The sequence below is a fragment of the Tachypleus tridentatus genome, chromosome 13 (assembly GCF_004210375.1).
Source record: "Tachypleus tridentatus isolate NWPU-2018 chromosome 13, ASM421037v1, whole genome shotgun sequence".
Lineage (NCBI taxonomy): Eukaryota > Metazoa > Arthropoda > Merostomata > Xiphosura > Limulidae > Tachypleus > Tachypleus tridentatus.
The window spans coordinates 46849292-46921380 of record NC_134837.1 but is presented as its reverse complement, the minus strand read 5'-3'; the positions used below and the strand labels follow the sequence as shown (position 1 = coordinate 46921380).

General features: G+C 32.1%; 1 protein-coding gene and 1 long non-coding RNA gene across 13 annotated transcripts in view; both read left to right on the top strand.

The window, feature by feature from the left end:
- LOC143240372 (solute carrier organic anion transporter family member 74D-like) overlaps window positions 1-16566 on the top strand; it is a 19834-nt gene extending 3268 nt beyond the window's left edge. The window contains exons 3-10 of one of the 2 annotated variants that reach the window (XM_076482694.1): window positions 1453-1665; window positions 2851-3015; window positions 10245-10440; window positions 11807-11951; window positions 12908-13083; window positions 13882-13946; window positions 14340-14689; window positions 15897-16566. In XM_076482694.1, coding sequence (XP_076338809.1) covers window positions 1453-1665; window positions 2851-3015; window positions 10245-10440; window positions 11807-11951; window positions 12908-13083; window positions 13882-13946; window positions 14340-14662 — 1283 coding nt within the window. In that variant the 3' untranslated portion in view covers window positions 14663-14689; window positions 15897-16566. Of the gene's footprint in view, window positions 1-1452; window positions 1666-2850; window positions 3016-10244; window positions 10441-11806; window positions 11952-12907; window positions 13084-13881; window positions 13947-14339; window positions 15155-15896 lie in introns of those variants that run through there. The other variant, XM_076482693.1, reaches the window with a different exon arrangement.
- Window positions 16567-21557: 4991 nt separating this feature from the next.
- Window positions 21558-68970, top strand: LOC143240373 (uncharacterized). 11 transcript variants are annotated; one of them, XR_013021743.1, is made up of 7 exons: window positions 21579-27484; window positions 38598-38696; window positions 45211-45318; window positions 51464-51581; window positions 54448-58291; window positions 65759-65951; window positions 68470-68970. It is a non-coding gene; the product is annotated as an uncharacterized LOC143240373 (long non-coding RNA). The 11 variants fall into 11 exon arrangements; XR_013021739.1 differs by having other exon boundaries at window positions 21580-27484; window positions 51445-51581; XR_013021738.1 differs by lacking the exon at window positions 38598-38696 and adding an exon at window positions 39048-39115 and having other exon boundaries at window positions 21581-27484; window positions 51445-51581.
- The last annotated feature ends 3119 nt before the right edge of the window (window positions 68971-72089 follow it).

Genomic DNA, 72089 nt, shown 5'->3' with positions numbered 1-72089 from the left:
TACCAGGGCTGCGCAGGATTTCCGATCAGACCGTACGCAACCGTCTACGAGATTCTTAGGCCCCATGTGCAACCCATCATGGTGAACGTCAACGATGTTTTTCAACATGACAACGCCCGTCCTCACACAGCCCGACTCACCACAGTCTTCTTAAGACACCATAACATCAACATTTTTCCCTGGCCCTCCAGATCACCAGATTTAAACCCCATCGAACATATTTGGGACGAGTTGGACCGGCGACGGCGACAACCTCAACCGCAGACTCTACCTCAGCTTGCAGCAGCTTTGCAGGCTGAGTGGACAGCCATTCCACAGGATGTGATTTGTCATCTCATCGCTTCCATGGGCAGGAGATGCCAAGCAGTTATTGATACTCACGGGGGGGCATACTCGTTATTGACGTTGAGTGACGTTAAACTTCAACTAGTGAGCGTAGACTTTGCCTTTGCAGACTTTGGATGTTCAGCAGTGAATGTGCAAAGTTTCACACATGTCATACAGAACTACCCGGAATAAACTTGTCAACAATATGTCTCAAATTTTGCCTTTTGCGTTTCTTTTTTGAAGAGTATATATACTTTTTTGTTGGTTTTCGAATTTCGTGCAAAGCTACATGAGGGCTATCTGCGCTAGCAGTTCCTAGTTTAGGACAAGAAGGAATGTAGCTAGTCATCATCACCCACCGCCTTGTCTTGGACTACTCTTTTACCAACGAATAGTGGGATTGACCGTCACATTATAACGCTCCCACGACTGAAAGGACAAACATGTTTGTTGTGATTGGAATTCGAACCCACGACCTCAGATTACGAGTCGAGTGCCTAAACTACCTGGCCATGCCGGGCTTCAAATTCTGTATTTCGTTATGATTACTTAAGGAGTGTATTAACTGCGTATTTGTGTGATTTTAATAAATAATTTATATTATTATAGATATTTGTATAAAGTACTTGTTCAAGGCGTGTAAGGTATTTTTAAGTGTAAATTTAACACCGATCTTGTTAATAATAGAATTAATTTCCAAACGCGAGACTATTTTGAAATAAGACTTCATTCTATTTTTACATTTAAATATTTCTAGAAAGAATCAGTTTCATGTTTTTAATATCAAGAATATACCAAAGCATTTTAGCACTTTTACGGGGTTTTTTTCTACTTAAATTTTTGGTTTTCATTATACTAAAACAAAGGTATTGTAATAGAATGTTATATTTCATTTTCATTTATTTACACATACTGTTAACCTGAGAAATGGTTACTATTCATTGAAATAAGCTCTTTTTTTTCACAGAAATACTCTTTTGTTAATAACTTCATGCAATGAATATTTCACAAAGAATGTTGAAGAAACTCATAACGATAATAATATTATACAGAAGTACATAAATTGTAAGTTAATCAATGCTGTTCAAAGAATGTTTAAAACAATATAGTTAAATTCCTATTTAGATGATCCAGGATTTGGTACGAAAGATCCACGATGGATAGGTGCGTGGTGGTTGGGATTTCTTATCCTAGGCTTTGCTTTGGTATTATTTTCTATTCCAATCAGTCTTTTTCCTCGACGTCTACCTGGGAAAACTAAGAGTGGAAAGGTTAAAAAAGCTCGCATAGATCATGTCTTGTCAGAAGAAAATAAGGCTTTTAAGGAAAAACTCAAAGGTATGAGAAAAAAAAAAGTACCCGCTTATCTTGTTTTTGCCCATTTAATTTCGTTCTTGATTGTTAGTACCTAAAAGAGAAGAAAAGCATTTCAGCATCCAGGTTTACTAAACAAACACATAGTAAATGGAATGCTGTTTATTTAGTTCCCAGACTGATGATATACAAAAGTCAAAGTTTCCAAAGTTCTTGAAATTAGCATTCTCTAGTAGTACATAAAATAATAAACAAAGATGTGGAAATAATTTGTGAGTGTTCGTTTAAGTTGCGTATAAGCAGAAGTATTACGCATCGTAGTAAATAATGATATGCAAACAATTTGCGCTGTGCTTTAATTAAGGTACTAAAATAGATCTTATACATTTAAAATACATACTTAATATACTATGGATGTGTGTTAATTATCAATATTTGCTGTGGTCACTCATGATATTTGTAAACAATTATAATCAACGGGGAAAAATATATTTGCATCAGAAAAAAAAAACAGCAACAACAACTCTAGCGCTTTCGAAAATTAAACGTTTAGCCATTAAGGATAAATGGTCCCATTCACACCCGACGAATAAAGTCCACTTTCCCAAAGCACTCAGGTTATTGGCTTTCTTTTATGATGCTAATATATGCTGCAGCAAAACATAAGTAACTCACTCTAAAAATATTACAATTTTCATTAAATGCTGATTTTAATTTGTTTTTCAACAATAAAATGTAGTTGCTGCACATGTTGTTGTTGTTGTTGTTTCGATAACGAGTTTTACAAAATCATATTTGCTGCTGTAACACTTGTAAAGCCATTCGGCCTTATTAAGTCGAAAAGGAATTATTTTGTATGGAAATATAAACGTCAACAGCAAGGTATATTATGAATTTCACACAACAACTTTTCACTTATACAGAAGAAAACTAATAATTTACATAAATAATTAAAATTATATTTTAGAAGCGTGTATTTCTTAGTAACGAGAAACCCACTTGAAGTAAAAACGTATCTCAGAAAGGCTAGCATGGATATTAACACTTTTCCTAATAAAGCAGAGAACAACGTTTTACTTTCCTAGGTCATATTCAGGTTAACCTCTTATCTGCTTTGTTAGTAAAAGTGTTAATGTCCATACCAGCCGTTTTCTGAGATACAAGAAACGTGAATGTTTGTAATTTATATTTTTCTAATCATTATTCCAGAGCTTCCAGACGCCTTACTAAGATTGATCAAGAATCCTATATTAATATTCCACACATTAGGATCAAATTTTCGATGCATCGCCATGTTGGGTTTCTACGTTAGTATGCCAAGATATGTGGAAAGTCAGTTTCGGCAGTCAGCTTCATCTGCGAGCTTTTATTCAGGTAAGTGATAATGGAAGCATGGTTTGACCATAAAGTAAAACCCTGGATTCGAGCCCGTGTGATGCTACAAAATATTTTCTGCACTTTAAGCTGTGGGCGCAGTATAAGTGTGAAGGTCAGTCCCTTAGTGAATTATTTAAATTAAGAACGACGACAACAGGTTTGCAATAAATATAAATAATCATAGTTAATTATCGTGTGAACAGTGATGCCTCGTCTGTCTTGAAAAATTTATATATTTAAAACGCACGTGGAACTACGTTTATGGATTCAGGATGGATTTAATAAATAACTCGTTTTGGGTTGCGAATTGAAAGGTCAGGTCATAAGTTGCCGTTCAGATTTAAAGTATTATGTATTATGAACTTTATGATACACTTCACAGACTAGAAAAATCTGTATACAATCCATTATAGTGTAAATAGCGTATTGTTTAAAACTAGGCAGATAAGTAAACACTGTAGATGTGGTTGATTACGATAAGGAATTGCATTTTGATGTACTTATCCTTCTTCATAACAACAGTAGGTCAAAGTTTTCGATTTAAAAATCCTTAGTCTTTCCTGGATCTGTCAGCCTTCAACATAACAAATTCATTTAGATATAACGTTTCGATATTGATATTTACGTTAAATGGATTGCTGGTTATTAGAAACTGTGTATAAGGCATTGAGTATTCAGTCAATAAATATTAAATAAACAAACAAGAAATTCTGTTGTTTTTCATCTCGTATTCCATAAAAGGTATTAGAGAACATTGTAATTACGATATAATGAATTTAATTTGTTGAGATTTGTTGTGTACGTCTTAAAGTAATAAAAATTTTACCAGGAAAAACATTATGTCCTCATTTATTAGACCATTCGTTTCGGAATTTAAGTTAAAATAAGTTTCGAACATGTATGTATATAGACAATATACTATGATAGTGCGTTCGAGTGTTTGTTTTCATTTTTCATTATTTCATTGAAAACACTGTTATTCAGTTGTCCTAACGACACGGCCAGGTGTTTAGGACGTTGGACTCACACTCTGAGGGTCGAACGTTTGAATTCTCGTCCCATTAAACATTCTCGCTTTTTCAGCCGCGAGGGTGTAATAATGATACGGTCAATCCCACTATTTCGTTGGTAAAAGGGTAACATCATGAGTTGGCAGTGGGGAGGATGATGACTGTCTGTCTTCTTTCCAGTCTTTTACTGTTAAATTAGGGACGGCTAGCGCAGATAGCCCATGTATAGCTTTGTGTGAAAATTCAAAACAAGCCAAACTTAATGATACACGTTAACTACAAAGAGTGACACTCAACTTAATAGAAGCACCAACAGCAATAGTTCTAACAACGTATTTTCTTTCAAATAAAATTGTAAAATTATCATTCTCAGGCCAGTAGACGATCAGACTACCGTATATAGCTTTTAATATTTTGTTTAAAGCACTTTTGTCAACAAACTATACATTTTGAAATACCTGTCTGTCATCTGCATAGTTATCACATGAAGACAAAATCCTATTATTGAGATTTAATGTTTTGAAGCCCAGCGTATTTCACTTGTATTTGTTTTATTGCCAATAATTCTGAGTTATTGCTAATTTTATAAATATAATCCTTTGATATTCGCTACTACAAAATAATCATATTTGCGTTAATTCGTTGAATTGCGTGCATGTATCATAAGTTCTACATTGAAGATGGTCTAAATTTGGATAGAAAAAGTAAAGTTTCAGAGTTACCCTTACATGAGAATATGTCATATATTTTCTATATTAGTTCACGCTGTGTGTTTTTGAATTTATCTGTCCGTGAACTCTCCCCACAGTTTCAGAGCGAGCATGACTAAACTTGGCAGGATGACTTTATTCTACATTGCGTATAAAGGAACTAAAAAGTGCCCATAAGGTCAGCCAGTCATTCTGGGAGTTCAAGAGTAAGTTCACAGGATCGGTAAACTCAAATATGATATAGAATTTTGTTTTCTAGCCCTTCCTCGCTTTTCCCAATCCGAAGGCGTCATTTATGAAAGGTATTTATGCCCTAACTCGCAAAGTAGCAGGAACATCGTTAGCACATGTACTCAGGTTTATCGGGCGGTTATCCTTACGCATATCTTTAAGGTACCAGTGTTTAGTTGGGATAAATATAAAACTAATCGAGAATAATGAGATTGATCGTACACTGGAATCGCTGAGAATCATGAGGAGGCTTTTGAAGTCCACAGCAGAACTCGTTTGTTTGTTTTTTGTTATAGTTATCGATAACTATTGATGTATAAAAGCATCGTACTTTTCGAGATCTAGTAAATTATTTTACTTTTGCAAACACAGGAGCCAATAAAATAAAAACATGTGGCTGTTGTAAAAACTATATCCTCGATAATTGCCTCGAAAATAAAATAGTAATTTTATAAAGTTTCATTTTAAATCACAATAAATGTAGTAAATACTTTGAGACTTAGTCTTATTTATTTCACTTTCTTTCTATGGGGAACAAGTAATCTTTCAAGCATGTTGCGTGACTGAGATAAAGGATGAGCCCATAACAGATAACAATCTGCTTCTGAAACGTATAAAGGTCATGTTGGCGGCAGTTATCTGCTGTCTAAGTTTGTATAGTACATGAGGTGTATAAGTAATGATTTAGGTTACCTTACGAGAGGTTTTAAAGAAAAGTACATAAGAATACTTACTTATTTTCCATTTGTTAAATTACATATATAACCGTTTCACCAGTAAAAAGGAGAGTGACGCAGAACGATGTACTAGTAGCGACTGAACATGACAATATGACAGGTAAATTGAAACAAGTAAAAGTCATGATATTTGAAATATATAAAAAAAATAATTATGAGAATAACGTACAAATTGAGACTGGTCTGTATATAATTTTTTTTAGAAAAAAATATGTAGATATACTGACCTTAACTATAAATGTTATGATTGTATTATAGAACACCTTTACTTATGATAAAAGTTATGATTTGATACCTAAAGACTGAAACAAACAATACTTTTTAGGGGGGGCGGAGCAAATTTCAATGTCTCTATGTCATATTGTTAATGTCACTTTTTAACTCCAATATCTCAAGTGATTACTTGAAGCTTACGAAAACGTAAACCAATTTCTATGGTAAGAGGATATGTAACGCATTGCTGCTTACGAGCTACAGATAAAATTTGGCAATGTACAATGTCAGAAGTGGAAGGGGAGAACAGCTTTTGTATAACATCTTATCCAAAACACAGATAAAGGCCACAACACACTATATGCATACATACGCAAAACCAAGATGTTTAGTCTAAATTCAAAACACACCATTACTCAAAACAGAATTTTTTTTAAAAAAATCATTAATAATTATTATTAAATAAAACAATTAAATATCATACCATTTGTTAACAAAGTTCAAATGATACGATTTTTAATTGTTTTATTTAAATTGCCAGTTATGAAATTTATAAAATTATCTATTGTGAGTAATGGTTTGTTCTAGATTTTCACTAAATATTTCAGTTTTGATTTTTTGTAGAATTCTCAAACCTTGTTATAAGTGATGATTTCTCTCACAAAAATAGAATTGGTGCATTTTACAGTATTAGACTTATTTTCTAATATATACATGGGTGGACAAAAAGTGATCCCCCTTAATAATGTTGTTAATTTGTTATATATTTTATCATATAACATAAAACTATGTGAAAACTATACGTGTTTAAAACGCATTAGGCGATATATGTCGATCTCAATGAGAATGTCCACATGTGGCACCAGCTAGCTATGATAAGAAATCTTTTTGGTCCATTGTAGCTGTGCACTACCTATTAGGTAATTATCATGAATCATCATAGTAGTTCATAATAGGGATTGCATAAAAATCCCAGTAGAACATTCGAGCAAATAGCATCTTAAACAGTAAAAATTAAATTTAAGAAAAAACATTTTAAAATATTAAATATTAACTTGTAAGGTTTAACACATAAAATTCACAAAAAAGAACGCACATAAGTCTTACAACAAAAACAATATCCCTTGAAAACAGCCCATTTGTAATTATTATTATCCTCTTGCCAGCCTACAATGCAAACGGCTTCGTATATTGTCCTCAAACTCAGAAGATCGTGAGGGTAAAGAAAAATCTATTTGAGTCTTTTGTGTTTTACATAAATCAAAAAACATCACAATTCTATAGGAAACGATGTTATCAATACCTCTTAAAATTAGCTTTCTTACGCATATTTAGTATTCTTTTAAAAAGCTTAAACACGGGGTGAAAAGGGAATTACTAGATAAAAATATATAAGCATTAGATGGCTGTAACATGTGAATACCCAATGTTTTTATTTTTTTAAACAGTAAAGATAATTAATATGCCATTCTCTTCCTTTATATTTGTTTGTTTGTTTTTCAATTTCGCGCAAAGCTACACGAGGGCTATCTGCGCTAGCTTTCCCTAATTTAGCAGTGTAAGACTAAGGAGAAGACAGCTAGTCATCACCATCCACCACCAACTCTTGGGCTACTCTTTTACCAACGAATAGTGGGATTGACCGTCACATTATAATGCTCCCACGGCTGAAAGGGCCAGCATGTTTGGTGTGACGGGTATTCGAACTCGTGACCCTCGGATAAGGAGTGAAGTGCCTTAACCACCTGGCCATATCAGCCCCTGCATAGAATGATATTACTATTTTAATAAGTTTGGTTGGTAAATAAAATGAAGTTTTCAATAAAAAAGTGCAATTCTAAAATTCACAAAAGTATTTAACTATAGGAGATGGCCACGTATAACACAGCAAGTTAAAGTCTAGTCTCCCATTATTCATTATAGACAAGTAAGTGGCATGAAACTGGTAGAAAGAGCTGTCAGTATGTCTCTTAAAAGTCAGGAGTTTGTGTACTCATAATGCTATAGAGAGGAATGTCAAACCAGTGTGTTGTGTAACAGTTATAACGTATTACATACAGTGTAACTGGTGTCTTATATGCTGAGTGTAGTGTTAAACCAATGTCATGTGTAGTAATTGCAATGTATTATGTATATTGAGGAACTAGGGTTCTGTACGCAAGACGTGAGGTTAAACCAATGTGGTGTAAAATAATTATAATATGCTATACACAGTGAAACTTATGTTGTGGACGGTTATTGACTAGTGAAGTTTATGACACAATCATATTTTGAATATTTCATTATTATTATATGTTTGTACGATAATTATTTAAGTGATTAACATTTGAATTTAAACTCAAAACAATTGTCTGAAATAATGTGAAGTATCCAGTCATAACCTGTACGAAAAATCCACTTTAATTCCTAAAAACTCATTTATCTCTTTATATATGCATATTTAGTTGACAAGTTTACATTTATAATTAAAACAAATCAGAAAAATAATTTCGATGGAGTTTTTTTATCAAAGAAAATCGTCAGTATTAGGGTTAAATACTGTTACTGTGGTAACAAACAACCAGAACTATAAACATTCGCACTTAAGGCGATTTTTGTGCTTCTAGTTGCTGATTCGCTGTGTGTTGTTTGCAACAACCCAGTTTTCACTTAACACTGAGTTTTAGCCAACAGACTTATTACAACAATACAATTTTCACTGAGTTTTAGCCAACAGACTTATTACAACAATACAATTTTCACTGAGTTTTAGCCAACTTTACAGACATATAACAAAACATTTTATTGGCGAGTTATTCGATTCATAATTAAATTCTAACTACTGAGAACCACGTATATCGTATCGGTTTATCTACGTTATACCATCTTTCTTTCAACGTATGTTTGATTCAACGTAGAGGTATAGAATGGTCTCTTGTATATTAAGTTAGCTAGCTTTTAAGGAAGGTGAAAGTGGCATATAAAACAGAAATTCTACTACAGTCAGGAAGAGAAAAAACTTTAATAGCATATAGCTCAAGTTTTTATTAAAACTAACGAAATTTAAAAAAAAACAGCAACTAAATCATTACGTTGAATCAGTTCGATATTCTTAAATGTGATAAAAATAAACAAAATGTAAAGTTTTCTATTTCGTTTTTCTAAAGGAATAAAACTGAAAAAAATGTAAGTATGTGTTTTTATTTGCAGGAATAAGAGGTTTATTATTGCTTCGGTCGTTTTTACTTCAAACAGCCTTTTTCTTTTCATTTCAACATGTTAAATTTCTCTTAACCGCATAAACGTTTAAAAACGTAAAAAAGGTTGATTTTATTATCCCGAAGCTCAGATCTTAAGTTTACTACTGTTACTTCGACGTATACGCTCTTGAAATGTATGCATTCAGCTTGATACATCACGTTAATGGATATTTTATTTTTTTTTATGATTGAATATTTATCTTATATAAAAAAACACTAACGCGCACATACATATAAACCGTATAAAGTTAAGACTGTATAGGAAAATAACCATAAAGTCTTTCTGATGAGGAAAAATATTTACCGTGGAATTTTGGTTCACAAATTTAGAATTGTTGTGTTAAAGCGTAGAAGTATTTGTGTAATTCCTTTCAGTACTATTTTGTACTATTTTACAATTCTAAAAGTAAAGCAACATATAACTATGGGTTTAGTTTTAAAAATAAATTATATATATATATATATATAACAAATAGTTCGACTGCAAATAAACATATACAACGACAAGTTCCTATTCTAAATAACACTGTCAAAATGTTGAATAACTTAAAACGTTTACGAATAGAATTTTCTCGTTCCCCCTTTTGACACTATGGCTACACTCAAAATAATCTACAACAACTAAACTCTCTCTTTAATATCAACTAAATTTAACTGTTTTGTTATCATTTTGTTTCCAAGATATTCTGAGGGATTAATTATAATTTTACTTTATTCAACGAAGCTATGGCCATCTATTGTCAGTAATCTCTAACAATATTTAGAAATGTTTGGTATATATTGAAATATAATACGTACAATTCACAAACTTTCAAGACATGATCATGTATCTTAATGGTAAAAATTTATAGATAAAAATCTGTGGTAACAAATAATTTGAACAACAAATTTTTTGATACAGCTTTCGTATTTATGGATTTTTTTTTAAGTCCTGAATATTTCGATGAGTATTAGTTTGCATAATTCTACTTTCTTGCGATTTATTAATGAACTTAGATTGTTTCAAGTTATTTCATATAGGTTTCAAATATAGGTTCCAACACTATTTCATACATATATTGACTAAATGATTTCTCATAATTTCAGGTACAATGAGTATATTCACAATGCTAATAGGAATACTTGGAGGAGGCGCAGTAATACGAAAATGTAAACCTAGACCAAAGTACCTCACTGGCTACATGCTTTCGGTGGAGGTGTTCGGTATGCTCGGCCTATTAGCATCTATGTTTATTGGATGTCCGTCTCTCAATCTCGCAGGTTCCACCATCTCTGGAAATGGGTAAAGTTTGAGAATATACATACTCATGCTTCTGAAATTACTAAAATGTCTTTGGATAATGTTACAAGTATAATATCAGTATTTCTACATTTTCTTTTATGTTTTTAACATTTTTTATGTCAAAATATAATTTAGATATAGTACCTGTTTGTTTGTCTTTTGAATTGCGCACAAAGCTACTAGAGGGCTATCTGTGCTAGCCGTCCCTAATTTAGCAGTGTAAGACTAGAGGGAAGGCAGCTAGTCATCACCACCCACCGCCAACTCTTAAGCTACTCTTTTACCAACGAATAGTGAGATTGACCCGTCACATTATAACGCCCTCACGGCTGAAAGGGCGAGCATGTTTGGCGCGAAAGGGATGCGAACCCGCGACCCTCATATTATGAGTCGCACGCCTTAACACGCTTGGCCATGCCGGGCCAGATATAATACCTGCTAGTCCATTACCGAACATTTTGCCTATCGAGAACCACTGCAAAAGAAACTTTTAGACTGTAAACAAATAACATTTGTGTAGCCTTGCGCGAAAAGTGTAGAATAAAAAAGAGCTCTGCATAGTAATATATAATGGATCACGATCATTGTAGTAATTAAATGAATTTTGTAAATACTGCACTGGTATTCTAGAGGATAATCGCCAGCGATTTTATCCAAAAACTTTATGCATAAACACAGAAAGATTCTTATCTTTATTAACACTTAACCAAAGATACTAAACAGAATGGCCCGGCATGACCAGGTAAGTTAAGACGTTCGACTCGTAATCTGAGGTTCGTGGGCTCGAATAACCGTCGCACCAAACATACTTGCCCTTTCAGCCGTGGGGCGTTATAATATTATGGTCAATTCCACTATCTGGTGGTGGGTGGTGATAACTAGCTGCTTTCTCTTTAGTCTTACACTGCAAAATTAGGGACAACTAGCGCAGATAACCCTCGTGTAGCTTTGCGCGAAATTCCAAAACAAACAAACTAACTAACAAAACAGAACATTGATAAGGTTAACAACTTCAGTCAAGTTATCATATGCGACTGAACATATTATCATATACGAATTTAGGAGGAAAACACCAACGATTATGAGCACGTTATTTGCTCAGTGAACCGTAACAATAATAAAGTTACTGCTAGAAAACCATCTCATTGTGTATTTTCTCTCTTTTATTCTATATTTTAACGCTATTATATGAATTTAACATACCTGCTGTAAATGTTAGTACTGCGCATACATGATCGTATAATAGACAAGATTTACGTAAAAAGCATTTTAACAAATTATGAATGTCAAATATGAATAATATTTACGTGTCACATTGTTTTTTATATTTAATCTGTTTCCTTTTATGCTTGTGTGTACGTGAAAGCATTCAATTAGAAAATAGCTGTAATTCTCATTGTGGCTGCACTACAAGAGTTTTTAACCCTGTCTGTGGGCCTGATGGTGTGTCTAATTACTTCTCGCCATGTTTTGCTGGCTGCACTGGAAAGATTGAAGAAGGGATGTCTGTAGTAAGCAACTTCATTCAGTTAAATTAATCTATAATATAATTTAGTCGTATTTTTATTTTTGTCTTTTTCTCTCAGTATTTTCTCTACATATTCAAAATACGGGTGTATACTTAAGGTAGGCGAAAAATCACAGGATTCTAATGAAGAGGATCCACTGAAACATCAACATAATATAAGTTTCTTGTTTACATTTCATTAAATGTAAGAAAAATGGATGATTCGTGTGTCTTATACGACCTTCATTAGAATTTCTCTCCTCAGAGCATACCTTAGTACATGTTTGACATGAAGGTATACATACCTTACTAGCATATCTTATTGATTGGTTTTCTGATTACTTCATGAATATGATAATATGTATAAGATTAAATTCCTGTAACACTTTTACAATATAAAATTAACATCCAGAAAAAAAAATTGTATGTGTTTTTCGTATTGCAAAGCCACAAAGGGCTATCTGCTCAGCCCACCGAGGGGAATCGAACCCTGATTTTAGCGTTATGAACCCAGAGACATACTGCTGTACTAGCGGGGGGTACCCCAGGAAAAAATGCAGCTGACTTTATAGGTTTACATGATAATATATCTTGTACTTGGTATTCATGACTTGAGAGTCATAACAAGGTTTAGTGTGTTTTTATTACAAATGACAAACATATACCTTTTGTTTTTGCGCACTTTTAGCATAACTCGTTAAAAAAATCATTTATCAAATAAATAAAATATAATTTTCTTAAATGCAAAAGAAAAAAATCGTAAAAGATTAATAATTCTTATAGTTTCTCTCAAAGTATTTTGCAAACTATTTTATTTTGGGCCGAATAAGTTGTTGTTTTCATCTTTCGAAAATGCAAAATATAATGAATGTTGAAGCATACATATAGTTTAAAAGGGATTATTTAAAAAGAATTATTTGATTATATTTCATTATTTATACAAAAAAATTACTGTTTAAGGGTTTCACAAACTGCAGCTGTATAGTAAACGAAAATGAGCAGTTTTACGAAGCGGATGTCACAAGCAAGTATTGTTCCTTTGAATGTGGCAGCTTTGTTTTCTACGTTGTCGTACTTTGCATTGGCAAGATGGTTTCTTCTACAGCTAGAGTAGGAAACACACTTGTAACTCTCAGGTAACTATTTCTCATTCGTTAGACGTTTTACAAGCTATATTTTAAAATATTTTACCTGTTTCGATTGTCCTTTCCTTGATTTTTAATGGAAAAATTTGATTTTTGCTGTTAAGCACAAAGCTACACAATGGACCCATTAGAGCTGTTCCCATAACGATAATAAAAAATTATTTTTTAACTGGGAGAGGAAAGGCATATGAGGAAGTAATATCTTATTTAGAATATTTTACCTCACATAATTATACTAATTTTCACTTTCTGTGAAAGGATCGTATCTCCTACAAATGAGCAACGAATTGGTACAATAAAATAGCAGATTCATATTTAACAATCTTACTTTAACAAAGTCTTCTTTGATTTTTGGTGAAATTTATATTATGCTAATGAAATTGCTGGTAATGAAATCTTTTGCTCTTTTTTCCAGCACAAATCAGTTTGGTTGAGTTTTTGTCTTTCGATATTCTAATTAAAATAAACATTCTCAAATACTGTATGATGGATGTCATATGACAAACCTCACGACGGTTCAGTTGTAAACTTGTGGTTATAACACTAAAAATCGGATTTCGATATATGTGGTGAATATAACACAGATAGTTCTTTGTGTAACCTGGTGCTTAACAACAAGTAAACAATCATATGGCACAAGCATGGTGATTATCATAAAAATATTTATAAAGAACGTTTTTACAAATAAAGGACACTACTATGTACTATCATATTATATTTATCTTAACAAACCCAATGAACAATTTACATATTTACCTAAATACTATTTATAGTCCATATTTTAAACAGGTGTGTAGATACAAAGGATAAAAGCCTTACGCTTGGATCTATCGAGGCGTTTCTTTGTCTATTTGGTAAGTTCATTTCCTCTTGTCTACATTGATGAAGATTATCTGTAATATTCAGGTTTATTTAATGGTGATTTATTTCGAACATTTCCACTTTTGTTCCATGATGATTAGTACGTACAAAACCAGCTACGTTCCTTTATACTTCAAGACGTGCTAGATGACGCGGTCTTTGATAGTGTGATAGATATTTCAAAATGAGTAGAAAAATTTATTCTACGTGAAACGTGTATTTTGTAAACTGGTTACTTATTACACAGTGTGTGTTCGTTTAAAAAACACAATACGGATTAAAATATACAATACTCTAAAGCTTAATTATTCAAATGTATTTCACGAATATTTTAAACATGAATATAAAAATATGTATAAACAAATTAGATTTCAATTTATTTGTAGCATTCATCCCTTACCCTCTAATTTATGGCATCATCGTCGACTCTTCATGTTTGGTATGGGAAGAGACATGTGGAGAAACTGGAAACTGCTGGGTTTATGACTCTGAGAAATTCCGATATTCTCTCCACGGAACATCTCTTGCATTTCTTATTCTCAGCATTATCTTCGATTTTCTGGTCTTTCTTTTAAGCAGCCGATTGAAGAACTTTTATTCTGATGACGGTAAAGATTCACAAACCGATGAAGTCCAGGAAGAATTAACAACAGGTCGTCTTGGTGGTTCTACTACAATTTCCCTAAATAGCATCCCAGCCTCACTGTAAACAGTATCAATAATGACCATTTTTATGGTGTGTGTTTTTTAATATCCAAATAAGTAACTCAAATATTTCCTTATAATGTACCGTCATGTTTAGTTAAAGTTTTGTTTTTATTGTTTCTATTTTTATTTTTAGACTTCAAACAAAACTTGCTCATGAACAAACATGTTAAGTTGAAACTTTTAGTACAACTTGCAATTTATTTAAAATTAATCCTTACTGTTATTGCTGTATCATATGGTTTTACTCTAACAGTCAGGTAAGGAAGATATTTTGTGTAATTTCAATGTCGAGAACACATGAAACTATTTTACAACATTCGGTTTCCTATCACAAAAGTATGAGACAAAGAAATTGGAAAAATAATGTTGTCTATTTCTCGTACCCATGTCAGAACAAGTATATACGTAAACAAGAAGAAATGTTATCATTTTGTAATCTCGAAAGCTTTTTGACCAAATTGTGATAATCTGAAGTAAATGTTGAGCTGAGAAAGGTGCTGTTGTCATTTCTTGTAGAATTCGAAGGTAATATAACCCGATAATAACTTATATTCTATAGCACAACTGAATTTATTGTGAATTTTATATCCACTATTTTTCCAATGTATTGGAGTATATATATGGAATAACACTTTAAGTATAGGAAGATAAATATTAAGAATGGTTTGTTTGTTTGTTTTTAAAATTTCGCACAAAGCTACTCGAGGGCTATCTGTGCTAGCCGTCCCTAATTTTGCAGTGTAAGACTAGAGGGAAGGCAGCTAGTCATCACCACCCACCGCCAACTCTTGGGCTACTCTTTTACCAACGAAAAGTGGGATTGACCGTCACATTATAACGCTTCCACGGCTGGAAGGGCGAGCATGTTTGGCGCGACGCGGGCGCGAACCCCGGATTACGAGTCGCACGCCTTACGCGCTAGGCCATGCCAGGCCCATGAAGAATGGCAAAGTACCAAACTTAATTACGAGTAACAGTTATCACATAAACACCGTATAATTATCAACTGGTTGAAACATAACTTTAATCTTATTGATCCTTTGAGTCTTTGAACCCTTTATCGCGAGTGTTATTTATTTTCACAGAAAGTTTGTTTTGAATTTCGAGCAAAGCTACCCGAGGGCTATTTGCACGTGAAGATGACTTAAAAATGTCGAAATGTTGGTCTTTACTTTATTTTAATTAAAACTTTAATACCCATAACAGCAGTCTTGAAAATACATTTTTTTATTTAGTGACTGGTGCTTAGTGAAACCAAAGACTTTAAACTGTCCTGACGAACTAGTAGTTGGAAGGTTCACGAAAGTGGAAAATAAAAATAAACATGAGTTCATTCAGAAAAGACTTAAATCAACAACGATAAAACACAAATTAACTATGTTGATAAAATTGGATTTCATCGAAATGAAATGGTATAGACGAATAGTTCTTGCTGCAAATGCCACAGGTAAGCAGGTGTTCAGGGAATAAACAATATAAGCCAAAGGTCATCTGTCATAAATGCCAATGACAGCAAGGTACAAAACATCATCACGTCTGTATACCATAGGCTTCAGAAGAGAAAACCATTAAGAAGAATTGGTTAATGGGAAATATAATGTAGAATTTCATTTATTTATTTTTCGTATTAGACAGTTTAAGGAATTTTTCAGTCCAAAAAAGGGACAGTGTTGTAATCTTTATTTTTCACATTGTAATTGATTTGTTTCCAAGAGGAGATGCAGATGAGTAATTATGTAAAGTGATGTTAAATTGGAATTAGTCATATAATTAACTAGAATAAGGTTTTTATTTATTTTTACCTTTTAACACACACTTTTCAATGGACTCTCTGTGATCTGTCTACAACGGAAATCAAGCCCCCGATTGTATATATTTTAGTCCATAAACAGGGGGACTTAAAATTAAATTTAGATTATAAGTACGGGATAACTGATAGTGTGTATGTTATCAAGATATAACATTATTTCGAAATTTGTTTTAAGAATATATTAGAGTGAATTCGTCAGTGTTTTATATCTCTATTGTACGCTAGTCCCAGCACCGTTCTTATAGAGGTTTATCGTTATTTATAACCTTAGGCCAACAACAAATTCAAATAATTGAAAGCTAATATAGGGATATAAGAAGTTTAATAAGTTTAGTTCAGATATATGTAAATCGTCAACATAAACGACTGGTAATTCTATCTTTAAAAGATAAGCTTATGTTAACCATATGAGTAAGGATGTATATTATTCTAATGTATAAATAACTGGTAGGTAAGCATAAGGAAAGTTTTAACAATAGAGACATCCTTCATGTGTCGTTATGTATTATAATTTATTTCAGACGAACCTCCAATTTATTATGTTACGTATGAGAATTTTAAATGGCCTGAAACTGAGTTCAATTGTAAGTTGAACGTAGAAGTTAATTAAATATTGAGATGTATCAAATTTATGATATTTACCAACCAAAGTGATACACACAATTTTATTTCTTAATACAAATATATTTTAATATACAAATAATAATACAATTTATAATAATTGTTATTACAAATAGATATTAGAAATAATGATTTATATACAAACGTTTTAGAAACCAATAATGACTCTTTTATCTGATCTGGAACTGAATATTTTATCGGCTGTTCACGATAGGCGAATTAGTTTCGAGTTGATATTGGTACATTTCACTTGCTATTTATTGACCACACGTGAGTTTTTACCACCAAAGTTAGACATTGATTTCGTGGAAATAGTAACGTCTGATGGTAATTCACTGAAGTTAAATGGTTTATGATGTACGAAATCTATAAACGTTCCTGATCAAATGTCTGTAGTTTCCCGAAGAATAAGCATTAATCACAGTTATAGCTTCCGAGGTTTATAGTATACCAGCTATAGCAAACCAACAATATATGTTGCGTCTCAGCACGACGGTTTATTCGCGTTAAGACGAGGTTCTAGAAGTGTCAGTTGGCCCAACAATACACTAGTACTTTCATAAATCATATATTGTTGATTCTTACACTTGAGAAATTCTTACAAATTTAAGAAATAGGCGGGAATTTCACAATACACATTTAACAGTATAAGTTACATACATTTCTAAATATAAATTTAACTTACACAAATTGCCCCCAGTGGCACAGTGGTATGTGCGCGGACTTACACACTAAAAACCGGGTTTCGATACTCGTGGTGGGCAGAGCACAGATAGCCCATTGTGTAACTTTGTGTTTACTTCTAAACAAACAAACAAACTTACACAATCATTAGTATTTAAATAAATTTATAATAGTAAATCTATTACAGTGTCAAAAGAACATTGGTTTGTCTTGTCTAGGTATGATCAGTCCAAAAACAATAGGCCTGGAGTAGCTACATGGTTAGGTCGCTCGACTCATAATCCGATAGTTGTGGGTTCGAATCCCCGTTACACCAAACATGCTCGCCTGGTATCGTTATAAGGTGATGGTCAATATCACTTTTTGTTGCTATAAAAGTAACCTAAGGGTTAGTAGTAAGTAGTGATGACTAGTTACCTTCATTCTAGTCTTACACTGCTAAATAAGAGACGGATAGCGCAAATAGCCTTCGTGTAACTTTACGCAAAATTCAAAACAAAGAAACAAATAACAATCGTATCAAGAATTTCTGTTGTTTCAAAACCACGGATGTTCAGAGGTTATTGAACAGTTCTTGACAATGTTTTGTTGAAAGTATTTTACGGGATGAAATGTAAGAGTGACATGAACGGTTTTAATTAACTTGGAGTTACCTCAAGCAGTCAGGAAGAGTCGAGAAAACCATGAATGCAAGAAAATATAAGTGTTTCCATGCTTTTCAAAACAAATGATTATTGTGGGACCAAGGGTATTTCAGGGTAACAGGAATTTATTAATTCAAGCCAAATAATTTGTGTTAGGAAAGGATAGGAGTGTCACGAGAAAACTTACGTTCACAAACTAGGCGCTGAAAATCTTCCTGAACTGTGCCTGAAGAAAAGTCCAGAACAGAGCAAAACGTTAGTGGTTGAGAAGGTGAGGGTGATAAACAGTAGACTAGTCTTTTAGAAAGTAACGATCGTCTTCCGTCATCTTCTCTGTAATCATTGTTGGTTAAGTTAAATAGATAGAAGTACTCCGGTAGTGTAGGACTGTAGAGCACAGGTGAGTGGGACAGTCTTAGAGTAAGGTTTCAGAAAGGTCATTAGTCCCAGGTGGGAAATGGTGGTGGTTGAGTTTTAGTGGTTTTTTTCTCCTTGTATGATGTTTGACCTGTATGGATTGGGTGGTAAAGGTAATTGATTCTATGGTTTCTGAATAGTCAGTCTGGTTAGCTTAGTCGGTGGTGGAAATATCTTGTTTTGTATGGGTAAATTGGTCGATAGAGGGCAAAGTGGTGGGTGGCGACAGTTGAGTTGATATCCTGAAGAACTCTCAGTTGTTGATGGAGCTAGAAGTTCATTGCTGCTGTAACTTTTTTTTTTAGTGTCGAAATTGAAGTGTTTGAAATAGCAGCCATAACTGAGGATAAGATCTTCTGTTGGTTTGGACAGTGTGATGATTTTTATGATTTGGGTTGTATTATTGGTTAGACAGGAGTGGATATAGTGAATAAAAAATTTGTATTAGTCAATTGTTCAATGGTTTGTTGGAGTTTTTCAGGTGTTATGGCAAGGTCAACGCCTCTGAGGAAGAATGGGAAATGGTAAGACTTACTTTCAATAGTGTGCAGGTTATATGCTGGAAGGAATTACAGTAAATAAAGGGGTATGTTAAGTCGGCATGTCTTGAGGCCTGGAGAATAATTCCTCCCTGTCAAAGGATTCTCGTCTTCATGGGAACGACTGATACTCTAAGATTAAATTGGTTGATAAAGGCGTTGACTTGGATGAAATTTGAGGAATAACCCTCCATGGATTACGGGAAATATTAGAAGACTCACTGGTAAAGATTCAATAGGCCTTAAAAAATATATGGCTGAAAACACATCATACTATCTAGGCTGCGATGCTCGTAACAATTATCAGTATTTGTTTTGTGTGTGTGGCAAAAGCTTAATTTTAAAAGAAATGAAAACTTCCTCAACTGGGGTGTTCAGGTACATGAACATTCCCTTTCTTCCCGTTCATGGAGATTACGTTGTATTAAACTGGGCTTTTAATAACTGATTTACATTTTCCACTAGAAACTGGTGAAGGCAAAAATGGCGAAACGAAAACAGCCTAAGGTTGAGGCTGACATTTCGGATTTATACAATACCCACAAACATTTATATCAACGCTCAAGTTATTAAAAAAGGATAGTAATTTCGTTACCAACTTCTGGCAACAAAAAGAATGAAACAGATCAGTTATCTTTTGTGTTATTGATTAGTGAAAGGCAAGAGTTAGTATATTTTTTAATGGTTTGAAGTTTGATACAAGCTGTATGTTATGTTGGGTTGAAACCTTTAGATAGTGCTATGCTTTTTATGTAGTTTAATTCAATAAATAAGTTTTCTTTGTGGACGAAAATACATAAAGTGCGATTTATGTATACGAAGTATGAGGATATTTTTTTGTGTTATGGGTAGCGGCATGGTAACGTGTTTTATTACCTAACCGAAAGAATCCCTATTTAAATAACAAAAATAAAGCACATACAGTATCCCATGTGAATATAGAAAGAAACACATAAAAATAAGACGCAAAAAATATCAGTGTCACATGGGTAGAGTGAATTCTAGATATCTGTCTTAACATATTATCAATACGAAACACGTCGCATACTACTTTAGGATGAAATTACTATTCTAATCCAACCCAAAACTAAAAAAGAATAAGACTGTTTAGACACCACAGAAATGATCAAAGCAAATTATATCCCACTAAACCTTAATGACGGCCCTAGCAAAAGCACACATTTAAATCAGCCGTATTTGGCAATGTCCATTTAGTTCAAATTCACCGTTCATACATTTGAACCGATTTGGCCCTTACTTATATATTGTCACTTGCTGACACCATTTCTGTAAGATTTAACTTTTATTGTCTTTGTAATGATATATAAACCTTGTACTGCTCAGTACTGATTATACCTGAGAAACACAGATCAATGTTCTGTCGAAACATGTAGTATGTTCCATCACCAACAAAACTTTCTTTAAGCATTTACATATTTGTCTGTCTATTTATTATTATTTCTGTTGAATAAAATTTATCGTAATGTTGAGCCTTTTAAACTGTTTGTTTGTAGCTGAATTTTGCTCAAAGCTATATGAAGGTTATCGGCGCTCAAGGCCGGATTAAGGGGAACCAATACCCTAAGCCCGACAATGATACCCCATCGGCCTTGCTTAACTGAAAAGACATTAATACTCAATAAGGGATTGTTGTTGTTGTTGTTTTGAATTAAGCACAAAGCTACACAATGGGCTATCTATGCTCTGCCCACCACGGGTATCGAAACCCGGATTTTAGCGTGTAAGTCCGCAGACATACCGCTGAGCCACTGGGGGGCTCAATAAGGGCTGAAAGTGAAACGTAATTTTGAAAACTTATAACCATTCTTCAGTTTCCTTCTAGGTCACACCCCACAAGTATATTAAATAAAAACTTTGTTTATATTATTTATTTAGCAAATTGGGCATGGATCAAAATCGAGCAATGACTGAGGCCTTTTATTTAGAAATGATGAGGAAAATTATTTCTTTGATTAATGATAATAAAAATAATTATTTTTACTGTATATTTGTTTTCACTCTGAATTAACAATTTGAACTTTGATGTTAGCAAATTTACACTTTGATGTTAACAAAAATGAAAAATTTATCCAAAACCCTTTTATTCAAAACATTATCACTTTGATGTTAACAGTTTCTCACTTTAAACTTAAAACCCTGTAAGCAAATTATTTACTTATACCTTAATATTTATTTAAATTTTAAAAACGTTTTTTTCTAGATTTTTTTAATTGCAAAATCTTTGATGAAGTCCTCAAATTAATTTAGCACAGCAAATCTGCTTCCATGCTTAGCAGAGACAATGCATCCAGCCTGTCTTGTCGCATAGTTGTTCTGTTAGGATTTTTAATATATTTGAGTTGAGAAAATAAACGCTCATCTGTGCAGTTTGTGACTATTAAAGTTAAAAATATATGCAATGCAATGTCTACGTTTAGAAACGCACACTCAAGTTTGTCTTCGGAATTTTTTTATAAAGTTCAGCATGACTGAATCTGGTTTTTACAGTTTTTGTTGCACTGAACTTATGGTGCACACATGAGTGAAACTGCTGAAGCTCGGCAGAGAGATTAGTGTACAAGTCCTCTGGGTAAGCATCAATTAGATTTTGGGAATACTGAGAGTACCTTTCAGTTTCAACAGATGAAGTGACATCATTTGGCACATCACTTAGGAAAGAAAATGTTTTCTATTTCTTTGTACGCCTCTCCTCTTCTTCTCATCTGGGTTTCTAGTTTGTCAACAATTGTGTGGAAGGTGGTGATACGAAATTTATCTCTGACGTTCCGACGTTCAGATCTACTTCTTGTGTATCTCTGTCGTTGAGTACCTTCTTTCTGACACGTTTGCGAGTTTGAGTTGCATTGTAATCAGCATCTGGTCGTACTTCCTTTGCAACTGCCTCAAATCTTTCAAAGTCATCTATTAAAGTGCGTAGTTAATCAGCTGATGACCCGTACAGATCTGCACATATTTTTAAGTTCACATCCTCATTCTGCAGAACTTGACTTGTTTTATAAAACTTTTGCAAAACCTCATCCTACATGATCAACACAAAAACAAATTATAGCTCTCCATCTTATTTGCAGTATTGTCTGCTTCTCTTCTAGTGTCTCCCTTTTGTGAGTGAACTTCAACTAGACATTCTAAAGCGCCCAAAATCTTAAAGAAAGACTTGAAAATTGCTGTTTTAGTCATAGCATGTACCTCCCATGTGACATCAAAGACGGATTGTAACACACTTTCATTTCCAAAACAAGCCTTAAGAATTTTCCACCGGCTGGTTGAGGCTGAAAAAAAATATAGAGAGCAAATGCATTGTAGAGAAAAAATTAACTGCCACTTGATAGCAGTCAACAGCATCTCGGCCTACTAGATTCAGTGAATGGGCTGCACAGGGCACACATATGGCAAACATATTTTTTCTAAAATCTTTTGCTGCATCTCCTTATAATGCCCAGACATGTTAGCAGCATTGCAGTAAGACTGACCCATACATTTTGAAACATTAAGTTTTGAAACTTCACGTGAGTACTGCAATACCTGGTTTGCCATTTCCTCACTGGTATGGTTTTTCTGTTCCAGATAGGTTAGAAAGCGTTCAATAGGCTGCCCACGTTTTAAGTATCAAAGCACAATGCTTAACTGACCTGTATGTGGTATATCTGGCGCCGAGTCAACTGACAAGCTAAAATAACCAGAAGAATTTACTTCATCAACAACGAATGAGTAGACCTTCTGATCCATTGGTCCAATGAGTTCTTCACAGGTGGTTTTGGACAAGTAAGAAGGATTTCCTTTCCAGGATTTCCATATTCCGAAATGTGACCTGCTAAAAATGGATCACACTGACTTTAAGCTCAAACAGCTCTAAAAAAAACTCCCATCCTGCAGTGAACCAAATTTTTCATCTGTTTCTCGAAAAGCCAGGCCACGTTCAGCTAACGTACAAATAACAGCTATTGCACGCTCCAAAACATGCTACCAGTAACTGCACTCTTTTTTAATTTGTTTTACCAATTTTGTCGCAAGCCTAAACCTTATCCGCGAGTTACGTATGTTAGCATAGAATCTTGGTGAGTAGTGCTTCTTTCATGATGATCAATTACAATAGTACAGGGTGTTCGGAAAGTCACTGTGCACTTATATATTTATTAACAGACATGTTTCAATATAGAATACAGGAGGTAAATATGAATAGCAATTATAAATAATGCTGAAAGTGACCTCCGTTGGCATCAATACAGGCTTAGATCCTTCTTATTTTGTTTCTAAACACCGCTATCAGTTGCTGGCTTGAAATAGACTGAATAAATGCTGTTAAAATATGATTACAAAACTGTACAGTGACTTTCCGAAAACCTTGTATTTTGCCAGTCACTGAAACCTTCTCTTTCAACAAAACGCGATTTAGGGGCAAAAAGTTTACAAAGAAAGAAGTAAGCTGGTCCTGTTGATGGTTAATACAATAACCACTCTCTCTTGTATTGCTCACCATTGGCTTTTATCCCAAAGAAACATTTTTGTGAACAGTATCTCTTTGGTTTGCCACTATTGAAAGTCCAGCAAGATTTCCCAAATGATCCATTGTGGTGTTGACAGTCAGTGAATCCACAAGCAATCCAATAAGCCACATCATCAACACAGAAATCGAGTCACAACCCTGGATCTTTTGCTTCAGTTTCTTCATCTTTTGTAGACTGAAGAATTTTACCACAGTCCAGTAAATTTTCATTTTCAGCAATTATTTCAACTTCAGACTGTCTTGTAGAGCAACTTGTATCAACATTAACACTATAGATATCAGGAGAATATACAGGCAAAGTGAGATCAGTTGTGAGACTTGTGCCAGATGAGACAGCCTGTGACACCTCAACATCATCATAATGTTCTGACCTTGAAGAGGACAAAGTGGTACTTGTAGGTGTGGTGCTTGGTTAAACTTGAATCTTGTCAGACTCAGATGCAGTATAAGTAAATTCTGATGGCGGAGATGGGTTTTGATTTGGAAGATCAAGTTGTGTAAGTTGAGTGAAACAAATTAGCTTTTTAGTCTTTGCCACTAAACCCAAAGCCTGTTGTTGGTTCTTTTTTCCCAGTTTTCACTTCTGTGCACCACGTAATTGTATCACGTTTTATCTTGCTGTCTGAAAAATACAGAAACAAAAAGATGCACAAAATAATATGGATCACATATAGTTATAATGATTAGAAAAACACTGAAATTCATAAAGATAACGTTGGTAAGACAGTCAAACATACTAAACTCTAGATTTGCATTTAGACAAAATTGTCAGAAAGTTATCCAAGAACCTAAGTCCGTCAGCACATAAATATGAATTTATAAATACCTTTATTGATTTGCTGCATTCTGATTCGTTGAAAACCATTCGAGACTGGCTTCAATCCATTTTAGGATAATTAGTTTACAGTCATTGAAAAAGTTTTATTAAGGTTGTTCCTATGATAGCTGTATGCAAGAAGCAATGTCGATGGTAACATACAAATCCATTGTCAGCCAAAAAGTCTTCCAAAACAATTTGTGGTCAATAACACCTACTGTAGTAGTCTATATACGTAGTGATCATTCTGTACTGGTACACATACATAACATATAATCAATTGTAAACTGTACTGGATGCGAAGGGAAATTTAAACAACGGCCTTAAATTGGGAATAGTTCACTTCATTATTCCAGGCTACAGTAGCGTTTCCAGCGTACTTACACTAAACTAGTTACACAATTTGGCCTAACATTATTGTCATTCAATTCTCAGACAACACGAATGTTAGGCCTAATACTAATACATTTCAACTGAGGCCCTAATGTTAATCCTAGTACTCAGTACTAACTTTGCTCACATTAACTTGTTCAATCAATGTATTTTTTAAGACAATCCTCAACTGATTTTGTTGATTTGTCGATTCTTTACAGCATCTTGTACGACCACACTGCCACTACTACTGTTAGTATAGTGCAGTGGTTCCCAACCTTTTTTATGCCCCGCACCCCTAACAAATTTTAATATTTTCTCGCACCCCTCACAGTAATTATTTATTTAAGAATAAAGGTAAAGGTGGCCAAAACAAATGTTATCTCGCACCCCTGGTTGGGAACCACTGGTATAGTGTATACATAACAACATTAAGAATCATGTTATCGTACCTGTCGAACAAAGTCTTACGCAAATTGACATAAAATGTCGAATTATCGCCTTTAGACTGTTCTGATCATTCAGTTGTTTTTCAGCTTTTCAGAAATGTAATAGAACATACTGATCTGAATTTATAGACACAAAGTAGTTGAATTACACCTAAAATATTGTCGTCGACAATATTTCTATGTTTTGGTTTTGGAACTGTTCGTTCGTCTCTATTTTTGGGTCTAAAATGCGTATTTGACAAAATTGTGTTGGCTATTTATCCCCTATGCAAATCTAAGCTTCAGATCTGTTTATATTATTACATAATCACAAGGGAAGACATACATACCCAAACACTCTTATAGGTTATACGTAATCTATGAACGGTGGCCTTCTTTTCTAAATTTGTACTCACACACAGAGGTTTTTTTTACAGCAAGTTGTTTGAAGCCAAAAAAATTGGGGCTCAGAAAAGCTTCAGTGAGAAACACTTATAAAAATATTACAAGACACATGAATAATGCAATACTAACGTAAATAAAACTGAAACAAGCGAGACAATAACCCAAATATGACATACGAAAACAGAAGCCGAAAAAAAACATAACACTAGCCACGTCTCTGTACACACCTGTCACCATTTCGTTTGATTTACGTTTTTGTGGTATTATACTCTTACTTTTCTGTAGACGTGACTAAATAAAGCAGTAGAAGGTACAATAAAATAACTTCACTGCCTATAATTTCTTATAAATAGCCACAACAGAAGGAATGATTAAGAAAAATATTTCATCTTCAAGGTCAGACATCATAAAATACAATGATCTCTTAACTGAAGTTTTATCAACATTTTGTACTGCTCTTTTCAGTACTCTTTCGCAAATTATTTCTTCATTACTCCAGATACATTGTTTAGTAGTTTTTAGAAACTTTAGTCACTCGCTGAGCCAAATAAAACTTTTTTAACAATGCAGAGTAAAGTCGAACACGGCAGATAAGGACAACTACAAAAATATCGACTAAAGTTGAGTGTTGCAGTGAAAGAGTTAACATGATAGCTAGGGGAAAATTTCTGTGGTGCCCCCCTTCCCTTGGTGCCCTAAGCACATGCTTATTTTGCTTAATGGTTAATACAGGGCTGTCTGCCTTAAACTTCTGTAAGTTTGAAGTAAAAGACTACATGAAAGAAAGTTAGCGAACGTTACCAACTCTTGGACTACTTTTAACAACGAAAAGTTACATTGATTGTATGTTTATAAAGCTTCCACAGTTGAAAGGACTACTATGTTTGGCTTCAGTTTTCAATTTCGAAATAAGCAAATCTGTGAGTCGAGCGCCCTAATTACTAGGTCATTTCAGACCCTCTGCATTAATATTTTTTTTTTTTTTTATTTAGAACATTTCCATGTAATTAGTACTAAATTGTATTTTATAATTAGTATTCACACAATATAAGTTTTTGTTCAAGGTTAAAATGCATATACTTCTTTAGAAGCAGTGGTCAGTACAAAGCGTGTTATAATTGTTTCCAAGTTTAATTTACATAACAAAAATAAAGGCCATGTTAAAAAAACACACACACACTCATTTGTGTATAAATAAGTATTTATGCTATATTACTAGACGATGCTTTCTCACATGTGTCAAAATACATTCAACGGTGGTTTTGTTGTAAACTTTGTAACACTGTTTGAAGAAAATATATATGGGAAAAACGGGTAAAACTACTACAATTGTCAGGACAATTCGCTCGTTAGTGGTATTACCGATAATAACGTTATTTGGTAACTATGTATTAGTGGTAGTAATTCAAATACTTGGTGCCTGAGAGAAAAGTGAATTCCAAAGACGTTATAGCTTTTATGATCCAGGATCACTGCTTAAAGTGTAACGTTAGCTGTTAATTTGTGGTCTTTTTCATAATTTTGTTGAGCCACAAAAAAATTGTCACGTGTCTCATTCAAGGTAATTTGTGGCGTTAAAAGTCAAGTTTTATGTGTAGTTTGTAAAACTTCTGAGTTGAACTTAATTTTAGATATTGAATATATATATATATATATTATATTTAAATTTTAATAAGTTTTTCTTTTATCAAGAATCGTGGTAGTGCTAATAACGTTTTTGTATCCTTAGCTGGAAGAAGTTTCAATACAACTTATACGATTATCTTTTGTAAAAGAGTGAGTGTTTAAATTTTATGGAATGAATTTATCTTTGGCAGTAAATGAGTAATGAAGGCTAGTATTGGTAATTGTACTATACTAGAGTTGAAAATTCAATAACAGGAGGAGCCAATAATTTCCTGAATAATAGTGGGCTTAAATGATTTTTCAAGGGTAGAAACAAATAGGTATGCAGTCTGTGAAGAACTGAATGGGCCCTTGCTGTATTTAGTGTAACTATAACTACTAATAAATTAATAGTTCATTGAAGTCCAACAGTATGTTGAATGTGATGTACCAAACTTATAATTTATGGAATGAATATAAATCCCTTTTAGATTGGAACATTAACATTTAAGTACTCAAGAAATATGCCTGAAACTTGGTGTGAATTGCCTTACACAGATAGCAGAACTTAACAATAATTTTTCTTTAAAACAAAAGACTTTTGAAACATTACCATTTCAGCTTTTTAAAGTTCTTGGAAAAAATCTTCCTTTTCAGTAAAGTTCTACAATGTGTATAAACTAGCTGGTGTTCACCCTTGTATCATCAACAATACATAAATAATCAGTAAAATCAAAATTGTTTACGATTTTTTTGTAATACTAAAGAAAAACTTGCCAAGGAAGCCTGTTATTGACATTGAATGAGTTTTTCCCACCCAGCCAGAAATGCTCTTATCATACTTTTTTTTTTTTTAATATTGAATAACAAGCTGAAATACTTGTCAACTGATGAGGAATGTTTAAACGTGATTAAAGCAATGTGAGTTTAACACAAATCACATATTTCAAGCCTGGGATGTCATGTAAACCTACGTAAATATGTATTTTTTTCTAAGCTTTTGTTGTTGAAATAGTGCTATTTTTATAAGAAAAACTGTTTATATTAAAGATTCTGTTAGTGTTTTTTTTAACATGATACGCTTTAAATATTTTGACATTATTAGAAGGAAGCTGATGATTAAGGATATGAAAGACTGAAGGAACATCTTCCACAAACATCGTAGTTCACTTATATTGATATATATATTTGGACAAGTAGGGATAGGACTGATTACAAAATATAACCAGTATATACATAAACATGAATTCATAATTGTAAAGTTATAACAAAGCTTCTTCATAAACAACATTTGTAGTTTCCTTTCCACCTACCAAAAATAAAGATTTAGAGTTGATCCTACCCTTGAACACTCTATATCTTATTGATGATGAGAAAAATGTTTGAGAAACAGTCTAGCAACTTTTTTGCTTTAACCTTGAATCCCTTTAAAATATTCAACATTGTCTAAAGCATCAACCTTCAAATATTGTTTGAGATTTATTCAGTAGGTTGGGAATAATTAATCAGAAAGTTTTGCAAAACAGAAATAAGATTAAGCTCAATTTTTACATCCTTAGGTCATTCCCCATTGCTCGTAATGTGTACATACAAAATTTGTTTGAGATTGGCCTAAGAGGTTTACAGAAGATAGGGTTTAAGTAATCACACATATTGTGTTATATATATGTAGGTGTGTCTTATAAAGATTCAGTGATTTGTTTTCATATGATAAAATAATAATAATTAATTTGGAATATATTTTTGAAAATCAAATGCACTGTGTGTCACAGAACTGTAACTGAATAAGATATGATTTTTTCGTAATACAAAATAACCCTTTCAAAGGAACATACCGCCCGGTTTGGCAATGAATTTAAACTTGATGATGTATACATTTAATGTAAAAGAATATACACATTACAATTACATGTGTTTAAAGCATTTCCTATTGCTGTGAGCACAAAATGATTTTAAGCAGTCTTATTTACAACACATTTTCAGCACTGTTTGACTTTTTGAGAAGATAAACATTCAAGACTCCCATTTGTCAGGTAGCAAAAAGTCAACAGTGATAAATATTTAAATAATCCAGGCTAATTAAGTGTGTTATATTGTATTGTTAGGTATCAGTCAATGCCACTTATTTCTCTGGATTATTTATGTTCAGCCTCTTTCTAGTGTATGTTTACATGACCCTCTAGCAATACTAATTTTATCATTCTGGTCATATAATTTAAGAAAAAGTATTAGGTGTATTAGTAAATTGTTTCAGTGTCACATGTAGTAACATTTCTTCTTTGAAGTATTACTTTTTGGAAAACTCATTGTAAATAGACATTCCAAATATAGCCTCATGAGTCTAAATAGGTACACTGAATTTCTATGAATGATGTTTACCATCTCAGTTACTGTGACTGAGTGATTAAAAACTGTGGCCTGGATGCAAGCCATCCTTTCTAGTTGAGTTAAAGTTTGAGTAACTTTCTCATTTTCAAATTATGGACTTCTCTGAATGATAGTGTAGGGACTAAGTTGTATTTACAGTAGACTTTCTGTTGTTGTGTTTGTGCTGTATAGGATACTTGGATATGTTGAAATTTCTTTATGGAAATGTTTCCCCTTTCTTAAATTAGATAGTGGAGCTCGTGTGGAGTGGCTTGTAGATTTAATGTCTGGTATGTGAAATGTTGAACTTTGCTACTGCTCATTCTAGATGTGTGAAACATTGAATTTTAATATTGTAGTTGCAACTTTATTTCCAGAATATTTTGCACAGGAGCTAAATAAATTGTGAATACCAAACTGAATATTTCAACTAGCTTGACAAGTTAATTACTGGCTGAGGTGCAAAGTGTAATTCATTATCAAAAATGAGCTTTATATGTGTATGTAATCTGATGCCAAAGACATGAGTCCAGAGTAGTTGCACTAGTTTAGGAGTGTGCCTCACTGCTAAGGGAAGGTTTTTTTTAAATATAATTAAATGGATATGTAATCTGATGCCAAAGACATGAGTCCAGAGTAGCTGCATTGGTTTAGTAACATGTCTCATCACCTAAGGAAGGTTGTTTTTTTCATTATAATTATGTGGAAACTCTGCAGTTTGAAGGATGAAAATGACTTAGTTTAGAGACTTGACATTTGATATATATGAATATATATAAAAAAATATATTGTTATGCAAAGTGGTAATATTAAACTTTCAGAAGCCTTGAAAATCCACCATAGACAATAAACTATAATTTAATTACTACCACAAGCATATGACAAAGATGAAGGAATTAGAAATTTTGATTTAAAAGGGATTGATAGAAAATAAAACCACTAGGCTGGTTTTTGAATGACTTTTTATTTACCACAAGTCTGTAATGCATGAGATGGTTAAAGTTTAGACTGATTGAACAGAAGATATGTGAGATTTTTTTCTCTGGTCTGTTAGGGTGAGACAGAGGATTAAATTTCACAAGACTTGGGGTGAGTGCATGAAAATTGGCTTATCTTTAAGGGCTAATCTAAATGATTTATAAAAATAGGCAATTTGTATATCACCATTTATAGCCTAGTGAAATTGATTTATTCGTATATTTTATAAGAAGGAAAGTGCACAGTATGTTTCTAAAACTAAAGGTTGAAAGTTGAGCTAGAAATAAAATTTTTAATCTTATTTTAGCCAGTTTGATTTGATATTTCTATGTTACTAATAGATTAAATATTTTAACCAAAATCTGTAGTTGTTGTTAAGTTGGAATTCCATTGAGAATGTGAAATGAAAACACATTCTGTCCATATTCAAAGTAGAAAGTTTTCAGTTAAAAATGTTTTTTAGTCTGACATTAGGTTTGCAATGAATGCTAGACTGAAGATGATGCAAAAATGTCAAAAATTATACTAACATATATTTTATGTTCTGTAATAGTGGATCTAAACTTTATTGTTAAGTGCTTCTAAATATTTTTCCGGCACTTTCCTATGATTATCAAATTTATGCCCAAGTCAATTGAAGCTTTCAAGTCTTGAAGCATTTCTAGGAGCTACACACAGTTTAAAAATTGGAGGTTAATTTATTTTTTCATCTAGTAAGGTTTTTTTCCTATGTAGTGTATGAACAATTAAGTGTAATATAAGTAAAACACATCAACATATGTGTGTATAATGGGTGTATTTCACAATATATAGAATCATACAGTTTTAGCCATACAGACAGAACCTTCAGTGTAAAGTGAGATGTTTTCAGTATGAACAAAAACTTCATTTATTTATTAAGTTTTAAGTAGTAATATATAATGCATAAAGATGTGTGTAATGCAAAGAATGATGTTTAATAACTTGATTTCATTTGTTCTGAAATTTTCTGTCTAATTGAGGACACACAGGTTTATATAATAGATATGAATACATATTCAACCAAATGAGTAAAATAAACATGCCTTGCATTTTAAACTGAGAGCATACAAGCTGACAGAAAAAAAAACCCAACTAAAACTGGATAGGCATTACAAGCAATCAGCAGAATACCTCATATAAAATGTTTTCTCATAAATTTGGGTATAAAACCTAATAAATCATGTGACTTGTTCCTTATAGTAGCACTAAGTATTTTTCTAAAAATTTGAGTGAATAGGTACCTTTGACTCATATGCATAATACACTAAGTGTTTATTTGCTACTCTAGCTATGAGGTCTCTCTTGAATCTCAACTGGAGTTTGTTTTTTTTTAGATTCAGAAACAATATTTACTTCTGTAGAAATAAAGTCTATTATCTAATATCTCGTGAAATTTTCTGCTCATGCTACAAGTCTTGAACAAGCTTCTAGCTCTTCACATGTATTGTGGCAGTCTATCACATAATGTTATAGCCTTCCACCAAAGAATGGTGACACAACCTTCAAAATGAACACTAGCACATAATTATAGGTTTATTCTTTCCTTGGTACAGTTTGTATTGAGACATGTGTTTTGAGCTTTTGGGGTTTTAATCACTTTTATTGACCACCTTTATTTAATGCAACATTACTTTTGTATTAATTTCACTATTGTTCTATCCACCTGGTTGAAACTTCATTTTCTCTTGCATCCACATCTCTTTTTTTGTGCTACTGAAAATAACTGTACCAAGCTATTGAGGCCCAGTCATGCTTCTTTTGACATTTCAGGCAATTCTGACAGTTCTTGGATTTTAATCTTTTATGAAGTACTATGATTATTGTGGACATATTGAATTGCCACAGTCTTTTAAGCAACATGTTCATTGCTGTTGTTTTCCAAACATAATGTTACCACTGTGATGCATCAAATGGTTGGTTCCCTTTTGTCATCTTTTGTTCCAGTTCATGCCCTTCATCACTCTATTTCATTGCTTTCTTTGAAGCCTGTCTCACCTATGGAAGATTTTATTCATATCTTTTATCTCCAACTTTTTCTTCTGGCTCTTCTCTCAGTTGAGGAACAAAATACCTCCTTTTTTTGTTGGCTGTGCTGCTCAATTTGACTTGTTTTTGATCCCATAGTTTCTCTTGCTGCATTTCCCAATTCATTAGGCCACAAATACCACTGTTATTTAATTGATCTCAAGATTCTCGTAGCCTACTTCTCTCCTGTTCCTGGTCTCATTGCTTCTATTTACAATTTTCCTCCGACTGAGTAGGTCATTGATACACTCAGAAGTATCTTTTTTTGAAGCTTATTCTTGGTTCTGAAACCTTTGATGTCAAGCTCACCTTCCTTGCATACTTATGCTCTCTCGTCACTGATAAAAACTGAGTTGTACAAGTACTTTCTTTAGATTCATTTTTATTTTTTTGTACTACACTTATGCTTTCTCCTTACTCTCCTATTTATCATCTTTCCTCTAATCATTAGCACCTTCAATATTTTCCAGGGAGTTTTCTTAATTCTTGTATAGGAGGGGTTCAACAGTCTACTTTGAATTTTATTGCCATGCATGGAAAGTTCTTACACTATTGGAGTTTCTGGCTTTTCTCTCTATGTGTCCACTTTATTAGGCTCTAGAGTACATGCAACACATACTTTAGACTTTTGTCATGTTATTCATCTTTTCCTCCCTATCCAATGTGATCCAAAATATTTCAACCCACCCTTCTACCAAATTGTATCTTTACACTGCCTCCCTTTTTTGTGGTTTGGGTGCAGTTTTTTACACCCCCAATCTTTCCAATGTCTGGTTTTAGTGGATCTGGGCTATTCAGAAACTTTGGTTACAGTTGTCACGTCATCTCATGTTGATTCATTCTGACACTTTCATGTTTTGTTTTTAATGTGATCTGCCAGGGAGGCACTCACTTTCTAAACTTATGCTTTACTTGCTTTTTTTATCATTGCTTCATCCATTTCAATGATTGTTGGTTACTGAGTTATGCCATCCAAACTCTCATCTTCTTGCCTACCAATTCCCTCCCCCTTTTTTCCACTGTTTTCTCTTTCTATTTACTTATCATCATCTTTGTTAAGTGATCATTGTCTTTGCCTACTCCAGTTATCATAATAACCTGTTGATTTGTTCCATCAATCTGGTGTGTTTGTTTTTGAGTGAGTTCAGCTGACTGATTATGAATATCACACTCCTTTAGATTAAACATATCACAGCTTTTCTTGCCTCTTTTTTTCATGTCAAGTGTTTGTGGAGATCTTGCAGGCTGTTATGTAGATCTTATCACATTTGTCTGTCCTGACTTATATCAATGAATGGTTTAATATGCCTCAGTGTTGTAGATGCTTGTTTTGACATCCCAATTTGTCGGTATCCTGTTGCTTTCTTTAGTTTACCCTTGATGATAAGATTTCTCAATTGTGGTGTCTTCTATTTGGGTTAGCTATGTCTGTGCACATCTTCATTCAAGTCATAACTATATTTGTATGTAAAATGCATTTGATGGATCTCCATTTCTACCACTGGATACATGACTGGTTCCTTTTTTCATCCATTCAAAGAAGTGTCCATGGCTGTGACTCCAACATCAGTAGGCATGTCGTTGAGGTTGGCTGGTCAAATTATCAATATTTGGCTTGATTTCCATTCAGTACCTATTCACTTGAGAATCTTACTCAATTCATTTTCAGGATCGGAGCTCAACCACCTCCATTATATCTTTCAGACATGGAACAGTTGATAACCCAAACCATCTTGTCTTCTTTTCTTCCTGCTTCAGTTTTTGCTCCTCTATGACATTCTTATATTAAATCCATTCAATGAAACCAAGCAAAACAATGGAATATATCCAGTAATTTTTTGTCACCTCTTGCTATAGTTGTGACTTAAATGGTCATGCACAACTCTTAAGCCCCTCTCTTTCCAGACCTTGTCCAGATCTGCATCTGTTCCCTGATGACTCTCTTTCTTAGTAAAGGTAGTTTTAAGATAGGGCCTCCATATGAGATATAGCTTAACTGTTGTTTGCTCATCAAACTTACCATCATTTTCAGTCTCATCTGTGTGAACATTTTGTGATAATTCAGGTGGACAACTCAACTGTCTTGTCATACACCAACTGATAAGGAAACTCTAACTCAGGATCTGTGTATTCTGGCTCTATTTTTTATTTATTTATTACAAGAACTTTAAGTTGTCAGTCTGTCATATCCCATGAATTTTGGACTTGGTGAGAGATAAACTGTATTACTTGGATCAATTTTTTTCCCATAAAGTAGTCTTTTCAACCTCTATTCTTTCAGTGAATTTTTTCCCACTTTGTGAGTTCTTTGATTGACACCTTTGTAGCTCTTGTCAGTATATGGCTGATGAGTTTTTTTGGTACCAATTTCATAGTCTGCAGTTTTGACAGTAAGTTATCTGAGTGAGGATTGGACCAGTCTTTTTTTCTTTTATCCTGCCTTTTAGTGCTTTATCTATGTCTGCAATGACTGGTTTTGGTTACAGGGTAGATTTTTCAATGATCTTCTGTCTTTTCCCAAAGCTGTGCTTCATTTGTTTTACTGTTTATTCCATTTTTTTTGTCATCCTCTTTGTCCAGTCTCTATTTTAGACTGGAACCTCCATTTTTTTCTGTGGCCATAACATGTCTTTTGTTTGAACCTTTGGTTATCTGTTTCTTGTTGCCATTTGTTGCTTATGGAAAATATAATTCTGATATGATTTGGTTTTAAGACATCTCACACATACTTCATTGCCACTGTCTCCTCCAAGATTTGGGCTGCCTGAAAGAGTGATCATATATCTTCTCTAGTAACTCTCACATTTCTTCATTCTTTATTCTATCTAATCTCAATCATCTTATATTTCATATTATCTCACTCATATTGTTTAAAAACATGACCATTAAGTCTCATTGGAAATACCTCTGTTTTGCAAATCTGCATTTAGCAGGGAAGTACAGAAAGTTTTAAGCTCATTTGTCTCTTCTCAGACTTTATTCCTGAGAATGGGTTTTCTGCAAAATTTTAGCAGTATATATATACTTCCATATGTGACATGTAATCATGTGTAACAAGAAAAAAGTTAAAAGATAGTATTAAGTGTTTTCCTGTTTTTACAACTAGTTTGCACCAGCTGTTCATATTCATTCTATTCCATTGTACAGTCTATTAGCATAAGACCCCATGCAGGTATGAGTTTTTCTGTTCAATTCAATCATTTATCTGGTATTCTTCCCCCATACAAAGTATCCTCTAATAGAGTAAGGGAGAACCCTTGATTTTCCATTCCAAGATATCTGGAGAGTCTGATATGTAACACTCCTCATTGGGGAAGTTTAATTGCACTGATGCAAGATGAAGTGGACACACCTCTCCATGGAAGGTATGGAAGAGGTGTTACCTGTAAGCATAATACAGCCCACCACCCTGTGCTATAAACTAAACCATTTACAGTTGTTGGGCAAACCTGACGAATGTTGTGAACTTCTTTGGATGCAGGTCTGTGATATTAACTGCATGACTTAATAATTCAGGTATATATATTTCTACAATATTGAATGGCCTGACTTGTCCTAATTACACTACACACTCATGTTCAACCAGGTGAAAAGTAATGACCAGGTGTAAAGATCAGTTGAACAATCTCACATTCTTCTTATCTGCGTGATACCTTAGCATAACCCAATAAGTTCTTTTAACAGTAATTTTTGCTTTCCTATTGAATGAATTATATTTTCTGTTTGAGATTAATGCAGTAACCAAATGAATGTTTCCTCAATAAGCTACTCTAACTAGTGAATGACACATTCTATGAATTTTTATGTTATTACACTAAATTTTCAGAGAGAAGCTTTCTTTTTCTAAATTTCTTTATGTGTAACAACCATTTCACCATCTTCCCAATGTGGAATTGAACCCATCTGTTGTGCAGAGGGTGTGAGTAAATGTTTCTGAAGTTAATATTTATCTACCAGAAATTGTAGTTAAGATAGATGCTCACTCATTTGCACTACTTCCTAACTTCTAGTGTATCTCCTTTGCTTCATAAAGAATGAGCCTTTGCAGTAATGCTAGTGCTCATGGGGATTACTGTGTTGGACAGATGTTGAGAGCTATAGTTTAAAAAGACATTGTAGGCTGCCACAGTACATGTTAGTACATGTTAAGAGGTGGGAGTTTCATATACGTTTTGTGTTGTATGTAGAAATATTAACAGCAGTAGTTTGTTTTTAATTTTGCATAAAGCTACTTAAGGGATATCTGTGCCCACAGCAGTGGTGGGATTTTTTTTTTTTTTCTGTGGAAAGGGGAGTGAATATCAGAAATAGCTCATATAATGGTAGAGTAAGTTCCTTTATAAGTTTAAGTAATAAAAAATCTTGATCAGATATATATATGTTAGTCTCTGTACCTCAAAAATAAATTTAACATACAGTTAAATAATTTATATAAATTAGGAAGTTTATTTTCTATTAGAGATGTATATGAAAATATTGAATATTGTGTGTTGAACCCATTTTACTCCAGATTAGATCTAGAAGTAGAGACCAGATTAATATGGTTTTGGGCCCAAGTATATCATGTTTTGCTTTGGAAATGATAGTCATGCACATTTATATTATTTGGTTTGCAATTACCTTTTTATTATTATTGTAATTTAGAAATAAATATAATCTATGAATAATATTAACTTGTTATTTTTATGTTTATAACTCTTCATTTGGTGTTGGTTAGGTTGTATGTTCTATTGTTTTACTATGTTTATGGTTGATGTTTTTTTATAAGATTTTAATATTGTTTTATGCACATTTTAAGTACAAAAGAAAAAGGAAAAAATTAAGGAAAACTGAGTGCTCTTCAAATAGTGGATCATATTTTTAAAATTTTCTCATAAACTTGGTCTTTTAGTTACCTAAATGGATTTTATGAATTAAAATTTTAAGTATAAACTTTTTCAATAAAGTATAAGGAAAGTTTAGGGAATTATTATTATTTATTTACGTATACTGAATGTTCTTTTACTGTGAGTGTAGAAAAGTAACCAAACAATGTATATACATTGGAAGTGTCATTTGCAGATGCTATATCTTTTCTACCTTCTTATGTTTTTGAGGAACTAAAAATTCATTAATCTCACTTCCATACAGGTTTTGGCATAAACATGTTCCAGAAAGTTAATGAGATTGCCTTATGCTAGTTCATTGTTCTATATAGTATATAGTCTGTTCTGTTCAAAAGGATATTGAAGTAATGTAACATCTGGAATGGAAGAATTTATGGCTATAATATCCTTAATGGCTGATGACACCAGTGGTTTGAGATAACAAAAATCAGAATATTACAGTGTCTGTTGGATAAACATAAAAAGCTTACCTTCTGATGATTTTATATGATCTGTTTGTATTAGAAGATCATAGTTTAAAATTTTAATCCTGCTGACAACATTCCTAAGAGAATGAACTCTGTTAGACTAAGCATAATCTAGTAGAAATTGACTGTGATTCTTTCTATACAATTTTGTATGCTAGATTTTTCTTTTTGTTTGTATGAAAATAAATATTTTATTGGTTTTTACTCAATTTTTTCAGTGTCATTATTTCTTAAACTGTAGAAAAACTCAATTATCAGATTCTGTTATTCTTCTTATTACCATAGAAAATCTGCTGTTAATAAGGAATTATTTGATCCTTATCAGGAAATCAGATGGTACCTGAAAATTCAATAGAAGTACCAGACTTTGTTTTAAATGATAAAACTTGTCTAAAGAAATTCTTAAGATTGGCTTTTCAGTCAGGTAATTTATCATATAAATGTTATTTACAAATTTCTTTTGTTCAAAAAGACATTTGAGTAGTATTTTGAAAATGTTTACATTTATCATCACTTATTCCTTACTATCCCTGTATATTGATTAAAATATGTAACAAAACCTGCTTCTCATTTACTTTGAAATGTAAAAATCGAAGTAGTGATATGTTTTTGTTCTTAATAGTAATTCAGGCTCTCTAGTTTGAAATGTATATCTGTTTATTATTTTAGTTAGATATTGCAATATTCATGATGTACATTAGTTTGGATTTTTTTTTCTCTTTTTCCTTCATAAAATGTAAAGACCATGATCTAATTGAAGATATTTATTTACTAGCAATTTTGAAATCAAAAGCTGTGCTTGCAGAGGCAAAGTTGATACGACTTCAGACTGACTTTTGTGAGGTTGAGTATTTTGAGTGTTTATTCCAGTTTAGATGGTTATAGGTTAGTCTGTGTGAAATCAATCAGTTCAAAAAAGTCTCTGAATTGAAAATTTTCAATTGTGATGGTAATTAGCAGGGGATATTTATGCTGTGGAGGTGTAAAATGTAGCTAAATTTTACATATCCAGGTCAAGCATTTATTGTGTGAAATTTCACCAAATATTTAACCCAAAATGGCTCCAAGATGAGATTAATGACATAAAATTACCAGTAACTTTTTTAATTTTAAGGCTTCAGTCAGAGTTAACTATAGTTGAAAAGCTGTTTTTGCAATGTAACCAAATGACTTTTGTTTCCAAATATCATTAAATCCAAGATAGTACTTGCAACAAACATTTTGTGTTGGTGTGTTCCACAGTTAAGGTACACACTATTACTTCTTCATCATGATTTTTATTAGTAGTACTCCTTAGAATGTTTAATATATCTAATTTTAATAATATTAATTTTTATTATTATGCTTTAATTACAGATATTGTTTTTCATTGTTATCTAAACTGATCTATATTTAGGTCAAACTTTATGAGATATTATTGGTTTATAGCTAAAAATATATTTAGTAGCAAGGTTATGTACCTTACTGATGAAACAATGTATTTTAATCATTATTAGTAAGAATAAAAGAAAAATATATTTAATTATGTACACACTTTTCCAGACTCATATTTAGTTTCCCTTTATCTTTTTAAACTCATTTATAATTTTTTGCATGTTCTGCAGGAATTAATTTCACAATTTCCTAATAATTATCACCATATCTTACGAAAACCTTAATTTTTTTAATTTTGTGGATAATAACATGGTTTAGATTAGTTTCTGGTCAAAGAGATATAAATGTTATTGGATGCTGTCACTGCCCAATGAGTAAGTTGGGCTTTTTGGTTAGATGTTGTCTGCATTCACTCAGGTTTAAGGAGTTAAGTAGGTGACTTGTATTGATCATAAATTAATATTAATTAAAAATAAAAACATTATTAGTACTTTATACTATTGGTTTCATCTGGAAGACATTTTGAGTTCAATAGTTGGTTACCTTGCACATAAAAACCATTTAACTTAACCCTTAAATGGCAGCCATCATCAGTTGGTGGTGCTACCTATGACATTCCAACTGCTTTAGGGTTAAAGACTTGAATTTTGGCAAAATTAAAAATCTTTATAGCACTATCACATCTGTCATAGAGAATCAAGATCAGTTTGTAGGGGATTGACCTATCATGGACTGACCCTGACAATGAATTTTAACTGATATGTTTTAAAATTTTTGAGTTGCATCAAATGGTTGATTGATGTACTTATTTAATTTATGTTAAAATGTCAATTAACAAGTTTTTGCAACTTATTAGTACTTTAATAGAGAATATATTTATTTGCATAATTATATGAGATTAAAAAATTGAATTTTACTACATTTGTTGCAAAGCCATTGAATGAAGAGCTGATTTAAGTAAAACAAACTTAACTGCAAGATCAAGATCAAGTTCAGTAGAAAAATTGATATTATACCAGTTAAACTTGGAAAATGTTGTCAACCTTATCAGTAAAACTTCTGTAATTGAAAATGTTAAAATTAGAATAAATAGCTGTAAAGTATCTTAATAAAACTGGTTTATGACAAAGGAATATAGGAAACTTAAGTGAAAGAAATTGTACATGTAACTGAACTGTATAAATATATAGGTTATTACAAGATGTATAGTAGGATTGAAGGACAGTACTGTATTTTCTATAATATATACATCACTGAAATAATAGACATTTGATTTTCTTAAGGAACAGAAATTAGTGAAGTAACTTTTAAGAACTTACTGGTGAAAGGAAAAAGGAAATTACATTATAAACTCTTACTGTGCTTGCAGTAACCAGTGTTGACAAGACCCTTTGCATGTCAGACCAGTTCTGATATGATAAACACAATAATGATAAGGAAATATAGTTCAGTGATTAATGGAATTTAGTAATTAATCAATGGGCTAATTAATTACTTATATTCAACTAATCTGTTATTAAATCATCAAGCCAAAAAGTGTGTAAAGTTAAGAGTTTATTGGGTTTTGATACTGATGATGGGCAGAGCACAGGTAGTACATTTTGTAGCAAATTTGTGCTTAATAGTAAACATAATGACAATTTTTGGATCACTGAAACTTGAAATAATTGAAATTAGCAATAATTAGGAATCTAATTTCAATGACTTGCTTATTTCATTGAGTTGTTGACATTAATTTATTAACTCCCTTCTATGTGTCCAGCTTATTTTTGGAAAGGAGCTAAAAAAGTCAGGTTTTTGCTTTACTTTTTGATAGCTTATGCAAGTGTATTATTGAAATAAAAGTTATTTTTTGATGTGTTAAATTTCTGCAGAAAATCTACTCTATAAATAACTGTTACATATGTGGATTTACATGTATATTATATCACTGAAACTGCAGTAAAGAATAGGAATGCATTTCTTTGGTGTTTATGATACATAATTCTGAATAAATTTGTTACAGATGAGCACAAAAAGCATTTAGAATGTCATCTGGTGAGCACTGATTGTAATATGTGATAACATAAAAATACATTTGATGACGTAATTAAAGATATGTTAAGATATAGTCTACTTGAGTTCACTTGGGCAAATATTTTTTGAAACATGGAAGGTTTCCAAGTTATTTTGAGCAAATCATAGAATCAGAACAAACTTGAATATATAAAAATAAAAAAAAAATCATTATGGCATATTTTAATAATTTTAATTAGTAGATGGTAGAAATATTAGAAAACAGTAATTTCAATTAGATAATTGTTTTATGACACCAACGTACGTAATAACTGCTCATAGGTAAAAGATTATATCAATTAGTTGAGTTGATTGAACAACTGTAGTTGAGGTGCTCTTAAACTATCAAATTGCATAACAGTAATTAGTATGCAGTGAAATAGATTGTTTGTAATGTGTGATTTTAATCAGTTATATATGATATAGGAATACGTGAAGATTAAATAATGGAAGTTTATATGTCATTAATCTATATACATAAGTTATGATGTATTCACACAATCTGATGTTACTTATATAAAACTTCATTTTAAATCATATGTACATCAGTAAAGAACCTTGATCATTAAAAGAAAACAAAACTTGATAAATCATGTTCATTTGCATGTCTTAAAAAAGTGTCTTAATTGTATCTAAAGGAAAAGTAGAAGAAAGAAACAGTAAGTATGGTAGTTTATTTAGTTAAATTGAGTATGTTGTATCATTCCACTATTAAAAGTTTAATACTCTTGAAGCAATTAGATTTTATAAAAATTTTATTATAGGTAAATAAGATTTCTCAAGACTGCTACATGAATGCATAAAATTACTACTGCTTTTTTCATTTTTATATTTCCTAATTCATGTAAATAACTTTAAGTTAACAAAATCAGTAGTCTAATACAATTTTGTGCACTAGGCCCGGCATGGCCAAGCCCGTTAAGGCGTGCGACTCGTAATCCAAGGGTCACGGGTTCGCGCCCGCGTCGCGCCAAACATGCTCGCCCTCCCAGCCGTGGGGGCGTTATAATGTAACGGTCAATCCCACTATTTGTTGGTAAAAGAGTAGCCCAAGAGTTGGCAGTGGGTGGTGATGACAAGCTGCCTTCCCTCTAGTTTTACACTGCTAAATTAGGGATGGCTAGCACAGATAGCCCTCGAGTAGCTTTGTGCGAAATTCAAAAACAAAACAAACAAACAAACAATTTTGTGCACCTCTGTATGTATACCCAGTGTTTTATTCTGTTAAAATTTACAAGTTAGTAGAAAATTAAAATATATATATATACATATATATTCTTAGTCTTTAGACATTGTATTATAGAGAAAAATTATTTCAAGCTCTAAAATAACAGCACCTTATTCAGTTGATTTCTAAATTGTATTTTTGGTTCAATGGTATCAGTTAGAGTAAGAAGGGGTGAAATTCAGCTGTTATTCATTGGTAATGAATATTGGAACATCTTTTTAAAGTGATACTGGTACTGGTACTTATTTGAGTTGTTTTATTGTTTATTATGTTTAAACATAGATTTTTTTTGTTTTTCAGAAAGAGGTACACTTCACCAAGTTTGAGCACCTCTACTTTTGTTTTTGAGAATTTCTCCCCTGAGAATAAGAATGATTGAATTTTTTCTGTTTGTTATTGTTATTTGAACAATATAATAATGAAGTATTTTTTTTGTAGAGTGGTTTATTTTAATAATAGGTTTCAGATCAGTCAAAGTGTGACTTAAAGGTTTTGCCGAGAAATGTACTAATGTAATTTTTATCATTGAAAATGAATGACATCTTCATAAACATTGAACGTTTTTGAGTATGTGCTATTTTTGTGAATATCAGATATTGTAACCTTCCTTATAGGGAAGGAGATATTATTTTTCCTGTGTTTCATCCCTTTCCTTCAAAAATGAAAATTGTGCACCACTATATTATTTCTAGAATGATTATTTTAGAAGTTAGAGGACATATACCATGATTCAATGTGCCCACACGTTTTTTTCAGTGAGACCTCTTTCAGATTTTAGGTCAAAGTACAAACATTATAAAAACATATATTATGGCCTGCAATCCCTTATATTACCATCAAAGACCTGGTATGACCAGGTGGTTCAGACACTTGATTTGCAATCTGAAGGTAGTGGGTTTAAGTCCCTGTGTTGCGAAACATGCTCACTTTTTCAGCTATGGTGGCATTATAATGTGATGATCAGTCCCAATATTTATTGGTAATAGAGTAGCCTAAGAGTTGGTAGTGGGTGGTGATGACTAGCTACCTTCCCTCTAGTCTGTCACTGCTAAATTATTGATAGCTCTCATGTAGCTTTGTGCAAAATTCAAACAAGGAATTTTCATCAATAGGAATGAGACTTTGCACAAAGATACGTTGTAATAACTACAACAGATTAAAGCAGAGACAGACATGAGAGTTTCACATTTATTTTGTAACAGTGGTATAGAATGAAAAAGAAATGAATAATTATATATATGTGTGTGTAGTTTTTGGCCTGCTGCTTGTTTATATTTTGAGCAAATCTTGTGCACAATAATACCTTAACAGTTGGGCTCCACAGACTGAATTTTATAAAGGTCAAAATATTTGGCAGTATTAAGTTTGTAGGCCTGACATTTTTTGTTTTCACCAATCTAAATTAGATGTTACTGAAAGATTTCTTTTCAAAAATCTTGCATAATGAAGTAGACAAATATTAGAATATTGTGTTACTATTGTTCAGAAGGTCAGCAGTTTCAACATTTCATAATGTATGTAGTAGGAGCCTATTATTATGTATTATAAGGTTACCATTAGTATGCTTTCATACATTTTGCCAATGAGAAGTCTGAGTGTGATACTATGTTAGTGTTTATCTCTCTTATATATATACTGTCCTTTATGCCTCTCACAGTTTTTACAAGGTTCTTTGTTATTGAAACAGGGGGCAGAAGAAAGTTGTTGACTCAAAATGTTGAGCAAAAGAATAAATATATTTTCATCTTTTATGTGAAACACAGTTACAAAATAACTATATTTATAAAAAAATAGAATATTTTCTAACGAGACATGAAACAAGCTGTGAGGCACTGGTACAGTAGTCAAAACTATCTAGGACTCAATAAGCTTCATCTCAGACTAGGCAATAAGAATTAAAACGTTTTTCTTTAAATTGTAGAAGAGTCATTGTTTTCTTTAAAAAATTGTTATTTTTAATAATTGTTTTAGATGCATTCAAAGTCTCATTAAAAATGAAGTTATGAAAAAGGAAATTAAATAATTTCTTTAAGAGAGGCAGTTTAGTGAAGTTTATGTGTTAAATGTATAATTTGTCTGGAACACAGCATATCATCTGATTTCATAAAGATGTGTAAGCCTAGTGAGGCTTAAAATTGTAGATTTCTTTTTCGAAATATTTTTCGCTCAGCTGTGAGATAAATTATAAAGAATTAAGGATATATTTGACTCTTACTGACTTCCACAACTTTTGTAAAAAACAAATATTTAGTGTAATTTTCAATAATTTCTCTTTCCCCAGGTATGAGTGATGTAGTGTTTGCTGATATTGCCCTGCTTTACCACACCATTAGCATCTATTAATTCAAACTACTGTCTAAAGAATGATGAACACTTTATCTCAGTCAAAGTAAGTATTTTTTACAGCATTCTAGTTGAAAGTATGTTTCATATTTCACATTTTTTTTCTGAGTAAAGAAGTATTTATTAAGCAAGTATGAAGTAATGGTTAAATGATCAGCTACAATCACTGTATTTTAGTGTAGTTTAATCTATGTCTTTATTTTACTTTGTGGGTGATATACTGTATATTCATCACAAAATGTATTTACAATCAGTTTTAAAATATTTTTATCCAAGTAATTTATAAAAGTGTTGGATTTTTTTTATGATCCATGGCTGGATTATATTGTGGATGTCTAATTTAACGTAGTATGGGATAATACTTTTGAAGGAGCTATAGAAAATTTTTGTTACTAATTCCTCTAATGAAACTGCCAAAGAAGGACTTTTACATTTTGATGTTTAAATATGCTTTTGATATTTCATAGGCAGGTGTAGCTTTTGGGCATAAGTCATGAATGATTAAATTTAAAGTGTAAAATTGTTTGATGACACTACTTGTATGTATACTGTTTTTGTCTTTCTTGTGTTTCCTATGATAGAAAAGTGTTTCAAAATATAGTCATTCAGCTGACTTTTAAGTAGTGTTTCTTGAAGTAGAATGAGTTATTTTATGACCTTGCTTAGGTTTGTTTAAGACAATTATATGGCCTTTTTGTTCACAGTTAGAGCTACTCATTTATTCAAAGTTAACTTGAAAGCAATCACTTTGTAGTCAAACCTTTCAGAAATTTTTAAACTAATATTTTTAGATTATGAATGCTACATTAAGCTTTTATTAATTCTGAAGAATTTTTTGTTATTACTGTTGACTAGTAAGTGAGGTAAAGATTATTAGAAATTATAAAACTTCCAGTTTTGTTTTTCTTTCATTGCATTCATTGAACTTGGATAATCAAATCAAATTAATGTTAATTGAAAAGTATTCATGTAGTACCAAAATTGTGTATATATGACAAATATGTCATTGCTTAAGGTTCTCATTCTGTTTTTTTTCTTTTAATTAAAAAGTTTTTAGTGGTTTTAGTGTCCCAGTTTCTATTTCTAAAAAAAAAAAAATCAGAATTTGTCTTAAATATTCTTCAAAGAGTTTATTATTTTTCACATCTTTAGTAATCATAAAGAATGAAGATAATGTTAAAAGTATTTCCAGTCAAGTTTTGAAGTTTCTGTGAGACATTACTGTGAGTTAAAAAAAACAAAAACATTTATTGGTAGCAATAGAAGAAGTTGTAATAAAAACTTGATTACTTTTACTTTTATTACAAATACAAAATATTTTGTTCTTGTGTTGTACTTGAAATTTTATTTATGGTTGTTTCTAAAGAAGAAAATATATGTTGAATATGGAAATAACTACTAAAAAGTGGCTGTCAGTTAATCATTATAACATCTGCAACTATGTCTCTAATTTCCTGTCTAGCATTCTTTTCCACCCATGCTCTGTCAAATAGTGCTCTGATAAAATGTACTAGATTGATAGTAAATACAAACTGGTTAAAATTCTGATTTTCATCAATAAATAATGAGAAAATCTTTGATATAAGAATATAATTTGTTCAATATTTGCACTTTTTACTCTTTTGAATTTTATGTTTATTAAGTACCAGTTATTTTATTTCAGTTATATTGTTAGGTAAAATTTTTTTAGTTGCAAATTAACTGCACATGTAAAACGTTTTAGCTAAATAATTCATACAAAAATAGATGGCTGAAATATTAAAACATTAGCAGTATTTATTTAGTCCAATTTCTGTTTGATTACAACTGAAATTGGAATGCTGTTTTGAAAGTGTATGTATTTTAAAACTAATTCAGTGGAATTATATATATATATATATATATATATATATATATATATAGTTTAGTGGTTAGCACATCAGGCAGTAGATTCAAATGTTCAAAGTTTAGTCTGTAATATGCAGCCGAACCCATCAAATTTTGCATTTATTGGAATACAGCTATTATTATTACACAGCTGTGACATTCAATCTCACTATTTGATTTAGAGTGTCCACATAATAAGTGCTGAGTACTTCTAACTGGTTGCCCTCCATTTAAGCCCTCTCAAGGTGGATTCCTACATGTGGTGAAGGGACCTCCCAGGGAATGTTCTATATTTTCAGAATACTTTTGGGATCCGAACATCCACCTGTGGATGGTGACCCATGAAGGGGAAGAGATCATCATCATGGTTGACTGATGTCTGGGGCACTACAATACAACACTCTGGCCTTGAATTCCTGTAGATAAATGGCCTTGGGGCTCCCCTCTTTCAGGTCAGTTGGCAAGTCCTGTGGTGCTAGGATCAACTGAGTACCTGTGTTAGGCATTCTCAGTGGGTATAATGGATATTGCATTTGATCCTGGTGATGGGTGTAGTGCTTACAAAGATCTGGCATTGTTATATTTTCTTTGTTTGGCATTTTAGTGTATCATTTCATAGTACTCACGGTGGGTGGAGTTGGTGGGCACTGTCTCTTTTTTTTTTTCTTATGTATCTTCCACCTCCATATAAAAATAAAGCAGTAAATAAACAATTAATTGATAAGCAACATGTACAGAGGTCTCTGTTCCACATTCACCAGTCAACTCGAATCTTGTACCTCATTTTATAATTTTACATTTTTTGACTCAGAAACCCTTAGGGCAAATGTCTTCCTTTTTGACTGGACAGAAATCTCTCCAACTAACCCAGGGCAGGTTCTATGGAGATCAACATACCTTTTTTTACAAAAGAAAAATAGTATGATGCCAAGCAGGAGGGGCCACTTTGATACAGTGGAACTGTCAAGGTTTTTTTCACCTTTTTGGATGACATTACAGCCTTGATTGATTCCTGTCATCCTGTGTGTCTCTCCATACAGAAAATATTTCTGAAACCTTCTTTACATTGGCTGGGTAGGTTGTGTAATGGATGAGTTAATAGAATAGTGGCATTACTGGTTCTCTTTATCTGTCTTCTGGAGAGATGTATGGTCAGCCAGACCTTGATACTCTTATAGAACAGTTGTTGTCTCCCTTTTTCATCGTGGGTGATTTTAATGAACACAATCCCCTTTGAGGTGGTGCTCATCATTATTTATAGTTACCTATGATGCAGTAATAATTTTCCTGTTATTTTGATGGAGAATAGTCAAAGTTGATGCCACCCAACCTGAGTGTCATATGGAAGTTGGATTATACTAACTGGATCTGTTTCACCTCTTTCTACAAACTCAGTTTTACTATCATTAGCCTTCCACCTATTAATGACCGTTTGGAGGCAGCAACTGATTGTATCATTCAAACAACTGTTGGTTTTGTACCCAAAACATCAACATATGTACCATGGTATTCTTTTCTCTGATGGGCTCCTGCCTGCCAGCAGGTACAGAGGGCTAAGAAACGAGTCTTGGATACCTTTTGTAAGTATCTATCTCCCTCTTTCCAACTGCATTGCTTTCCAGTGGATTCATGCTCATTCTCAGCAAGTCCAACATCAAACCCAAAAGCAATCTTGGATTAAATTCACCACTAACATCTTTTCTACCACCAATTTTAAAGTCATATGTGACAAGATTTGGAAGGCATATTCCTATTCTTTTTCTGTCTTGCTCTTTGATGGTCAGGAAGTTGTTGACACACAGAGTATTGGTGGTACTGATGGGGAGTGCTTTGCTTATCTTTCCAGCATTTCTATTTCTTCCCTGCCTTCTTGGCCATTAAGTCTCAGAAAGAGCAGTTCCCTCTTTCATCTCAAGCTCTATGATTGTAATTGTCCCTTTACATTGGTGGAACTTAAGCTTGATCTTCGTTAATCTGGCAATATGTTGGTTGGATCTAGTCAGATTCACTGTGAGATGGTTAATGCTTTTCTTGTTTGGTTTCTTGAATCAAACAACTTCCTCTCACCCAATGAATGTGGATTCTATCAACAGCACTCCACCATGGACTGCCCAATTTTACTTGAAGCCTTGAGTTGAGAAGCCTTCCTTGAGAGAAAATATACTGTTTCTATCTTTTTTGATGTTAAGAAGGCTTAGGACTCTATTTGGAGGTACAACATTTTGAGGGACTTCCATTCATATGGGATGTTTAGACATTTGCCTAATTTTTTAAGTGACAAATAATTCCAAGTAGTGTGGGTTTGATACTTTCTCATTCTTTTACACAGGAACTTGGAATCCCTCAAGGCTGTGTATTTAGTATCACACTTCTTAGTGTGAAAATTAGTGCTGTTACTCAACAGCCTTCTCCTACAATTTCAAGTGGATTCTGTGTCAACGACTTTCATAACTCATGTTAGTTATTTGAATGTGAGGTTTATTGAGTGGTAGCTTCAAACTGCCTTCAATTGTTTGTTGAAGTAGTCCACAGCAAACAGTTTTACTGTGTTTTTTCTCTAAAACTGTTTGCATAAACTTTTGCCACCAGTTGTTCTTCCTTTGGTCCCTGAAGAAAAGTTCTTGGGCTTATCTTTGGGGCTTCAGTTCTTGCTGATATTACAGTAAGTAAGTCTGTCTGTTCTGGTGCAGTGATGGCCATGCCTGTGCTGTATATGGACTATAGGCCTCTATTCAAGGCTCGACTTCATGCAAGTTGGCAATTGGCTGGGGGTGTACAATATATAACAAGAGTTTCCAGATTAAACTTACTAGTGCTCTATGGCCATCTTGTTTCCCTAAGGATCAAAAGGAAAAACTTGTTTTTGCTAGTTTATGCATTGATTGAAATTTTGTAACTTATCATTTTTGTTTTTATCTGGTATTGACTCACCAAATTGTTGCCTATGTGACACTCAAGTCATCTTTGCACACATTTTACTGTCATGTTGTCGTTACAACTGTGAGCAATGGCACCATTTTAAATGTGCTATCTAAGAATTTATCCCTGATGTTGGATGGTATCATAGGTTATGATGAGACTATCCACATTGATTATGTTTTTAGATTTTTATGGTCCATAGGCCCCTTTTATTTTGATTTAAGTTTATTTTTTATATGGTTTTCAGTCTTTGTTTTTTTTAACTTGATATTATTTCATATTTTATGGTCTTTTACTTTTGAGATTTTTACTGGTTGTTTGGTGCAGATAACCTAGTTGCTTTGTGCCAAAAAAATGTCAAACAGCCAACTAACCACTTAACCAGCAGTACTAAATTAGGGATGGTAGTGTCTGATACTTAGGTTCTTCTAATCTACAAATGTCAATACCTGTTAGTAGTTGTTTTTATGTAATACCTAGTTTGTAGTAGATGGCCATGTACAGCTAAACTTCATTAATCTGGTCATCAACAATTTCAATGAATTTTCTTGAAGACAAATCTTCACAATTGAAAATTTAATCAGTAATCCCAATTTAAACAGTTATTTCTTACTACAAAATAATCACGAATTGCCCGTAGATAAATCGTTTAATACTTTCTACCTGACTTTACATTAGTTAAGTGTCAATCAGAACAGGAACTGAGGTAATAATTACTGACCACAAAATACCTACAGTTGCAGTGGGTACTGGTTTATCACAGTTTTTCTGAGAATTACCTTCATAGTTGAGATATATGCATAAACTACAACAAAGGTTGAGAGGTCACCAAAGAGATTTATACTACAGTCACATGAACTCATTGCTCCAAAACAATGACTCATAGAAATAGAATCATTAAAACTTGATTTTTATACATCAAAGCAGTACATGTACTATGTATTTCATGTTATGCTAGTAAGCCATTAGTTTTGAAGCAAATAATTCATTTTAAGATAATAACATAATATGCAACTTTGTTTATGCAATTTGTATAATCGTTGACAAAATATAAAATAATAAGCTGATAAGTTCATTGTACATAAACTTGCTTTAGTTTATATTGTTCACAGCTGCCCTTACTAATTTGCACCCCTACACATTCATCAGTCAGTAACTTATACTCTAATAATAGAGTGCCAGTTGTATTCAAAATGACTAATTTGGCTACCTGAATACCTCAATAATCTAGAATTTCCTCATTACAAATGTGGTTGGAATAAAGAGGTTTCCCTCTATCCTGAGAAAAACTATAAATATTTCTGTTGCACTAATGTGATACCGATCATGTCTAAGTAATAATTTTAATATTTACATCCACAATGAATAAGTATAAATATGTGTTTAGGAAAATTGTATTGATTCAGCTGCTGTACCAGAGACCAGTGAAGTGAATACAATCCAGTTTCAAAGACTTAAGCCACAGGAGAAGGTCACATTGAATTCATATGAAGGAAATCAAACTGTAATAGAAGGTGTACATAGGTAAGCTAAACAAGGATATTGTAAACCTCAGAACATAATAATCTCTGTTAACTTACTAAAACTTTGTATGATTAATTAATTTCAAAATAATTCGTTTGTTTTATTAAATTGAATCTTGTAATTCATAAGCAATACAGCTTATGTGTGAGTGAGTATTTTGTAAACCTGTTGAATATTTAGACAGTTTGTTGCATAAATAAGGCACTACAGTGATACTTTCAATACAGATATCAAAGAGAAATTTTGAAGGATTTAACTCTTATAGGTACAGTTTTTAAATAAGATCCATGAATTGTAATAGTATCCATTGCACATTGAGCATCAAGAGAACAGAAAATATTCACAAGATGAGACAGTGTTATAGAATAAATAGATATGCTTTCCAAAAACACTTGTGTTTGATTATTATTATCATATGAAACATTAAACAATAGGTAAGAATAGCTTTGCAGTGTATTTTGATACTAGTAAATAAGGTCATCTAAAGCACCTTTTTTTTTTTTTAAACTGATGATACATGACTATAATTAATGTGTTTTTGCTACTTATTTAAAGCAGTGGTTTAGATGAACTTGACTATTACACATTTAACAGGTTAGTCTTAAGTTGAGGGCAATAAAATGTTTACAATAAATGAAATCAATTCATAGCAAGTAAGAGAAGCTGAATTTGGAGTTAATGAGCTAAATTTACCTTTATTGCATTACTATCACCATTTTTGAATGTCGACAAATATAATGTATTTCCATGTTCAAAATACATTACTTTTTAGCTACAGTTGTTTATAAAGGGGAGGCAGTAAGTGTATTCTTATGATAATGTCTGTTTGAAGACAGCAAAAGTATTTTTAGGTGCTTTTCCATGTCATCACATAAAGTAAACACATTTAGGGATATTGCATACTGCAGCTAAGTGGCAAATCAATATAAAACATAAAGGTGACACATATAAGTACCAGAGCTTGACATTGATAAAAAAATATATATATTGTAAGTATTAGGTATTTATTGATTTTCTTTTTTTTTAGAAAAATAAATTTGACAAAATATTATTTAGCATAAAATGAGTAGTTGCATCATTATTTACTTGTATTTAATTGCCAATTAATCTGTATGTTTTGTTGTGAATGTTTACTGCAATGTAAATTAGCTAAAATAAACATTGTTTAGATGTAAAACAAAACAAAATGTTAGTAACCATTAAATGGAACTCCATAAGCAGTAATGTAAAAATACAATTCTAGTTGTATATATATCTTTATTTTCAATAGTTACTTTCATTATATGCCATATCTGTATATGTACAAACAATTTAATTATACATAGCATTATTAAAACAAAGACAGACAAAGTTTGTAGTTTCATTGAAGTAAAAACTTTATTTCATGAATTTTACATAAGTTTTTTGGCCATCTAGTATAAACAGTATGAGTGAACGATGTATTTGGTGTTTTTGAAAAGCTATTTCACAATGAAACTTCTAGCATTTATGTCTGTAAATAAGACATGTGGTTACAGTAATTGTAAAGAAATATAAAATTATATACATAAAGTGTATAAAGTAGGAACTGTTTGTTCTTTTTTTATAATTTTTTTGGTAATTCAAGTTGCCCCCACTGGCACAGCAGTATGTCTGTAGACTTATAATACTATAAATTGGCTTTTGATATCTGTAGTTGGTAGAGCACAGATAGTCCATTGTGTTTTTGTGTTTAACTACAAAGAAACAAATAAGTAACTGAAGCTTCAAACTAAAGTATTTTTACATCAGAAGTTTCTGTTTATTTTGTTCTGCTTCATGATTGGCAGTTCACATGTTTTATGTATGGAAGTATGATTTGAGATATGTTTAGAATAGTAGATTTATTTGTATAACATATCATAATATTACAATATAGTGAATTTAATGTTTTACTGTATATGTATATAAAATATATAATGTTTATTTACATTGCAGTCAATTTTTATTATAAAACATATAGAGTAATTAGTAATTAATGACAAGTAGGCATGGTCTAATATAGAGCTACTAAGCTAGTGAAGCAACTGTAAAGACAAAGTATCTGGCTAGACTTAGGTCATTTTTACTGTTTATGTAAAGTATGTAATTTAGTTGGTTTCTTTTTGAAAAAGAAGGCTTAGTAACATAAATACTAATAAAAAAAATGCTCTCTGGTTAATGATTATGCCAGATCAGTTATCACACAATAATATTTTCCCTAAATCTTTTTAAATATTCAAGGATGATAGTTAGTTACAAATATAGTTTTATGGAATGTATGGTCTAACATAGAGCTACTAAACTGGTAGTATTTGGCTAAACATAGGTCATAGGTAACCATTATCATTTATAAAAATGAAATTATGGGATTTTTGTATAATTTTTATTTTACTTTACAAGAATTTGAACACACAATTTTCAAATGTATTTATGTAAAGTAAATGTTTGGGATTATATATAGTTTTAGAGTTTTAAACTTTTTACAAAGTAATATAAATGCTTAACAAATTCTAAACCAATAAACCATATCATATTTTATTATAACTGTGTAGAAAGTATATTGGAAGGTCAAGCAATGATGTTTGAAACTTTCTTTAAATGCAAGGTACATGTTATTTGCTTCCTCTGGGTATGGTATGTTATACTTAAATCATGTGTCATGGAAAACACAAGACAACAAACGTTTAACTTACATTACTTCTTACCAGTTACATTGTGCTTATTGTACTAGTGCAGATCACTTATGACTGAAACTGTATTCCAAGATAGGTTATGTTAACACTTGTTACCATATTTTGTGATTACAGATCTAGGTAGTTGGTGGTATTTTCTAATCAGTTAACTGATCATTTCTTTAATTATTTAGTATAGTATTCCTCAAACTATGATGCATAAAAGCCAAGACAAATAGGAAGAGGTGGATGCTACCAGTTGCCTTCCTTCTAGTCTGCATTTAAAAATTAGTAACAGTAGCAGGTAGCCTTAATAGCAAGTTTTGCCACAGTAAAGACAAGCAAATGTGGTGGAAATAGTGATCCCCCCTTCAAAACAAGAGTCATCTGTCCAGAATCGTCATAACTGAAGAAACTTGAGGTAAAATGCAACAACAACAAATTACAAGGCTAAAATTGGGCAGAGCTCAAATAACGTAGTATGTAGCTTTGTATGTAACAACAAACAAATGTATTAACAACATTTAAGTTTTTTAGTGCTAATAAGAAACCTCAATTTGGATAAGTTGATTATTTTTGTGGCAGTTGTTTTAATCGCAATTTCAATTAATCAATTGCTGGAACTATCAAAACCAGTAATAATTGGAAATACAAACTTCAATTAGTTGATTAATTTCATGACATTTGATTCAAGTGTGATTTCAGCTAATTGATTAGTTTATATGACACAATTTTAAATTCACAGTGTACCTCATTATCAAAGCTAGTATGGATCAAATAAAACATTTTTTTTTCTATCCCTTAATTTCAGTCTTAGAGTGTTTAAATGAATTTACTTCTTTAAATATAGGTGAAAAATACCATGATAATTTAAAAATAAATTGAATAAAAACTTTAAAAGACAAAAAATGGCTTTAGTGTGATGTCAAATGCTAGAAGAAGTTGATGTGGAAAGCAGTTATTACTTAAATACTCATGTAAGGTGTATTTTGCATATTGTACTGTGGGTAAGTTTAGGTTAAGTTTTGTTGTGTTCATCAAAATTTTATTTCTAATTCCCTTTCAAAATAATTGTGTGTGTTGGAAAATAGATTAGATTTTGCTATGAGTTTTGTGGAATTTTTCATCTAATATATTACGAGTAAAGTTAGTTTTTACTGTACATAATTAAATAATAAATTCTGCTTCTAAACTTTGAAATCAGTTATGTTTGTTCATACTTGTTTTTCAATTAGAAAACCTTTGTTTTTTCTATGCTTCTTAATTGTAAGTTTATTATATTTATTTTCAATTTTACAGTAATTATCTGACCATGGAAAAAATATAAACATGCCATACTTGTGCATATTTTAGTTCTATCTTAATAAACTAAACAGTTAAAATAAAAATACAAAAAATCAAAATGGAAGACTTTTAGAGCATCTAAAATGTATAAAATAAATTTCCTGAACTTCTAAACTAATGGGTAATAAATGATAACTGAATAGTTTTATAAATGTGTTAAGCATTGTGTGGGTATAGCAACTAATATATCATATTAATCTAACATGCAAAAACTAGAAATTATTCAAAAGAATTGGAAAGTTTAAACTAAATTCAATGATGTTAATGTTCCAATTTGCATTGAAAAACTAGATTGAACTCAACAAAATTGCAACATAATTACAGTTTGTAGTAACTGATTCCCAAATCCTCAACACATTTGTATATATATATGTAAGTGGAACAAATTTTTAATTTCAAAATACCCACTTTGTGCAATATTTTCTGTCAATATTACTGTGCATGTCTATTATGTCCTATATCTGAGCAAAAACACCTCAGGTGTAAAAACAAAGTTGCAGCCAAAAAAAGGATAGAGCGTGTGACTTAAAAGAATGAAATCAAATGTAGTTTCCAAACTATCAACTATATTTACAGCACGGATAAGAATTTTACAGTAAATATTCATTTATTAGTTAGGCAAGTTGCATTTGTTCAAGTTGGGGCATGAAGATATGTAAAACAAAATACATTGCTTAGCACAGTGGTTAGTGTAACAGGTTGTAAATCTAAGGATTCTTACTTCCTATCCTGTTACTGTCCAGAGAAATATACTGTGCTATTTGAAGTTGTATTATAAGTGTGACAGTCAAATCCTAGATTTATGCAAGATTCAGTGAAAAAAAAATAACTAGAAATTAATTTTATTTCTCACTCTCTCTCTTGTTGAATATTAAATTCCAGCAGTATCCATTGGTTATCAGCACACTGTCTTGAGGCTGTTTTAAGTTTAATTATAGGTTATTTAAACCTAATCAGCATTTGTTCAGTTGCCACAATGACCTGCATATTCTTTCATATCACCAATTCTGTCATTTTGAATTTACATCTAGAAGGAAAAGAATAGTTTACAGGGAAAAAAGTTAATTTTTATGCATACACATGTAATGTAAGCATTTGCAACAAAAAAAGGAATCTTAACAAAAAGTATACATTATTGAACATAAATATTTGTAGATGCACTTTTAGAAAAGATTATTCATCTACATGAGTATGTTTCAGTGATATTTGTTGATGATGTATTGGTAACAGAATAGTATGTTTAACTTTTAATACATATTGTGAAGTATATGTATTGATAAAAAAAACAAATAAAAAATTTTGCACACCTTTTGTGAATTAGCAGGGATATTTTTTCTGCAAATGAAGAACAGTGTGTATGTACACCACTTTCATTTTTGTGTATTTAATTAAAGTGTTTCTGTATGTATTAATAAAGTTTTACAAACTGCTGAATAACTGTATCTTTATTAATATAAACTGAAATCTCACATTTTGCAATAACTTAACTTTTGAGTAAAGTACACTGATTGTGAATAAAATAATTTTAAATTGTGAGGCTGATATGTGAACAGTGCAAGTTACTAGAATAATGTAGGTCTTTCAAACAGTAGAAGGCTGCTACTGTTTATTTAAGTTGTTGAATAAAAGCATATATGTTTTTTATACATACATCAGTCACACTGTATTATTGAAAATATAGTACATGTATAGTGATGTATAAAACAAAAACTTTGGAGTTTGTAATTAAAAGTAAAAAAAAAAATATTTATGCATGTTAGCTTTTGTTGAACTTTTAATTTTTTGTTTAGAGGAAAACAATAATAATACTTCTACATATATATTTATAGTTTTTTAGTTAATGTTTTAAAAATTGACCCATAGTGTTGATGCACAAATTGTATATTTCTATAGTTGCTTTCATGAATTAATCATTAAAATACTGAAATATGACTTTTTTACATTTAATTTAATTTATTATAACACTTGTAGTAAGAGAACCTTGTTTCATCAACTTGACTTGCTTACTAGTATGGTTTAAATTTATGTACTCCAAAGAAGTTTGAAAACAAGTTTATCTGCTTTATTGACAATTTTGATAAGACTGTTTATCCTTTATTCATGCTGCAGGTATGTAAGATACTCTTTTAAAAGAAAATTTAACATTCACTCTTATATGTATACTTGTAAATACATCAAACATTAAATGTTATTCTTAAGAACTGTCCTAAGTGATAAAATTCTACATGTGTATTTTTATATAAATCAAGATGACTGAATGAAGTTACTGACTTGGAATTGATCCAGAAACATGTTTTCCATAAAACTTGAGTAAAATGTATTTGAAACATTTTAGACATATTGATGCAGTTTATAACTGGTTGAATGTGGTTAGTTAAAAAGAAAATGTAAGTATTGGTGTATAGATACCTAATATGCATTTTACCATGTGAATGACAATGTTTTTATATTGGTGGTTTTCAAACTTTAGTGACCTTTAAGATCTGTTATTTATTTAAATTTTTCGCAACCCTCAATCCTATTTGATGTTTTGTGTTGAAAAATTAAATTTTACGAAAAGTAAATTACATTCTATAAATCATATTTTTAAAAATATTTCTATGAAATTTCGAACATGACTTGCTGACCTCTGGAGTCACGTAGCGGAACCTTAGGGTTCCGAATATCCTCGTTTGAGAAACGCAGTTCTGTGTGGTTTGTATGATAAATTGGATAGTAATTTTGGTCATGGGTATTGAATTAGTTGTGACAAAAGTATTTGTGATTAAAAGTAATGAAGATGAATTATGCTGTGTTTAATGTACAAATTTAACAACATTTTTTTGTGTTTTTTTGCTATCGCGAAAACACGTGGATATATACGTGTAATAAAATTCTCGTGAGTGAGAGACGTTATATGTTAGACTATCATACGAGAGCCGTGTATTTAGGCTTATTAGAAATACTAGCTGCTCACAAGACGTGGCACAGAGCCTTAAGCACTGGTAAAATTTTGATGTTAATCTAGAGATTTCGGAAATTGTAGAATTACAGTGAACTGACAGGCGTTATTTGAAAGTCATATCGTTTGAAGACAAATTACTATAGAAACTGAAATAATATGCAGTTTTAAAGATTAGAGCTCGTACTTTAATAATATTATTTTACTTATATTTCTAAAGATATTAAGAATATTTTAGAGTAATAACGAATATCCATAACCTTTTTGTGCTTATGATGTATATTTATTTGTGTGTATCGTATATGCGTTATTAGAATGACATCACCTTGTTGCTGACATCTACTTGTCTGTAATACAGTTCTGCATTTGTCATTGATCGTGGTGAAGATAGCTTATTTCTTTCCGATTTCTCATAGCTAAGGATTTATTATTACATAAGAGTAACCGTTTATGTAGTATTTGTTTATTTTACAGATGTGTCGGTAACTACACTGATGATGGTAATTTAATTGGATATGCCTAATTTGAAAAACCGAAGAAATCTAAACATACCCGACCGATAAATTAGTTACAACTTACGTAATGATCGCACACTTGTTTTGCTATTACTCGCGTACCAAAAAAAAATGTATGAGTCCGTGTGTTTTCTTATAGCAAAACCACATGAGGCTATCTGCTGAGCTCACCGAAAAGAATTTATGAACGGGAAGGGTGAAAACTTCTACTATAGTATGGTTTAAAATAAAATATTACTGAAAAGCTAAAAAAGTTATAAAAGCTGGCCACCAGGTTATATTGTTTTAGTTTTTTTTTCATGAAATATTTTTAAATGCTTAAACCTTTTTTTATTCAAGTTATATTTTACGGCGATAAGTGGATTGGAATATTAAATTTAAATCAAGTTACTTGAAATTGATGAATATGATTTAAGATAAATTCATTGGTGTCTTTCTTTTCAATTTAGGAACAGAATAATTTTAGTTTTAAAAATACGTTAAATGTACAGCTATACTGTAATAAAGAAAAAACATATTACTGGATGATATTTTCCTTCGTAGGGGTTAAAATTAATTGATTTTTTGTTATTAAACACAAAGCTGTACAATGAATTTTTTTTTTTTTTCAGTATAGCGGGATATGGTGCGTTATGTCGCTCAACACATTCTGCACTTTCAGTCGAGGGTGCTTTAAAAATGTAACATCCAGTCTCTATAATCGGTTCAAAAAGCTAGATAAATCCCTTGTGGCGACTTGTGCTCATGCCTGACCTTTGGCCAATAGTTAGAAATTAGGAAAGGCGACTCTTACCTCGTAGTCTATCTCACATGCGTTTAAGGTGTCATACTATCTAAAAATGCAAATTACTTGTTAAATTCCAGTTATGGGACTTAACACGTTATTTGAATGTTCAAATTTAATGGACAAATTGTGTTATGAACAACCCATTGTGTAGCATTGTGCTTATGTACAAACAAACAAACCAACGTTTTTATGCTTATTAGTAACTTCTGATCAAAGCAAGATATCTTTATCTATATATATTATAACCACAAATTTATCCAGTAAAAACAATGCAGTTGATTTAATATGCCTACCAACTAGGATTATTGGACGCCGTAAAACAAATATTCATCTTCATTATGAGGGTGCATTGATTTATTAGTTGAGTTTCCACGCTGTTATCGATATTTTTATTGTAATCCCAATCATAATTAATGACGTTTAGCCCACTCATGATATACAAGATTAGTATTAAATTCGTATACTAATTTAATAATACAAAGTAATTCCTCATAAAAAAATAAATATTTCTTTAATAAATGGAAAATTAAAAAATAGGTATATATAATAAGCATTTCATGCAATAATTTTAGTGAACCCACCATTATCAAAAAATTGAAATGTATTTCACATCACATACAAAACTCTTTCCAAATCTACGAACTATATCTTGTGAATGAAACTGTAGAAACCTTTCAAACATGTTTTAAAGCCCATTCTTTGACTTTTCTATTATATGAATAGCTAACGTTGTGTATGTTGTCTAAATAAGATAACTCTGCTTTCAAACTCGGTTATTCATTAAAATCTAATACACTGTACTAACATTATTAAACGTATTTGAGGGAAAATAGTATCTCATTTCTGACTTTTGGCTGAACGTACCATCCATTCTTTTTTAACTTTTCCAAAAATATTTATAAAATCAAATCATAATATAACTGTAATGTGTTTTATGAGCTTAAAGTATAAAATGGATTATCTTTCTGTTTTGTCTGAGACTATTTTTAACTATATATTTTTTTTTTCGGGGTGGTAAAACATCATATTTATACTTGCGCTTGAATACCATGTAAGAATGGACGATCCGTGACATTATTAAAAATAATTATTTATAGTTGTATTGTCATGTTATAGAATATTTTGCATGTTTAGGTATGTGGAGTTTACAAATATATAGGTTAAAAAAAACGTTAACGTGCTTTCTGACGTTACAGTTTCAAAAATTCTAATTCAACACATAAAGAACTAAGTATCTGCTAACATTAAAAGTATGTTAATTAACTATGAACTAATTTTAGGGTATTTTTATAACAAACTGAAGTGCAGGCAATCCTGACAGACGGAAAAGGTCCACCGGTTGGACAGCGGTAAGTCTTCGGATTTGTAATGCTAAAATAGGAATTCGATCTCTCTCGATGGACACAGCAGATAGCCTGATGTGTCTTTGCTGTAAGAAACCCACAGAGACGTGAAAAGAAACCATCGATGTATAGCTTGGGGTGTTGTCTTTATATGTATGTATGTATGTATATACGAAGGCTGTTCAAAAAAAATACGCGGACTGACGTCATAAAACAAAATGTACTTTATTTAGAAATTAGAGGTCTGTGACCCCTTCAAAGTACTCTCCTCCCCAACGCACACACTTATCCCAACGGTGTTTCCACTTGTTGAAACAATCCTGGTACGCTTCTTTTGTAATGTCCTCCAGCTCCTTCGTCGCGTTTGCCTTAATCTCGGGAATCGTCTCAAATCTTCTTCCTTTCATGGGTCTTTTGAGTTTGGGGAACAAGAAAAAATCGCAAGGAGCAAGCTCAGGTGAGTAGGGGGGTGGGGGTGGGGAAGAACAGTGATCAAGTGTTTGGCCAAACACTCACGAGTTCTGAGGGCCGAATTTCGCAGCAACGCGGTGCATCTTCAAATTTTCGGTCAAAATCTTGTAACAAGATCCAACTGATATCCCGCACTCTTCAGCAAGCTCCCTGACAGTCAGACGTCGATTTGTCCGCACCAGGGTGTTGATTTTGTCGACGTGTGGGTTGTCAGTTGACGTGGAAGGACGTCCAGGACGCTCATCATCTTCAATAGACTGTCGACCATCCTTAAAACGTTCATGCCACTTGAAACATGCCGTACGATTCATAGCAACATCACCGTAAGCCGTGTTAAGCATAGCAAAAAGTTTCAGTCACAGATTTTCCAAGTTTAACACAAAATTTTACAGCAAGTCGTTGCTCTTTCAGGTCATTCATTCGGAAATGGCGTCATAATCAGCTGATCTGTGCGAACCTAGCGACACCAAGCCGATTCCCCTGGAACCAACTGGAGTCGCGCAATTCAAACAGTCCGCGTATTTTTTGAACAGACCTCGTATATATATATGTAACAAACCAGTAATATTTGGAAGTTTAATGTTAACATATTTTCCAGGGCGTATACTGCTATCCGTGTACAAGTGTTGGAGATAACGCTCACTAAATTGTAATTTATGTTACAACTAAGTTTATTTTTGAGGTTTGTGTAACTTTTGTTTATCTATGTCGAAATGAAAGCAGTATCTGTGATGACCGTTTAGTTTTAATTATTACAAGGATAAAGCTCATGATTCGTGTATTAAACATTTCTTTTTATGATTGTGATAAATTTATATTTGAGTGCATAGGCCTTATAAAATGTAAAAGTAGTGCTGTATATTTAACGTATTTAAAATCGTTAAATGATTTGCTTAGACTATTCACGTAACAGGTTAGATACCTAACGTTCTGGAAGAATCTCCTTGTCATACGAGATGTCTCAATGACTGTGACGATACACCTAAGTATGTTTAAACCTATTTATAGTATGTGATACTCACCAAATACTTCTAGCACAAAAGACATTTCGAGCCGAATGGTGTGATAAAAATGACAAATCGATCGACTTATCTAGTAAGAGACATTAAATCTAGTAACGCTTTCAAATTTGAAAAGAAAGTGATTGTTCCGGGATTCTAAGTGTCTATAAATAAAAGAAAAATTACACCTAAAATCTGAATACATAAACACTACTGTCTGAGATGGGGCTACTGAAGTGGAATGAAAAACCCGTTCCCCAAATACCTCTTCCTTTCACATATGGTGACTTCGTCCTTAAATCTGTACTCCGAATTTCATTTTTGGATAGTTTAAAGTTGTTTTAAAAGTTTCGCACGCATACACACGTTACTTTTCTAATTGCATATATTAAATTAAATAAGCACTCGCATATTAGTAAGTTGAACTGGTGAAACAGTTACACTAATTTATGTTTGATAATTTGAATTATGTCCTCAGTTTGAGAGTTATATTAATTAAACTCGATTTAATGCTTTTTCTCTTTCTTTCTTCAATCAGCTTTAACCGAAACTTATCTGAAAATGAGTGATTTTTAGTGCTGTAAGTCCTTAGACTTACCACTCAGTCTCTAGCGGGTATTCAGTTTAGAAGGTTTTTTTTATCGTTATTTGGTTGAAATTTTAAAATGTGTATGAGCATGTTTGAATATAGTATTTAGAATATTAATTATAACTTTCACAACATGTGCAAGCGTGTGTATGTATATCTATATTACTTCAAAATAGTGATGATATATAGTAACAGAAAGACGTTATTTTCTGAAATATGATTCCTTAAGGGAAGTTCATCAGTTTTATGGAAATTATTATGTGATATCACACATCATCGTTTGAGACAACTGTGCAGTGTTTGGACAAATATTAAAGTGCATTATCTTATGAACTTATTTTCAGATCATAAGTAATATAACAAACATATGTTGAATTGAATTAGTTTAATTTAGCCTAGAGGGTAGAGAATGCTGGTGACCGTCATCAACATGTATTCCAACTCCCTTTTATATCCTCGACCAATAAAATTAATAATTATTTTCTGGTAACTGGTACCTTCCTAACTCTCATTATAATTTGTAAAACGTATTGGGTCTCCTTCTGAATACGTCATTCAGGATCTTGGGATACATGGTTTTCAAATATCAATCGTAACTCTATACAAGAATGATCCTTTGTTTTTTATTCCTCAGGAGGAGAAACTTGATCAATTGTCAGTTTCGTTTAAAAATATCCTCCGTAACCCTCTATTAATTAGTTAACTTTTCTGTGTTTTAGATAAAATCAGCTACTGATGTAGTTCATTGTTGATAGACACCCGAAGATTGTGATTATTGTCCCTTGTTATTATATATATAGGAATTATATAATCTAGTTTGTATAAAAGCCAGTTGTTAGTTGTTGTTTGGTAACGCTTCGTTCGTTTGTGTCTCTTGGCAACACAATTACGACCTGAAATTGTTGTCTTAAATATATGTTTGTAATATTTTGAATGTTCATGAAGGCTGACTTGAATTCCATTTTAGATTGCTTTACGTTTTACTTTATGCATATATGAAGCTTTACGTAGACATTTCGAAGTACTTGCCGAATTAAAAAAAAAAAGTTGGATGTCAGTGACCATAGTTTATATGTTTTATCTGGGACGTTTATCATTTTTATTACTACTTTTTTTGGATAAAACATCTTTTTTCTCGCAAATGTATTGCCGTTAATCTTAACTATGATAATTCTTCAAATTGTTAAATTTACTTTCTAATAGAATGTTTATCATAAACGTTAGTCTTAGTGGCTTTGGGTGTTTTATCTTTATCAGCGTTTAAACTGTAATTGTTAGGTTACGTAACGTAATTATACGTATACGTTATGCTGTTTTTTTTTAATTCGAACCTGTCATTTTTGACGGATCGGGCAAGGTTAGAACTATAAATTATATGCGTTTTTGGACTTCTGTAAAACTTTTTAACGCCCGGCATGGCCAGGTGGGTTAAGGCGTTCGACTCGTAATCCGAGGGTCGCGGGTTCGAATCCCCGTCGCACCAAGCATGTTCGCCCTTTCAGCCGTGGGGGCGTTATGATGTGACTGTCAATCCCACTATTCGTTAGTAAAAGAGTAGCCCAAGAGTTGGCGGTGCGTGGTGATGACTAACTGCCTTTCCTCCAGTCTTACACTGCTAAATTAGGGACGGCTAGCGCAGATAGCCCTCGAGTATCTTTGCGCGTAATTCAAAAACAAACTCTTTTGAACATAAGAGTATGCATGTATGTCTATTCTGGAGTAACATCTACTGTTTTTTTTAAACGAAAATAAGCTATTATTATAAATTCAGGAAATGTATGGACATAAATAATACATTAGAATTAAGCTTATAATTGAAGTTGCTTATCAAATATTTTCCCATTACTACAATTCCCGTTTCTTAAATATCTACAGTTAGGTTTTACTTTAAATCGAACATATTAATTACATTATTTTATTTTTTATGGTTTTAATAATTTGAGACAGGGTATAGAAACTTACTCCAAGTAAGAATTTGCAGTAACTCAACATGAAAAATCATAAGAAAACTGAAATAAACTACTTAAAAATATTATTGTATTATTATAGTGCAGTATTAACTTGTTATCTTAGAGAAATAAACATCATTCACATAAAAATGTATTCTCCAGGTTTTATTTGTGTATTAACAAGGTTTTAAACTTCTTTTGGTGTTTTTAGATTGAACAGCGTTGACTTTTTATATCTATTTATATATGTATGTGTGTGTGTATATATATATATTATTTTATTAGAATTAATAAAGATCTTTAATTAGAATGCCTTGTACCGCAGAAGATGAAAGCCAAACGACATTACCCTTTTATTAAAATTATGTGCAGTAAATTTTCACTAAAACCTCGATAGGTATAAGCTAATGAATTATGTATTTCAAATACACAGAGCTATGCTCTTAAACTAAGTATTAAATATTTTTTTAATTTCATCTATTTCAGAGTTTCATTTTTTGGTACATGAATGAGGCAAGAAGTTATGTGCAATTCTAATGTTGGTGCTGTTTCAATTTTTCAACAGTTTTAATCTTCGTTCTTTACAAAGTTTTGGCCCCCCAGTGGCACAGCGGTACGTCTGCGGATGTACAACGCTAGAATCCAGGTTTCGATACAGATAGGCCATGATGCAGCTTTGTGTTTAATTACAAAACAATAAGAACAAAGTTGTTGACCCAACCTACTGTTACGTTAAGGAAATTTGATTTTTTTGAAAAGTAAGTATAAACAAAAATTAACCTTTTACAACTTGCATGCTTTTATATTGTTTTTTAAAAAGAAAGTTAAACGCAAGGCCTGGCATGGCTAGCACAGATAACCCTAGAGTAGCTTTGTGCGAAATTCCAAAACAAACAGTTAAATGCAAGGCAACAACCATGGCTATTTTGTAATATATCAAAGTTAAAGGCATATATATATATAAAGTATATCTACTTTTTTTTCTTTTTAACATAAAACATCAAGAAGTTGAAATTGATAATTTCAGATAATTCTTACAGAAATTGCGTCTGTAATACAAAAAAAAAAAATCGCGACTTTCAAAATATGAAAATAAACGATTTTGTTTGTTTTGAATTTCACAGAAAGCTACTCGAGGACTATCTGTGCTAGCTGTCCCTAATTGAGCAGTGTAAGACTTGAGGGAAGATAGCTAGTCTTTATCACCCACCGCCAACTCTTGGGCTACACTTTTACCAATGAATAGTGGGATTGATCGTAACATTATAACACTCCCACGGCTGTAAAGGCGAACATGTTTGGTGCGACCTGGAGTCGAACGCCTTAACCCACCTGGCCATGCCGGACCAAACCGTTTTGTAATAATATTTTAGAATGAAAGAGATTAAAGTACTTATTTATTCATATCATGAAAATTTTTTTCCAAAAAAGAAAGGTCTTCCAAAAATGTAAATCTATATATTACTTTAACCCTTAGTTTAACAACCTGTTTATTATATTGTTCAGTGTGAATTATGTTCGTACTCTCATGTTGATAAGTTTATGTTTGGTCCTTTTACAACATTCAGGGTAAAGAACTGGTCAAGAAAAGTTGATGTAACATATCGTTATCTAGAAACTCCATATAAGCAACAAAGTTGTGATCCTCCAAACATTTTGGTTAATTGTATAATTTAGAACAATGTATTTTTTAAAAGCACATGTGGTCCATATGGCTGTTATCGGAATATATAAGTCAAAAGCAGCTCCAGTAAAGTCAATTGTAAATTTCAAGTATTATTTCATTTAAAGTGAATTTTACGTAGATTCTTCCATGGTCAGTCTTAAACTGTCTTTTGGTATTAGAAATAAACGATTCGAATAATGGTTTTTTACACATAACCACCTGCAAAAATCATCTTTAAGAAATAATCTGGAAAAAATAAATCTTTATCCTGTTGAAAGTGGTGTCACAACAAATAATTTTTGTATTAAAACACTATATTTCTTTGCTAATAATCATCACACAGTGTTAAAAGTGTAAGTTAAAGATAGAATGGGATGAATTATCTCCATACACAAATTATTAACATTGTACTAATTACCTTTTATTGTGGATATTCACTACAACAAATTTAGCCTAAAACTGTTCGATTGATATTATGAAAACATATTTGACGTGGCTGATAATAAATCTTATTTTACCAGAAAAAGAAATTCTGCATGATTTTCATGAATTTTCTGTCATTTTATGTTTGACTGTATGAAGAAAACCTAAAAGTATAATACAGAATTTGTTATGATTATTTTGTCCTTACAGTTAGAAATGCAAAAAAAAAAAATTTTCATGTTGTAGTAACGAAGTTTAGAGCTAGGTGAGGTTCAATTGAATATGAATTTCACTTTCATGCCTCTCTCTTTTATAGTGATCCCTTTAAATTAATAATAAACAAAAATAGTGAAATGAAAATATAGTGTCTGCAAATAAATACTGATAGTTTGGTTTTAAATGCAAAACTGTGCAGTTATAGTTATTTACATTGTGATGTATCAACTGGGGAGTATCGAACCCAGTTTTCTAGCTATTAGATCTCTCGAACTTTCCTTGAACCATCGGGGTATGGAGTTTATAGAAAAAAATTAATAAATGACCTTTTTAATCTAATTACTGTTCAGAGTTTATATAAAGTAGTTAATAGTAATTAGTAAAGGTTGTAAAATATACGGATGAATTTTTAAAATATATACGAGTTTGTAATATAAATAAGTACGGATATACTACCACGTAATTATGGCGCCCGACTCGTAATCTGAAGGTCGGAGGTTCAAATCCTCGTTACACCAAACATACCTTTTCAGTCGTGGGAGCGTTATCATTTCACGTTCAATCACACTATTCGTTGGTAAAAAGTAGTTAAAGTGTTAACAGTGGATGGTAAGGGCTAGCTGCCTTCCCTTTCATCTTACACTGCCACATTAGGGGCAGCTAGCGCAGATAACCCTGTGAAGCTTTGCGCGAAATTCAAAACAATATTTTGTGAGGGTAGTTTAAAAGTATGAAACTTACTTTTTATCAAATAGAAGTATATAGTCGTAGTTGTGTCCCTCATTTACGTTATTGGTGAACACCTTACTACTTTTACAATAGTCTTTTTCATACTTATCTGTACATTGAAAAAAATATTTTAGTTTTCGTTTATTTCTTTAACACTACCTTAACAATGAGAAGACATTTATTTTGAAAGATTTTCTTCTTAACATATGTTTACTTGATTCCACCATATCTATTTCCTTAAGTCATTTCCAGGTGGCGTAAATACCTTAATAGAACGTCCAGGTACCAGTAATGGTTTGGGAGAATACGCCATTTATGTCAGATAGTTTTATCGATTGATCATGTCTGGTGATGTCTAGGAGTTCGTCTGGTTGGAAACGATGAGTTAGTTGGGAAGGCCCGGGCGTATCTCATTTCTTTTATTGTGTACGCTTTTTCAGAGATGATGATATGTGTAAGGTTATATGATTTTTAGTTTAACTAGCAATTGAAAATCGTAGATCTTTTGTGATGAGCAATTCTTAGCTAACACTAAGTACATAAACTTTAAAACACTCACTTATATATGTATATATAAATATATAATATGCTAGCATGTGAATTCAGTGAGTAAAATACTCGGAAACCTCATGTAAGTCTACTCTGACAGTTATAGTGTAAATATGTGTGGACATTTCGTTATTCTGTATCAATTTTTATATATATATAAGTTGTGTTACAAGTTAAATAAATAAACGATGTTAAACAAAGCTGTTCGCATAATAATTTTTTTTAAAGTAAAACTCTCAGGTGGAAAAACAACATCAATGTAAATATCAACCTTACATTAAAAACACCTTATGTATGTGTATATACGTATGTTACCAGGTTGCAGTGTTGTTATTAATATCTGTTCATTATAACTTCTATACCGGATAAAGAAAAGGCAGCCGAAATTATTTTCAGTTATCTGTAGCATTGCTTTGCACCGTCTTTATATAATATATTTGGTAACTTCTTGACCTGTGATAGCATACCCAGCATAATCATTGTTCCCTGGACATGTCTTTGTGATTTGTGAAATTTTACATTAAAATTAAGAAATTATCTATTAACATTGTGAACCTCAACTAAAAAGTTTATAAAAAGAAAAGCAGCGTTTAGAAGAAACCCGCCTTTTATTTTTTTATAATTGTACACAAGATATTATTCTGCATAATAATTTGCTTGAAGGAAACAAACTTGTAGTGTAAGTTAACTTGTATTGCACGTAGAGTTGCATACTCAAAACTGTCTGCGTATTATGAACACAATACCATATAGTTTTCTTTTGTGACAATAGCTTGCGAAAATATTTATCCAAGTGTCCATCCAATGTGTGTATTTTTACATGTTAAACAGTACAATAACAGGGAATGTGAGTTTAGTGACTCATCGGTTAGTGAATAGTACAATATATTGTTTATTATGACTTAAACGTTTGATGTAACAATAGTTAATTATAAATTATTAGGAAGAGTTGTTAAAAACCATATAAAGAAGGATCACCAAAGTATTTGAACACCGTAATTTTATATCAGTTTTAAATAGTGAGCAGTGAATTCGTCCACGAGAAATAATTTAATCATTAAAGAATAAACCTGTAAAATATATTCAGAAACTAACTGCTTTGAAATATTTGTCTACTTTGTATACGGCAACAATCCCTAACCACTCATTGCTTATTCCAAAAATGAAAAAGAAGTAAACCAACTTGTCTGGAAATAAGAAGTTGTCTGTTGGTCTTATTTGTTTTGTGTGTTTGTTTTAGAATTTCGCACAAAGCTACTCAAGGGCTATCTGTGCTAGCCGTCCCTAATTTAGCAGTGTAAGACTAGAGGGAAGGAACTAGTCATTACTACCCACCGCCAACTCTTGGGCTACTCTTTTACCAACGAATAGTGGGATTGACCGTAACATTATAACGCCCCCACGGCTGAAAGGGCGAGCATGTTTGGCGCGACTGGGATGCGAACCCGCGACCCTCGGATTACGAGTCGCACGCCTTAACACGCTTAGCCATGCCGGGCCCTGTTGGTCTTAGGAAGTCTTTTCTTGATAATTATAGAATAGGAAAAAACTTGAGAAAAATGCTTGAATCCTGAAGCTGAGATATTTGATATATTGGAAAACAATGTTAACTAACAAAAGGAAAAAAAAATTGAACTGGTAGACCAAATATCATAGATCAGGGGGTGGGACCATCTGATTATGAGGGATAAGAAGAGAAGATATATCAAGACCGCTGAAATTATCAAAGAAACAAAGAACACAAACACCAGTTTTTGAGTGCCATGATTGTTAACAAGAAGACAAGGAGTCAATTCACGGACCAATTGCAGGAATGAACTGAAAGAAAATCAGAAAGAAACGGTTGCAGTTCATTAATTAGTTTATTAGTGAGCCTGTTACCGAAAAGTTTTATTTAGCGATAAGACAAAAGTGAACTTTTCATGTTCAGATGGTAATACCTAAGTGTGTGGAAAACTGGGAAGAAAATATCATGCAATGTCGCCAACACAATCTTTAGATTTGTCGTTTTAATTTCTTTTTTTCTGAGGGTTTTATGTCACCTTTTTCACAGACGAGATTACAGATCACAGGATGTACAGAGAAAATTTAAAGCTTAAAGCAATATTACGTGGTAAGGAGCCCTGTTGTCGTGGATGGATGTTTCACGAATATGATGATCTATATCACACTTTTAAAGTTGCAAAGGAGTTTCTTCGGAAGAATAAGGATGACATGAATGACCAGCCAAACCCCATGATCTAAACCCGTTAGAACATATGCGGCAAGAATAGGGTATGAATATTAAGATAAAACAACCAGGGCCTGGCATTGCCAGGTGGTTAAGGCACTTGACTCCTAATCCGAGGGTCGCGGGTTTGAATCCTCGTCACACCAATCATGCTTGCCCTTTCAGCCGTGAGGGTATTATAATGTGACAGTCAATCCTACTATTCGTTGATAAAAGAGTAGCCCAAGAGTTAACGATGGGTGGTGATGACTAGCTGCCTTCCTTCTAGATTTACACTGCTAAGGTAGGGACGGCTAGCGCAGATAGCCCTCATGTAGCTTTGCACGAAATTAAAAAAAACCAAAACTAAAATAACACGTAAAAAGAAGTATTACTTGAAACGTATTACTGGGGAAGCAAGAAAAAGTATTTCTGTCTTATTATGCAAGAAATGCATTGATAAGGTGTTAACAGGCCCAAAAAAATATTAAATGGACCAGTAAAATGTTCAATGAAAAGATGGCTAAATAGTTTAGTGTTTTAAATTTACTTTTTCTTTACAACCATTATGGAAAATGTAATAAATATGTTAGTTATTGTAATTCATTTTTAGAAAATAAGTATGTAATGTAAATGGTGATATATGCTGCTCAGAACAAAACATCTGAAGATTTATTTTGCGCTTGAGAATGCACCCCAGTGGCATAGTGGTGTGTTTGCGGACTTATACTGCTAAATCAGAGCACAGACAGCTCTTTGTGTAGCTTGATAGATAATAAATATTGCAGTTGAGAAAGATAAATATCATGATATGGTTTGATTAAACACATGTGAACAACTCTGTGCTTTTTAAATGAATATCTTTGCAAAGTAGGTAAATGTGTACATGATGAAGCAAAAAGAGAATAGTTAGTTTCTCAGAAAGAGACGTTGCGTATTATCGTCAAAATAAAGTAGTTTAATTTTTGTTTCTACTTTATAAGTCATTTTATTGTCTTTTGTTACATACTGAAATTTCACCAAGCTTAATGAAGCAATGTACTAAATCTAACTTTTTTTTTACACTGTAACGTTTGAAGATTATGAGATTGGTTAACTGTGTAA